This window comes from Alligator sinensis, unplaced genomic scaffold, assembly GCF_000455745.1.
Source record: "Alligator sinensis unplaced genomic scaffold, ASM45574v1 scaffold611_2, whole genome shotgun sequence".
NCBI classification, from domain to species: Eukaryota; Metazoa; Chordata; order Crocodylia; family Alligatoridae; genus Alligator; species Alligator sinensis.
The window spans coordinates 1,070,016-1,134,730 of record NW_005841869.1 but is presented as its reverse complement, the minus strand read 5'-3'; the positions used below and the strand labels follow the sequence as shown (position 1 = coordinate 1,134,730).

The window sequence follows — 64,715 nt, the reverse complement described above, 5'->3', positions numbered from 1 at the left end:
GGTGTCTCCGCGCCTCACGGGCCTTTCCCCCCCCTCCCCCGCCCACAGGGAGCAGGTGTCCTTGTGCGTGTCCATCTTGGAGCGGTTCCTTCAGGCCCTGGACCCGCTGGATGTCATCCGCAACTTCCGGGGCGAGCTGCAGGAAGGGCTCTTCCACCCCGACGACACTGTCAAGATCCTCACCATCTCGCAGGTAGGTTAAGCGCGGTCGTCTCTGCTCGAAACAGCGGCGTCTTCGCCTGCCGCGGCTGCGCGTGGTGACCTGCCGTTCTGTATGTAGATGTGTGTTTGCGCGTGCATATTTGTGCGTGCGCATACTGACAGACGCGCACACTATTTAACTCTCTACATCCCACTACCAAGCCAGGACGAAAGCACTAACGTTATAACCTGTGGCGTTGCGCACGATAACACATCTGTGTAATGCTGTGCACGGTGCCTTTCCAGCACTTGAGTAAGTGATATTGCCAATGGAGCAATAACTGTGTTGTACACTTGGAGCTACAATAAGAGGCACAGAAGCAGAGTCAAGTGGCGGATGATGTTGAGAATGGGGGGGTTATTAAATGTATCTTACAGGGCAGGGTGCAGAAAGTTTCCCGAGCAGAAATGGCACTGTGCTCGGTAGGAAATGATGATGTAACGGGTGCGCTTTCTGTTCTTCAAAACCAGGCAAAATGCTTAAAATAGTAGTCTTGGAAAAAATCCGGGTAGCAAATCAACACCTCATTTGCTGCAGGCTCTCAAGAATGTCGTCGGGTGTTAAATGCTGTCGGTTGCGTTTCGTTTTGTGGATGAGCTGTGCAAACCAGTCCTTGAATTAACAGATAGACTTGGAGTCCAGCGAGCGTGTGCTGGTGTCATAACTAGGGCAGGGGAAACGGGGCGGTTGCCCCAGGTGCTGACGTGGGGAGGGAGGGAGGGAGGGTGCTGTGTAATCAATCGCGCGGCCCCCCAGCAGTAGACTCTGCCTCTGTCCCAGGCAGGGACCTGGCTGTGTCCCCACGCTACTGCCGTGCACTCTTCCATTTTCCTCAAATAAAAGAGTTGCTGCTTCTCCTTGAGACTCATGCCCAGTTTAAACAGGGTGTCATTGGTTCTCAACACTGAAGCTGCTGAAATATTTGAACACGTGAAAGAACTTGGGGCACCTGTTTGTTGAAGTCTTGCTGATTCAGTCAGCTAAAATAGTAATCCAGTGATGCAAAGAAATGAGCAACCTGCTGTCAGATTCCTGTCTGGTCCCAGGATACTTGGCGTGATGGTACTTACCAAGAAGAGTTATGCTGTGTTCGCTGAAGATGGGAACTGAAGGAGTTGGCTTTTGCGCACTGACAGGGGGCAAACAAAGCTGCTGAGAGCTTCCTAAACTGTCAGGAAAAACTAACACTGGTTTCTTGTGGTCTTTGTAGGCACTAATTTGATAACACGAACTTTGAGATGTAAGTGTAGTAATTGACATAGCTGACCTGCATAATTTTCTGGGAAATGCTGCTTTTCTATAGATTTAAAATTTCTACTTAAAATATTTAAATACTGGTTCAACTTTTGTGTGTAGTTTTGAAATTGATGGAAACAAACTAATACTTTATGTTCAATCGAATTCTCAGGTTGGAAGGATAGTTGAAAATTCAGATGCCGTTAGAGAAGTTGTTGGTAATCCTGAATTACTAAGGCAGATCATTTATTGCATTGGTGGGGAGAAAATATCTGTAGCTAAAGAGGTAAGCATTGTGAACCTTTTTTTTTTTTTTTCAATTTTTTCCCCATTAATTGAAGGGTTCCTTGTATTGTATACGGTATCTGTTGTGGCTAAAATGGTAGCCTTGATTATTATACTGAAGAAATGAGAGGCTGGGAGCCCCAGAGAGCAAACTTCTCAAAAGCATCTAAGGCACTTTGGCTCCAATGTGTTGAGAAAAATCTTACCAGCATCCTTGTCTCTTGATAGTAGTGGACCTTTGAACTGAATTGACAGGCTTTGGTCCAGTTACAAGAGACTTGCCTATGTTAGACTCAGCAGACAGACCAGTGACTTCAGTTAACTCCCACTGTCAAAGCTTAGGTTTAGATGTATAATGTATTTACTGCCTGGTAAGGGACAATTCAGCTGATGTTTTCATTGTTTTCTCTTTGTGTATATAATGCATATAATTGCAAGCTGCTGTTTTGTTGGGTTTTTTTGTAGGCCATCAAATCGCTGTCAAGAATAGCACAGACCCAAGATGGGCTTGAGGCTTTATTTGGAAGAAGTCTGTTAGTTGACTTGAAAAATGTCATGGGAACAAGTGATATTGTACGATATAGAGTATATGAGGTAAGAGAAATATAGTTTTCTTTGGTGGAGTAGGATGTAGGTCTTAAGTGTGATTTTAATTCAACCCTGTTTGTCCTTGAAAATCCATTAGTCCATCTTTGTAGCATGCTGAGTTTTAAGATTAAGTTCTAAAAAAAACAGCGAGGAGGAGGACCCACCCACCTTTTGCATTAACAGTTTTTCAGGGATGTGAGCCAGGTGGAACAAGATCACACTTAGACACCAATGTCCACTTAAGCATCTAGTAGGTGGAATAGGATCTAGCCTTTAGTGCCAAAATTAGAAGGCACCGCAGTTCTAATGAGTTGTAATTATGGGTTATGATTATGGATTTGATAGAGTGTTTGCAAGATGGAACAAGTCTATCACTGTCAACTGACTTGAAGATTTTGTGCACTTCTGGATGGCAAAAAAGATTGGGAAGGAAAAGGGATACTCTTCTCTGAAATTACAAGTGGTACTTCATGTCTCTCTTACTTTTGAAATGGGGTGGGCCATGAAAGTGCACGGTGAGACTTGCAGTCTTGTTTAGTAGATTAAATTGTACAAGATAGGATGCAAGAAGAAACCAAATGGATGAGCAGAAAATCTAAGTCATTTATGAAATAAATTGATAAGAAACGGGGATTAAGTAGTAATATTTTCAGGTAGATATTTGGAAAGTTAAATGCTTATAGGCCTATATAACTTTATAATCCTAATTCAACATGGATAAATTCTTATAAGATTTCCTCCTTCTTGTGTTTTGTTTAGTTAATTGTTGAGATTTCTTCAGTGTCAGCAGATTCTTTGAATTACTGTGCAAACAGTGGATTAATATCTGACCTGCTTGGCGAGCTGACTGGAGAGGATGTGCTGGTCAGGTATGTTGTCACATTATCCTATTCTCTGCTACGTACGTCCCTTGGCTGCTTTGTACTGAACCGGTCTGTAGTTTTACGTAGCTTGTGTGCACAGGTTTGACATCTTTTCTCCTCTTGGAACATAACTGTCCTCCAATGCCTTTTATACATCTCTTTGGGTACTGCTTTCAGGAAACCAGTTTATCACTTGTTTTCTGAAAACAGTGGCCAAATACTGATTTAGGTTGGGATTCCTCAGGTGTTCAGGAAATCTGCTAGCAGATTCTGATGCAGGTTGGTGGTCTCACTGGGATATGTTTAAAGTCTGTTATTAGTCAGTCTAGAATGCATGTAGTCTTGTCTGTTTTTAACATTTCTAGAAATAATTAGATCTTGGTTAACTCTGGATGTGTAGTGGCTAGGAATTGGCTTCTTCAACTAGCATTTCTCATTGCCACTTACAATCTTAAAAGAACTTAGAAAAATAAGTTTTGTTTTGTTTTTTGTTTTTTATACTGTGTTGGGAATATTTGGACACATCCTGATTGGGGTATACTGCAATACGAGTATTCGTTCAACTTGTATGGGGATCTCAAAAATGGCTGGAAGACCTAGAAAAATGTTTTTCTTATCCTTTTGAAGTTCTCTGAAAAATCTCTGGTTTCTTTAAAAAGACTCTGCAATAGGCCAAGTGAGCATTTATTTTTCTATTTGTTGTAGAACAACCTGCATTGAGATGGTGACCTCTTTGGCTTACACTCAGCATGGACGTCGGTATCTTGCCCAACAAGGGATCATTGATAAAATTTCTAATATAATCATTGGTGCAGATTCTGATCCGTTCTCAGGCTTCTACTTGCCAGGTAAATGTGTTGTTAATTATTTCCAATAAAGAATCCTTACTAATTCTCTGTTTTAGTTTGAAGGGAAATGTGTGTGTAGAAACATGGTTCAGTCTAAAACATGAATACTCTTTTGACTGACTGTGAAAAGGAAAAATGCTTCACGGGTACAGTCATGTGCTGTAGACACACAATTTAATTGTCTGTGGTCTTGCTAAACATAGCTTTAAAGGGTTCCCGTAAACTTGAAATCTAGTAAGTCAAGGCAAAGGCATGACACAGAGCAGTTTTGGGTACTGTCCTTCTGAAAGATTAAAAAAAAATATTAGGGTATTTTATATATTAAAATGTCTTTCCTCCTTTGTTACACCGTGGAAGTAGAATAAACTGCATTTTTCGATGTTACTTGGTCAAAGACAACTATTTTCTTTTTCTCTAATTGTTTAGATGCAACAATTGTGGTGTTTCTTCCAAGAGTAGATGTTTAAAGTATCTGGACAGAAGTAACCTTTTTTTTGCTTTCCTTTTAAGTTTTATGCCAGTCCTTTTTAATATAGGGATATTCCTGATGGTTTTGGGTTTTTTGTTTGTTTGTTTTGTTTTTTTTTTTTTTTTTAGGACAAAACATTTGTGTGTCACAATTGGGAATGATGAGTCTTATTTTTCTTATCTGAGGTGAATTAAATGAATTGAGGGCATAAATAATGAAAAATATCTAATTAATCTACAGGTTTTTTTGATTTAGGGGAATTATTTTAAAAACATTTTTAAGTCTAACCAATCCATGTGCCTTCTTGAAGGACAGACCAGGGTTTTAGAATGTGGGGGGAGAGATCAAGAAAAGAGAAGGGCATGTAAATGAACTACATCCTGCTTGAATACTGAGAAGCTGTGGCTTTGATCCGATATTTTGGTATTGGCCACTTATCATATAAACTAAATGAAAGTGGATGGCACTTGTTTCTGCCTGTTTACTACTGTGCAGGTGTCTTTCTCATACTTTCTTGCAACTATATAGGCTTTCTTGTTAGCAGTCTCGGCAGAGCTGTCAAAATTTAAGTAGGTGATAAAAAAAATGAACTACTCTAGTACTTACAGCTCTGTCACTGAGAAACTGTAGCGCACACAGGGTATATCTAGGCTAGGGTGACATTTTTATATATGTATGTATTTATAAAGGTAGTTGGCAATTTTTTGTGTGTTCCTTGAGAGTTGGAAGATGCCTGTACCTCTCTGTTCTGTACTCACTGCTTTTTAAAATACTGACCTATCTAATGGTGTTCTGGCACCTTTCACAACCACTGCTTGCCACATTAGAAGTGTCAGTTATAGCAGCAAATAGCTTTATTTTGGTGGTGTTTGATAATGCAGTGGTGGGGAAGTTTCCTTTTATATCTCTTTCCCATTGACTTATTACACCATGAAAGTTGACTTTCTATTTTGGTTGAATATCTTTTGTTTTGCTTTGGACAGGATTTGTTAAATTTTTTGGAAATCTGGCTATTGTAGACAGCCCTCAGCAGATCTGTGAACAGTACCCTGTGTTTGTGGAAAAAGTCTTTGAAATGGCAGAAGGTCATGACCCAACCATGATTGGAGTAGCTGTGGACACGCTTGCAATCCTAGGATCAAATATGGAAGGAAAACAGGTTTTGCAGAAAACTAGTTTGTATCATTTTTTTCCTATATTCTAATAAAACTAAGGGGAGCTCTTTGAAGAGAGACATTTAACGTTTAAAGTTGGGAAAGGAATCTTAAAACATATATCTGCTTACCTAAATTTTACAACTGAAGTTTTTTGTTTGTTTTAACTGCTGCAAAACATGAGCATAAGTTATTGCTTACTACCTCTCTCTAATTTTGATAGTAGTTGCATTCTGATCAAAGAGAAGGGCTACAGTCTATCAAGAGGAGTTTAATTATACATGGCATTATTAGTCCGGATCAGACACAGTATCAGATTACGTCTTGTGCTGTAAGCTAGAATTCCTGGTGTTTCAAATATACTTACATTAGTAGAACTTTAAGTAACACTTATTTTAGTTTCTACTGACCAGTGTGGTGCAAGTCCATGATGACACTATAGTTGTAGATTGCTTTCCTTCCTTCTGCTGACATTAGAATTTAAAAGTGAGGAAAAGACTTGATACTGGTTTTAGAAATCATATGTTTTTCTTCAGAATAAGATTAGATGATAGGCTGAAGTCTTATAGAATTGGAAAAAAAATGGAGGACTTCTCACTGCTGATCAGATATATTTCAGTTTAGTAACAAAAGTTGACACCTGGCAGCTATCTACTTCGCTGGCTTTTTAAAATGAGATAAAGGAGTTCTCATTCCAAGTAGAAAAATGCAACTATGCTATTTTTTCGTTTGTCTCCTTCCTTTTTGGTAGCCTTGAGAGTGTCCAGGACACCAAGAATTTGATGCAATTTCAGAACCATTTAAGGCAGTTAGTACATCAAGAAACCTCCCTTTCCCCAACAGTGCATTCTTCAGTACTTATAGTAACAGCTGGACAGAGTACAAAAGTTGTCAGTCCTGTCACTTGAAGTGAAACCTCTTTTGACGCTTTATTTTTTTTCGCCTCCAAGAGAGTCGGTTCCAAGATCTGCTGAACAGAATTGGGCACCACGCAAAGAATGCTCCAACAGAGCTAAGACTTCGGTGCTTGGATGCCATATCTTCTCTTCTTTACTTGCCAGTAAGTTTTATTTACAGTGTAGAAGATTATTACTATATATCTTGTAGAGGTTAAGTCAAGTTTCCTAATGGTTCAGTGGTTGTAATGATCCCTGATGAAACACTTATTGAACACACGCTGATTTTTGCTGGTGGGGAAGTGTGTAACCTTCTGGTTTTGATGCATGAAAGTGAAATATGAGTACTTGGTAAATGCTAGGTAATAGTAATTCATTGGTCACCAGTCTCTCTCTGTCTCTTTGTAGCCAGACCAGCAGACAGAAGACCTCCTAAGAATGACTGAATCCTGGTTTGCCTCCTTATCAAGCCAGCCTTTGGAGCTCTTCAGGGGCATCAGCACTCAGCCGTTTCCTGATCTCCACTGTGGGGCTTTAAGAGTATTTACTGTGAGTTTGTTTTCTGTTGGGGTTTTTTTTTCCCCTCCTTGAATGAGGCTAGAAGTTGTAACTTCCATTCCAGGTCATAACCTCTTGTCCTGATGACTGAATTAAAATGAATAATTTTAGCATCCCTTCTGTATATCCATCTAGAAGCTATAACTAGTGTTGAGGGATCTCTAGTTCATCTTCTGTGCATGAACCTTGCACAACAGATGAAAACCCAAATAGCATTGAAACTGGAAACCAAATGAGTCTGCTCTGTTGTCTTTGTTTTCTTATGAACTAAACAGGGAATTGAATTACCACCTTTCCTCCTGCCAGCATGTCACAGTAGTAGTTCTTCATAATTCACTTGAAATCAAAGGGGGGAAAAAAACACTACTCTGGACTGTGTCCAGTGTAAGTTCTTTTGGTTTCAGTGGCATCCAGTGTCTTCTAGTTGTCTGCTTCCTGTTGCCTGGAATGCTTATCTGATTACACTTGCATGTTCAGCCCTGCTGTAGCTTACCCACTGGCTTACTGTCTCAGCATTTTAAAGTGATTTATTGTTTTTCTTTTGATTAGGCCATTGCAAGCCAGCCGTGGGCCCAGAAATCGATGCTTGAAAGTCCAGGATTCATAGAATACATCGTAGACCGATCTGTGGAACCCGACAAGCCTTCAAAGGATGCCAAATATGAACTGGTTAAGGCCCTTGTCAATTCTAAGACAATTGCTGAAATCTTTGGAAACCAGTATTTCCTAAGGCTTAAGGCTTACCTGCGTGAAGGTCCTTACTATGTTAAGGCTGTATCTACCACTGCTGTGGAAGGAGCAGAATAGTATCACTCACTCCTCATTTTTCCTTTCTGGCAATCCCCATAGTACTGGAGCAGTGCTTAGTACAAAGTGACTCCAGTTCAGGGGATTTGACCTCATGGAAGGAACTCAAGTATCTGACACTGTTGGAAATGACAGGGTCAGGAGAGTAACTCTCAACCATAGGGCACAGTGTAACTTTCTTAAGGGTATCATGGTGTATACATAAGTCCCCCTTCTGTATGGGTGCATATTATATTGTTTAAAAATAACACTGACTGAGATGAGCATTTTGTCAGTAGCTGATTTATGTTTTATTTTGCAGAAGTTACTGGTATATGTTTAGACTGAGAGTTCCTGGTTTTGAGGCTCTCATCATGTTTTCTTGTAAAATCAAAGAAAAAGCAGATTCTGTAACATCAAATGCTGAAGTTTAGGAAATATCTTTCTTTCTTTCTTTTTTTTTTTTTTTCTTCTCTCTCATGTGGTACACCAGTAGAAAATCCTGTCCTAACTGACCACATGTCATTAAAGATTAAATTTTATTAAAACAAAATAGATAAATCCTGGGAGTTCTCATACTAACATGAGATGGCACGTAGAAGACTCCTTATTTTCAGTTTCCTTCGCTGGACATGCATCTCACATGAATGGATGATGCTAAATATTGTTTACATTTGTACGGTCAGAGTGAATGTAAAAAATCTCGAACTTTTTTGCAAATATTCACCTTTGATAAAGCAGGTACAAAAACAAATGGGAAATGTTGACTTTGCTGTTAGATGCTATTTCTCGCTGGCAGCTTGGATTACATGTTGAAGAGATGATATGAATATGCTCTTCTTTGGTCAGTCTGTCTACTTCAGAACCAAATTTTAACTAGTTCTCGCTTTTTTTTTTTTTTATATATAGATATTTTTTTATTTAAAACAACTATATGCAATAAGGCATCAAGGCTTAGTGTGTAAAGGCATAAACTGAACCAAGGAGGAAAACTTCTAGAACAGCTTGTGTGTAGTATGTGGGTGTACGTCCTCCTCTGAAGATAAGCTGTTGTGGGGATGAGGTCCCAGGCTAGCTAGACCATTGGTTAGTTAGTTTGGTAATGCTGGTGTCTGTCAGTCCACAGATCAAGTTTACTTAATATTTGTGTTCTGCCGTAATTTAAACCATCAGTTTACTTTTGCTAAGGGCGTAAAATACCATTTATTGCATAATTTAAAAAAAATGATGTTAAGGGAACACTAAGGTTACCTCGTAATGTTGTAATAATACATCAGGTTAGACGCACAGTATGGCAGTGGCTTGGTCATTTGCCCATCCTGCCAAGCCATGGTGAATGAGTGAATCGCCTCGATTGCACTGCAGCACCCCTCTGGCTGTGTGTGGGTTTTGGGCAGGAGGAGAAATACCATCCCTGTCTTTGATGCAAGACTTGTCGTCATAAATGGGACAAGACAGACAAAGGCTCAGGGTGCCCAGAGGGTTAGGGGGTGGAGAGGGAAAGCGATTTAATTCATTCTCTCAATGTAGAGTAACTTGTTAAGCAACTTCTACTTATGTACATGAACTGCAATTATTATGGATATCGGCCCTTATCCTGTGGTTAGAACTGTCTGTCAGAAAGCCTTATATAAATAATTACATCTGTGGTACCTGATACTGGACAGTGTAATATTTTAGTGTCTCTCTCCCTTGTCAGGAAAAAGGGCAAACCTGTTTGTTGCATTAAGGGAAACCATCACCAGAAACGCTGTAAATCCTGCATGTGGAAACCATTTAAAAAAAAAATGTTTTTAAGCTATGTTGAAAGTAGTTAAAAATACCTGCTTTTCCTTGGACTGACTAGTCTCCATGTTATGGGTTTAGTTAGATTTTGTGTGCTGGTAACCATTGTATGAGCCCTGTATTGAAATTTCAGTAAAAGTAAACTAGTATATAAACTTTTTTACAAGTTGCAAGTCTCTTCCTTGTGTGCTTTGAAGTGTCACTTCACATTAGCCAGTGTTTGGGGGCGTGTTCTGGAAGATGCACATGGAGAATTATTCTTTAGGCTGTGCTGTTTCTCCCTCGAGCACTGTTCCGGGTTCCTTCTCTGGAAGAGGAAGTCACTTGTAGGTTTTTGATGACCTATATTTCTCTACCAGTCAGAAAATAAATTCTCTCTCAGCTTCAGCCAGTAATATTGGCTTCCCAGTTTCAGAAACTCAGCAGCTTCAGACTCCCTTCTGTGACAGGAGCCATGCTTTCAGCCCTAGGCTATTTCCATCTTCAGACGATCTTGGTGGCTTGACCTTTAACTTGTATCTGGCACTTACTGACCTTCTGGGGAAGTGGTACTGAAAAAAGGTATGAAAGGAAGAGCTTGGCTTTCCAGAAACCCTTTCCCCTGTCCCCTTGGTGAAAGGGTTTGCTGCCAACTCCATTGTTCCTCTGAACAGTGCCTGAGCCTGAGCTCCCCTCGTGTGCTGTTGGTATGAGCCTGAAAGTTGTCAGAAACTGGAGACTGCACTGCAGACATGTTGCTCTTTGCTCCCTTTGCTAAAAATGTTTTTGCTCTTAGGTAATGTGCGCTGTTAATCATGTACAGCTGGTTGAGAAGGGGCCCTAATTTATTTTCTGAATGATAATAAATTACAAAAGCTGAACACAGATGTGCCAGTATGGCTGCTGAATGTGTTGCTGCCTCTCCACTTGGGGAATTGGTGTAGCAGAATGATTAACCAGTATATTTAAATCAACTAGGGGGAAAATTGGAAGGCATTTATCAGGTCTGATCCCATGTCATTTGGGATTTGGTAGGGGCCTGTTCCTTTGGGTCTGATCTCATTCAGCGGAGTACACCACGCTGCAGGAAATGGGCCCCTTCCCTGAGCTTCCTGTGCTCTAGATGCCTGGAGAAATAGCTGTCCACATCCACTCAGCTTCCAACTGGGGCAAATTTCTGGATCTCTGTTCTTTGTCCCTTCCTGCCTGTGGGTGGCACAGATGCCCTGCCATTAGTTCTAACATGATGCTTTTCAGTTGAGGCATCCTTACTGACGGAACCTGTGCAGCTCAGTGCTGAAATAAGGCCTGGTTCCTACCAGGTACACATGCACCTAGTTCTTTTGATCACATCGCTGGGGAGAGACTCAGGCCTTACAGAGGGACAGGTATCTTGAACTCCGATCATGATCATCCATCTCATCCCTCTGTGTGGCTAGATCCCAGCCAGTGAACTGTAAGCACATCATTCCCGTGGGGGTTTCCAGCTCTGGGATGCAGTGTCAAGGCCGCGTCGGTGCCTAACATGTATCTGTTTCCTTTCTTTTCAGAGGCTGTGCGTGCTGAAAGCATGGGATGTTCCCATACAACCGTACCATGGTTGTAATGGAGTTATGAATTGGCAAATAAGGTAGGTGGCTCTCTTTCTACTGATTCAATACTCATCCTGTTCTCTAGCACAAAGCTTAACGGGGTTAGAGCTGCTGCAGGCTTTTTTTGAACCAGAGGTCATTGTTGATTATTAAAAATACAGGGGCATAGGTAAAAGTGGAAATGCATTTGACTCCTGCTTATCAAAGCACTCTCCTGGGAGTTTCAAAGGGATATTCTTTTCATCCTTCCAGTCAAACTATTGACTGGCTTTGCTATGCGCTGTTAAACAGATGTCACAATGGCTGCATGTCATTCAAGTGATACACTATCCCTATTCTGCAACACACAGGGATTGAATGATGCCTGTCTCACTTGGGTGGGATCAAAGCTGCAGATGTAGCCCGTGACTTGGAGAAGGTGAAAGGTGGATTGTTTGAGAAATACCAGATGCATACCATTATTCTTAAGACAGTTTTTACTTGGAAAACCTCACGCGTGCATGCAGCTGTACAGTATTTATGTGAATAGAGCACATCCAGGGCACTTGTTACCATACATTGAACCTCTGGGTTAGCACACATCTCTTTTTTTTTTAACATCAAAAATAAATTCACTGCCATGAGGGACAAAAGGAAGGAAACTTTCATATAAAAATGAACTTTGAGAGGAAATACGCAGAGCAAAAAACGAACTTTTGCTCCCACAGCAACACCACCCCCAGGAGTTACAGTATCAGTTTTCCTCGCAGAGAAGTTGCATCCTAATCACTAAAATGCAAAGCCTCTTTTTTTATCACATCTATGTTAAAATGCTTAAACTTGTCAAAGTAGGTCAAGACTTTGCAGGACACCAGCCCATAATAAGTTTCCAGTAAAGTGCAGTCTTTTCCATTGCTTATTTCCTGCCATTCTTGCACCAGTTCGTCATCTGCCATTTCAGAAGAGGTGAAAATGAATTTGTAGCAGCATCGATTGTATCTGATGTGCCTTTTCCCAGAAAATCGGGAGCTGTGAAGGGGAATGATGCCAGCGTTCTTAGCACAAATGCCAACAAAGACATCTGGAGGCACCGAGACTGGCACTTCCTTGGAAGCAATGAACACCTTCCGTGCAACATCCTGGGAAATGACAAATGCTGTCCTGCTGCAGTAGTCAGGGTAATACTCATCTGGGTATTGGCTGAGGGGAACGAAGCCTGGGCTTTGAGGGTCTCTGTCAGGTACCCCTTGGTGAATGACCCTCCCAGTATAAATATCCTCCAGGTGTGTTCGTAAACTAAGCAAGTATTCAACCAGACTTGGCAGGCTGACAAAGACTTCTTCCTCGGTTAAGAGAATGAACCTGGCATGGGAGCAGAAAGTTACAGTCCACTCCATGCTCATCACAGTCTTCCAGGTCTGATTCCTGGAAGAATCGAGGACGTTTCCTTCAATGACATCACTGTATTTTTGAGACTCTTCGTTGATCTCCCGCTGCATGGTTTCTGCAGACGGCTTTCCTAAGGCAAACAAGGTAAGGACAGTGTATCCCCTGATGCTGGTCATGTTACTCCATGTTTGTCTGATGGCATCGCGTCTTGTCCTGTTTTCTGGTCTGCTGCAGATGATGGTGAGAAGAAATACCTCTTGATTTGAACATGCCTCAGAACCACTGATGATGTAGGACTTCGAAATGTTGGTCTTATGGGGCTCCATGTCTAACTTCCTGGCCTTTTCCCGGATTTCGAGAATCTTTGCATCTGTGTATGTGATGGGTAATGACCGTAGAAAGTATTCCTCCAGCAGATCTCCTCCAAAGAGCAAGGCATGGAAAAGCACAACGTTAAATAGAATGAAACACCACTGATGTGTCCGGAGCCTGCAGACTGTCACCTGGAGAAGGAAAGGGTAACATTCACTTCTGCCTGTACCAGATTGTAAAGATATACAGTTTGGAAGGGGGAGGGGATAGTTTTAAAGTTAGTTATAAAGAATTATAGTTATAAATGGAACTCCTGGGTTCTATTCCCTCTCAACACCTTGATTTGCAAACTGTAAGATAGAAAATAATCCACGCAGTTTGTTATGCTAAGAAAATAGTGGATGGCAAGTGCAAGTACAAGAGCATTAGTCTGACAGTTATTCTGCAAGTGCTTTAGTGTCCGTGAGACTCTTCTATACATGGAAATGGCATCCAGCAAAATTGGCAGCTCTTTCATTTTCTGAATTTGTTTTAATTAGTTAGTGCCACATTTGCTAGACAGTGCAAGTTGTGCTGCAGTAGGATTTCTGTAATTCTTTAAAGGCTTGGTTCCGCAGACTATTGTGACATTTTACAATAATTCTGCAAGTGATAAAGTATTTAAATTAAACAGGAAATAAAGTTTCTTTGACTTGTTCACTTCTTTCCCATTATAAAGACTCATTCCGAATTTTAGAAATTAGAGATGAAAGACACTGATCACTTCATTTTGACTCTCTCTCAGGACTGTTCTATTATATATCTGCTACTATTTTACCCAATCTAACTTTGGATAAGCCCCATCGATGGGGCTTCCAAATTTACCTTGGAAGATCATTCTAGATCTTAGATTTCCACTTCAGAGCATAAACTGCCATTGCACAGGACGAATTTAGCACTAGACGCTTACTTTTTCATGCACTTTTGAAGTCTTTGCTTAACTGTACACTTAATGTTTGCAACCTTCCTATTCCCAAATGCACTAGAAATGGAGTCAGAGAGCAGTCTTGATCAAATGAGATAGCATTTACAATAAATTAAATTTTAATCCTAGTCTGTATACTCTGGCTGACTTGATAGAAGGCCCTTACCTGCATGGTACCAATGAATTCTGTGAGCAGTCAGGATCACTAAAGCCTTCTGAGATCACATATATATATTTTTAACTTTATAGCAAGTACCTCCACGTCTGAAACTGGCAAGGCAATGCATGTATGCAGGTCTGTCTAGATAAGGTTACCTCCTCAGAACCAGATACTGTATAGCTTCCACTTTGCTTGGCTCAGGAAAGGAAATACAATCCGGGACAATGATCACGTTGCAATTGCACGAAGCGCAAGTAATTGGAATTCTAGCCATTCCCTTTATTAATTTCCGAGACCCAAAGGGAGATCTGTATCAAACCTGGTTTGCACTCCAAAGGCAGACCTGTGCTGAAGTGCCCTGGGTTTCTGTATTTACAGGAAGTCATTTGCCCATGATTGTTTTGCTGCAGTGATCGATAAGGACGTTCTACCTCAAACTACCACTACTACCTTTCTTATTTATTTTTTCTTTTTCCCCAGCATGTTGCTTTTTCCAGGCTTCAGACCATCTAGAAAACTGAATCTGAACCCTTTCCACAACATCAAACCCTACTTTGTTAGGTTCTGTCATGCCCAGGTATTCTAGGCCACTTGGTGTGTTTGCTGTGAAATTCCCTACGTTTTCTCGCTGCTGGTAGTGCTCGATGGAGAGAGAATCTGTGAGGCTTTACACAACCATAAAGTACTGGCTGAGCGGCTCGTGGAGCTTTGGTTTGGTTTTTATTTTTTTGGTGAAGCTGAGCGGACTGTCCAAATTGGGCATAGAATAATAATAATAATAATGTCCAGCAGCTGCAGTGTAAGAGAATTGCCTTCGTGGGCACCGCAGCAGCAGGGTACGTATTACTCTTTTCGGGTGCTAGCTGTAGGTGCTGTTGGCTCAGAATACCCTCACCCCCATGTAGCGCCATGAACCGATTTAGGCCAAACTTCACCCTTCTTTTGTGTATTTCTGTTGTGTTTTTTAGGTATGCCGCCAGAGGGCAGCAGGTCCTAAAGCAGAGCAGAAAGGCGAGCCACGGGGACAACAAAGGTGAGAGTCCTGAGACGGGCGAGGCTAGAATAACACCTGGCTGGAGATAAAAACATGGGCCTACATCACCAGAGCCTGCACAGCTGTCTGCCTGTCCGTGGTCTGTGGAACCGCGTGTTTCCCAGTGACCAGAGCATGCGGAGATAATAATAGAAGGGCCTTTCTTGAACTAGTGCACCTGGCATCTCTGTCGAGGGAGATGTAAAGCACCCAGGGGAAATGAAACACCCGGGGGGAAGAAGCACAGGGTGTTGCTACATCAAACATTTCTACTGTGTCCTTCCTGGTCAAACTCAAAGCACCTCATGGAGGCTGCTGGTGCAGAGAGGCAAGAGACCTGGGCTTGGTTGACCCCATGGACTAGCGATTTATTCGATAGGATGAAACATCATTTTTTAGTAAGCTGGGGCCCATTGAGATCTGACATCTCTCAGAGAAGGTTAACTGGTTAATGCTGGATGGGCCTATTATTTCTGCTGGCCTGAATTCTCCCCCACTCCTGCAATTTTGCCTGTTTTGTCCTCACAGTGAGGTTTCACTTGGCTGTGCCTTGCTGCAGAGCTGCCGTGTTTCACTCCAGAAAAGACTGCATTTCAGTGACAGCGAGAGAGTGCAACCTTGCCAGCGTTGAAGGGATGGGAGTTGCAGAGCCTTTGTCTTATTGATCTTGGCATGGCACGTGGGCCTTGCTGGAGCTGACAGGGATGCAGAGCAACGGGGAATTGGAAGAGTCCCTGCAGGAAGCACCAAAGACGCTCAAGGCCAGGATGGAAGTTACAGCAGGGGTGAGCGCTGATTTTGGCAGCATTTCTGAAGCAGTGAAAGGAAGCCATCCATGCCGGCTGGTTTGCATGGAACTTGCAAGGCAGCTAAAAGCTGGAAAGGATTTCCAGGGTCTCAGCACAAGGGCAGTGAAAGGCCCCAGGGAAGTGGCACGGGGGGTGGGGGGGTAGGTGCAGAGCAGCTGGATCAGTCGAGATCTGTGCCATAGGGAAACTGAATGGTAGAATTCATTGTTGTTTTTTTTTAATTTCATTGTTAATTTAATTAAGCAAGATCCCTCCAAACTCAGCTGTCCTTTCTGTTCTAAATGCCTGTTTGTAGGAAGTACCGTTTTGCTATTGTAGCATTGCTCACAATCCCGGGACTCTGGCCTCTGCTCTGTTTATTATCAGGGTGTTTGTCAGTGCCCGTGACGAGGTGCTGAAATCCCCCGTGAGCTGACAAGGACACGAGCAATGAGTGCGATGGAAACAACATACTAGACCGTATGGGAGACTGTTGCCTGTGCCTTGCCTTGCCTGGCATGGAGGCAGGCTTCCACTTTGCCTAACAAGGCCATCTGTAAAGGGCTGTCCCAGTGGGTTGCGTGGAGCAGGCACCTACTGCAGAAGTCAGCTCTCTGCCGCTTGCACATGGCTGCAGCTCCCCTGCCAGCATTTCCCATCTCCTTTGTGACTGATGTCAGGGCTGGGATCAGCTATTGATGGTTCCCAGAGCTTGGACCTGAGCTCAGTCCATTGAAGAGGTGTTTCTGTCTCAAGAAACTGAAGCGTGGCTGCAGCAGACGGTCCACCAGATGCTCAGACCTCCTGAGTGACCCCTGGGCCACATCTCCTTGGAGTAAATGCCATTTGGATTCCAAGTCTTTAGACGAGGTGAATTTCTTTCCTTCTGCTCATGGACTGTTTTGATCACTGTGGTTACAAACAACCTCCGCGATGGGGGTGAAGTGGGGATGCGACTGAGAAAAACCCACACGGGTGCTGCTCTGCAGCATTTCCCTTCCTGCCAGTTCCCTGCTTACTGACAGGCTGGATGAGAAATTTGGTATGTGGGTGACCTTGCTTGTTCTCTCCATGTTGGCTTTGGTCTGACTTAGTGTGCATGTCATGGGCTCAAGGGATAGTGCTCTGATCCCACCCTTTCCAGTGTATCCTTGGATGGGCTTTGGCCTGTTGGAGAAATCCTGCATGAAAGCTTGCAAGAAGTTCACTTAATGGTCGGAGCGTGGAGGAAAAGTTGCCAGAGGCTTAGGGCACAGGAGGGTTAATCAACCCCTGGCTCTCCCTCTGGCTAGCTGAGTTTCTCCATTAGCTCAACAGCCGCCCTCCTGATTTGGCCCGAGGGGTGGAATGCCTGGGCCTCCGGGAATGTGGAAGAGATCCTTTCCCACAGGTGCCCCATGCACATATATTTATATTTGAATTGCTCAGAAGCCTCTGCAATTTGCACTTTCCAACAGCCGCACAGGCTGCTCTGGCCTTGACAGCCGTCCCCTTGTTATTTAAGGCTGGGACAACTGGAGGCGAAAGGAGGTGTTGCTGTGCTGACATGCCAAGCATTAACATCCTTAAAATACCTACAAGTTGTGAAAAATGTTCTTTTTATTGTAACCAGCCGTGCTGATCTCTTGATTGATCTTCCCCATGGCACTACAATTAAGGACTTCCTTCTGTTTTTCTCTTTTATTTAAATTGCTCGCTAATTATTTCTGTCTGTTTATGAATTATGTATGAGAGCAGAGGTCTGGCCAAGTTTGCAAAAGAGAAAAATGAGGGATGGAGAGGAGATGATTTAAATCTGGGGAAAGTTTTACAGATTTATCAAAATGCAAGAAATTAAACTTTGGCTGTCTGCCTATGTCCTTAGACCAACATGGCTACAAGGTTATTTGGGTAGATGTCATATCTTTTATTAGACCAACTAAAAAGTTGGAAAAGTTGTTCGTTGCAAGCTTTTGGGCACATATGCCCTTCTTCAGGCATAGGGAAAGTCTGAAATTAAATTGGGGGGGCAGAAGGAAACAAGGGATGTGCTAATGCCCCATGGCATTGGCATTTCCTGAGCTTCAAAGCTCTGCCCACACTAAGTCATTAATCCTTACACAGCCCCTGAGAGGTGGATACTTCTTTGCTGCTGCTACCTGCTCCCTTTGAGATTTCCAGGGCAGAGATGAGGGAGGAAGCTTGTGCCTGGAGTCCCTGCAGAGCCCATAATGTTTCAGGTGAGAGATCAGGCTCTTGCTGGGCTCATGCATCCTCCAGAGTTGCTTATTCAGTTCCTGCAGCAGAGCCAATTCTGCCCCTGCCGAGGCCCGTGCTTGTCCAGCCGTGGGGTTTGCAGAAGGTGCACTTGGCCTGTGAAATCTTTATTATGGATCAGGAGAAAAAGAGCTCCGGTCGGCTGTTCCACCGCAGGGTGCGTATGCACAACTGGAAAGGTTTGCTTTAAAACTGAGCATGTTTTAATCCTGGACGTACCCATATGTGGGCCCTCACCCACATCCAGGCCATGGGTCTAATTCTCTTCCAGGGAAAATAGTACATGATACAAAGATTGGGGTGGAAAGGCTGAGCTGCCCTTGGAGGAATTGCCAGTGATGGGGACTGCTGGGGAATATCGGGGGGCAGAAACCACTGTGTTTGCTTTGACTGCAGGGGGGCATTCCCAGCGCCCCTTAAAGTGCAGGGGTATCAGATGCAGTGCAGCCGCACATGAGAGGCCTCTGAACAATTTCCTGCACCTGAAAGGAGTTGCTCTCGCCAAGCAACTCCTGCGCTGTCGCCTCAAATCCCAAGCAGTAGTGAGGACTTGAAGTCTGGTGTACAGCTACTGGAACCCAAATGCGACGCCGCTGTCATGTGTAGCCAGCCACGAGACGGCAAATAAGGTGAGGGCTTCTTTACCAGAACGTACTTGTAACCTCAGACTCGCCACTGACCTCTTAACGAACACCCTTTGTTCTGTAATGAGTAGTGTTACGTAAAGCTCTTTAAAAGGTTTATGGCTGTATTTAATGCCATGTTGCTATTCTATTAAGCACAGCCCAACTCCAGTACTGGATTGACTTAGCTCCTAGCACAATGACTCATGCTGGTGGTACCTATAACTTTTGCCACTGGGTACTGAAATCCGTGGTGGTTTCCCTTTCAAGTCTTATTTCAACTCGTTGCTGCTTTAGTCAACAGGGATGCTCTTCCTTTGCTTTTGATGAAGACTTAATGCCCTACTTTTGATATGCCTTCCATTGGAGGGTCTCCAGTCACGCTACGAGCATTGCTTAAGCCTTCAAAATACATACTGTTTCCCAGTTTACAGCTGGTAGGAAACTAAGGCTCAGAATGGAAAGAGATTTGCTTATCTATTATAAATGACGGCAACAGAGCCGGGAATAGAAGTCAGGAGCCTGGCTTCCGCGCCTGTGGTCTAACCACGTCGACTCCATTTTCATAAGAGCAATCAGAAAGGGAAAAAGGGAAACAAACAAAAGACCACTTGTTCGGGGTTAAAAGCAGCCAGAAGGCAAAACAGAGACACTGATAGCATGGACGGCATTTGCGAATGAGATTTAATAGTAGATTTTATCTGAGCAGCACAGTGGCAGGAGTTGGTGAGGAGGAAGATGTGCCTGTTATTCTTTTTTTTTGTATCCTCCCATTTCTGTTTCTCTCCCTGTTGTCCCCATCTTCGATTGTGAGCTCCTTTAGGACCCTCTTTATTGTGTGTTTACACAGCATCTACTACAACAGGTTCCTTCACCAGGGCTGGGGCTCCTAGGCACTGTGAGAACACAATAAGGGTGGGAGATGAACTAGATGACCCAGCTCATCTCCTGTTTCTAAGTCACTTGTTGTAATGCCAGGATCTTGCCCCTGCTCCTGTTGAAGTCCATAGAATGATTCTCCTATAGGTTTGGTGGAAAGAGGGTAAGTCTGTTTTGTGATGTATTATAGAAACGTTGCTCGTTAATGCCTGGCTTTGCTACCTACAGCAGCAGTGCAATGGGGTGGAGAGCATCTTTTCCTGCTGCATTTGAAGACTTGGTGGCTATCCAGGCACTGCTATGCACGTGACCCACACATCATGGTGCAGATGGATTGGAATCCGGATCCAGAACCTTCTTCAGTTGTGCAAAAACTAGAATGTGGCTTTGGCTGTCCATCGGTGCTTGGGTGAGTGAAATGGAGGAGAAATGCTACTAGAGTTGGTATGTTGTGTTGAAGTGAGTCAAATCCAGCAGGGCTGCAGGATCAGACACAGTCCTGCCTTTAGGGAGGGAAATGACTGACTGCTGTGCTAGCATTTCAGAAACACTCATTCCTCAGGCTGATTTGCAATTGTGTTTTATCTCAGTTTAGGACATGGGAAGTGCTCCATATTGGTACACGGGACATGCAAGCTGACACACAAAGCTCTTTTCTTCTGCTGGCATCCATTCTGTTTTGGGGGGGTCTCGAGCCTCTGGCACCAAGTGACCCAGGTGGAGGCCACACTTGGCTCAGCTTTGGTCTTGACCGGTTTGGGTTCTGATCCAGTTTCACTCTGGGATGCACGGCACGTGGATTTTCATGGCTGTTCTTTGTACCCAACTGACCTAAAGGTGAGAGGAACTATTTTGCAGAGCACCGTTTAAGAACTAAATTAGTGATAAAGGAGAAGGGGGCAGCAATGGGTAAAGCTGCTGCTTGACAGATATCAGGTACCCAAAGTCATGGTGAGTAGTTGCTTGGGTTCAGGAGGCTATCGAGTCTTGCTGCAGAGGGGAACAAAGGATTGCAAGGAATTCGTACGCTATGTGACCTTCCTTCCCAACGCATGCGGCACCTTCCTATTTTTGGTGTGTGGGTTGACATATAAGTCTCCTGCTCCCATCGGGACTAGAGAGAAGTGATCAACCCAGTCTTCACGGCCCTGCGAGCTCCTTCAGTGCATGGGGATGGGTATATATGAAGACAAAGGGTGAGTTCCATAGACGGCATAGCAGAGAATTACATAATTTGCAGGTTACTAATTTAACATCGCTGCATGAATTTAAAGTCCCCCTAGCACTCTTCGGTAATCTGTCTCTCTTCTGACCTCACCACAACTCAATATATGTTTTCAGGTTTTGATACGTTAACAGGGTTGAATCGCCTCACTTTAAGTGTATTTCATGCCATTCAGACTTGCTATATTTGAAAGATTAGCTTGATTTTGAATGTTGTTGCGTTCCTATTTCCATAAAGCAGTGAAGGGGAGGAAAATCAGTGGGAAAATTGGGCGAAAAATGAAGTTAAGAGCAAGGCTGAAGGATTGTGAAGACGGGAATATAGTAATGCTGTTTATATAGTATACACAACGCTCTCACTTTGTGCACACCTCGTTTTGGGGGTTAAGGAAGATGCTTTCCCTAAATTAAAAAAAAAAAAAGAAAAAGAAAAGGGTAGAAAAATGGTTCAAAAACATCACTGTCTTTTTTTGGAAGTGGAGAGCAATTTGGTTAATGTTCTAGCAAACTCTTAGGTTAAAGCCCCACAAGACTGAGCAGAGAACAGGAGTACTTGTGAACTGTCTTTATGTATAGCATTTTGATAGCGAATGATCCCCCCTGCTTTAGAGAGGTGGTTTAATCATCGGTTTTCACACTCGTGCCACAAATTAGCCCTGTACCTCCCTACCCCTCTACTATCCTTCTGATCCCCTTCACCTACCTCATCTCCTGCTCTGCTTTCTGCTCCCTGCCCTATCTGTCACTGCATCACCCGTCCCCTTCCCAGTCTCCCTCATGCCGCACAGAGGCTGCCTATGCTATTTGTGGCACTCGTGTCTCAAGCTGGCCATCCCGGGTTTAGATGTTTCAGAAACCCTATGGTGATATTCTGTAGGTTTTAGAGGAGAAAGAAGAGTTTCTAATAGACCCTTCTTAATTTTCAATAAATTAAACGTTATTGATTCCATTCTTGCTTAACTCCAGGGGTAGTTTGTTAGCTTGGTGGTATTAAAGAACTCCAAGCTCTTAATTTTGCAGTACAATCTGAAAAACCAGCTTTAGAGCTACCTGTGAACCTCCAGCTCTGCCGTAGTCAGCAATCAGAAACAACTGCACAGGTTTTGCTGCCCAACTTTACAGGTAGGTGCTTGTTTGATGGGTCTTTGGGAAAGTGCCTGACCTCCGAGCTGTATTCAGTTTGCTGCTACTTGCTAACTTAGACAGCAAAGGAAAAAATAAACCAGGATCTGTAGTCATGAGACACACAGTGCTCCCATTCAGACCCTGGATATTGCAAAGGATGTACAAGCCTCCTCACTGATCATTGGGATTAGTTGTTGGAGCTTAAATCTTCATTAGCACAGAGCCTGCAGCAGCTGTTTGTAAGGTCTCCACTACTGTTTTATCCCTCGTATCGTGTGTGTCCTTTCCCAGCAGTAACTAATGTTTCCCTGGGAATGTGTCAGTGCCTGCTTGGCCAGCCGAGCTCTTCTGAGATATTGGTGTAACTGGGGAATTTGCTTTGCTTTAGGGAACAGCTTGACTTGCAGGCAAAAAGGGTTATCCAGGAGGCCGAGTCCAGAGCTTCTGAGACAAGCAAGCAGCTTGAGCTTGTTTTTGCTGGTAAGTTTGTCCTTTCTCCTCCTCCATTGGTTTTGCCTGATGCATGTTGGGTTTGTCACAGAGGTTGGGAAAAGCATTAAAAATACCAATATAGAAGTGGCGCTGACTAGATAAGAGAATCAAACATCAAGGATGAAGCATCAGTGTAAGGCAACAGAGCTCAGCCTTTCTGAGGATGGGAGACGGCATGCTAATGGCTAGGTCCAGCTCCCAGCACTGGAGCATCTTTCTGCTAATGGCCTGATCCAGCTCCCAGCATCTTTATGAATATCCTTATTCATAAAGATGAAATGGTCTAAGGTCTTGGGGCAATATGAGAAAACAAGGTTTCTGTTGTCTACCTAATATGCTACAAATACAGTGCAGAGGACTTGTGGAGGATTAATCTGCCTCTAGCGTTTGGCAGTAGGGGTTAAACAATTATCGGTGTATGTTGTGTGCACTGTTCTCTAACCACGATCTAACTCCCGTGATGACTTCTGGTTCCACCCACCCGTGGCATGGGAGATTATGCCTGAATCCAAAGTTCAGGTAATTCAGTGCTGTGTCTAACCTCTGTAAGCAATGAATACGTGCATCTAGAAGATTTCAGGCTTCTTATCTATCTTATCTGAAAGGCAGGGTTGCCAGGCCATTGGTTGGCAGGGAGTTTGTGGATTTAGGGTATGTTTGCACTGCTGTCACCCTTGTGACTGTAGCTGATGCTGACATACCCAGGCTAATTTTAAAAGAGCTAGCTCAGATACTGGCAACCCCTGGCTGAGAGCAGAGTTGGGGGCAAGCTCAGCACCCCAGGATTGTCTCAATTTCTCTTGGTGGTGGGGGGAAAGGGTGGGTTGCTTGCAGCCCTTGCTGAGCTCTGTGCTACCATAGCTCGGCGCTGAGCATGCCAGTTTTTTCAAGACCAGAGCAGGTGCCTCTCCATGAGCTGTTGCTTTCGGGGAGTTTGCTGATCCAAGAACTACTACGGGGGAGCTGATGGCAGTCTCTCTCTTCTGTCCAAACTGTTAAGTTGTTGCACACGTTGGGGTTTGTTTGGTTTTTTTGGCTAATCCAAATAATAGTGACAGAGCAAGTGGGTCGAGACCCAGATCTCAACTCGGGGAGGAAGCTTTGCGGTAGATCTGACTGAATGGTCTGAAGGGACAGGATTGTAGGGAGAATCTCGTTCCACGCCCTAATCCTTTGGTCCACGATCTGTCAGGATCCCAGGTTCTAGAGCAGAGAGATGGGTAATGGCACATCGGTGTATGGAAGATGCATTGATGTAACATACCCTACCCATTTTCTGAGAAGGGGAAACCTGTCTGCAGCAAATGCGTCCCCATGTAAAGCGGGGATCTGCTAGTTCTAACAGGACTCACTTTGGAGCGAGGTGAGCATCTTTTCCAGGTGTAAACTTTGAAACCCCTTCAGCTGTTGCGGAAGTTGCACTCTGTAGATCCCAAGCAGTCAATGAGCGTGAACAGCATCGGTTACCATCTTTCCCCTAGAAATGAATTAATCAGAAAATCTTTTCTTATTTCAGAAAAAGCTTGGGCTATGCTCTGAAAAACTACACCTTGCAAGAGTTCCAGCCCAGCTAAACTACTTAGTGAGCAAATGAATACTAGCGTTTGAAACCATTTCCACAAAAAATATTAGTTCTCCCAGTTAAGCATTTGTGAACTAATAATAAAACCCACGACTGCAGCATCCCAATTGCAGTTGGTTCCAATTAAACTCAGCATGGTGTTCTCAGTACCTGAGTGTCAAGTCATTTATTTTAAATTGCCTTATGATGGTAGTAATCTGATCAAACAACCACCACAATATTTATGTAATAGCACCCAAGGAATGATGCTGTTTATGGGCGTGTTGATAAATAACTGCTGAAGCCTGCTGGAAAACCCTGGAAATGTAAAAATTCAATAAACCAGTAATGCTTCCTACCTGTCTTTAAAATATCCCTGGTTGCATGTTTATGGGCGCCCAGCTGGTACAACCAACAAAACCAAAATGCTTCTCCAAATCCCTAGATCAAAGCAGTATTGTTTTCTCTCTGCTCTTTCTCACGAACTGATTTAATTTGGGTAGGAGAATTTGTGTTGCAGAGTTTTGTTTTCTGGGTTTTTTTCTAAGCTGGTTTATTTTCAAGCACGATGATACAACTGCCCCCGCAATAACTGGTCATTAAGCACCGTCCGGAGTCTGCAAGCCTCTCGGATGCCTGGAGTTCTCAAAATGGTGCGTGCAGTGACTCGGTATAATGGTGATGGGTAGATGCGGGGCATAAGATAGCAACAGAGAGCTGGTTTAAGTGTTGGGGGGATGTGTATAGATATGCACATACACACACTTTATATTTCTCAGCCAATTAAGTTCCCCATACTGAAGCCCAAGGGATAGATGTGGGGAATAGGGAGCCCCAAGTTCTGGTCCCAGGTTTTCTCCTGTCATTCTGCATCTCCTGAAGCAAGTTACTTCATTTCCCTGGGCCTGTTTCCAGCCTATGCAGAACTGGTACAGTAACCGTTTCCTGCCTCGGCAGGGGAGCTCTGAGAGTTACTCAGTGGTGGCAAAGGGCTCTGAGCTGCTCTCTTCTCAGCCGTCCCTGATTGCATTTCGTCCCGCTTATCCTTCTGCGCTTGTGCTATGTTTCATCTTTTCAGTGGGAGGCTGGCACCACAGGGACGCCGTCAGCGGGGTGGAACGTTATAACCCCCTCCAGCATGAATGGAAAGTGCTGGGCTCTGTCTCTCGACCGCACCGTGGGGCAGGAGTGGCTTCTCTGAAAAACTGCATCTATGCCGTCGGGGGCTTTGATGGCACGACGTGTCTCAGCAGCGTGGAGAGGTAATCCTATGTCAAGTAGGAGCGCAGGGCTAGAAGGCAGGCAAGAAGGCGAGGGATTGACATGTTCTTTGCATGTGCAGAGGAAAGTCCCTACGTAGGCATGCTAGCTGGGGCCTGGCATTCATTGAATCGTAGAAAATGAGGGTTGGAAAGGACCTCGGGAGGTCACATCTGGTCCAACCCCCTGCTCAAAGCAGGACCAGGCCCAACTATATCATCTCAGTCAGGGCTTTGTCAAGCTGGGCCTTAAAACCTCCAAGGATGGAGGCTCCACCATCTCTCTGGGTGGTTCTTGTTTGCAGGCACTGCTGGAAACTGCAGACTTTACTTGGGATTTTGGATCACGCATTCCTGGATCAGACCTGGGTGTGGGCCTAGGTGGTCTGAGCCACCATGACTACATTGCGATTGTTGCCTGTGCTAGACAGATTAAAAGTAGCCCAGGTAATGTTTGTAGTCACAACTGGGTGCAGTGTAGACAAACCTATGGTTCTTTTGGGGTAGCAGAAAATAAATAGACATATGAACACTTTACCACCTTCCTCTCTGTTTGGGTTTTGGATCTATGCAGCAATCTCCAAATGAGACTTTGGACTCAGAAGCACTGCCCGTTGGGTAACTGTTTAAACATGACCTTTGCTCCTTCTTGGCCCACCTCTATAGTCTCTATCCTGTGTGTTAAGTCATCATCCTTATCAAGTGGGTTAAAACCAGAGCTTGAAGTTCAGAAAGTTTCTGAGGCTTGAAATGCACCGTCTCTCCAAGCTGAAAGGTGATGCCCAATGATCTCTCGCTCCCGTTGCTCACAGGTTGAGCGGAGTGTAAACCGTCTCCATCGGGAATCTGAGCAGGAGCAGAAACGATCGCTGAAGGGTAAAATGGCTCCTAAGTATGATAAACACATTGGTGGGCTCCAGGAATTAGATTGCTCTTCAGATAGGATATGAAGCACACTCTTTTTTTTTTTAACCACATAATCTTACTTTTCAGTCTGCAAAAGCATAGAGCTCTGAGCCTTAATGGAAACTCTTGGGCCTATGATAATGAAGGGACAATTGTGAACTTTATCTGTGAAAGGGATGCAAATTAAGCTGGTCTGGAGGCTGAAATAACCTGAAGAAGTCAACTAAAAGTCTATAAAGGAGGTGGAAGATGATTCTTAGGATTAGGGCAGGCAGGATTGAGGCCTGAGGGAAGAGAGCATCTTTCACTAGGTGGAGTTTGGCTGTAGCCTCTTGGGAAAGCTGCTTTTGCTGAGACAGAAATGTGTTAGCTACTTTATGAGACCTCTTTGGGACCCTGAAGCACTTGCTTGAGTTCCTCCAAGTGAACGTGTGTTAGCAGGTGGATAGCCCACTCGTACCCTGCCGTCCCTTCGCTTCTTATTAACGGGGACCATTAAGAGGTAGAGTTGGACTCCTGAAACTCCCCCTGAATCCTTAGGAGGAGACGGTGCTCAAAGAAAGCAACCTTGGTTCTACTCCCGGAGCTCTGGTACGGCCAGTCTGGATGAGCAAGGAGCAGGATGGTTGGTATATTGTGCAAATGAATCTACCAAGTAGCAAATAGGTATAGCTAGGCTCGATTCGGCATTCCCTCCCCTCAACGACAGCACACCTTTTTCATAGTTGTGAACAATTCCTCAAAACTGTCTCTCGTCTCTTCTTTAAAGGTTTCCCATCTGTTGGGAATGAGAAGACCACGCCAGCTGGGAAAGGGTTTGGATCCTAGGGGGTGGGGCTCCATAATTGAAGAATAAAAGCAGCCCTGTCTGTGTCGTATGCATTTCCAAGATGTGTGTGATACCTGCTGTCTGGGCTATTTCAAGCCTGACCATCTGTTTTTATTTTTTGCTATGGAGCTGCTCTGGTAGGATCGAATCCTGCCCAAGTTTTCACTGTCTTCTCATTCCCAGGAGCCTCAGGGTGATGTTCCCATTTTACAGGTGGAGAGAGGCAGTCACAAGAAGAAGTGGATGGCAGGCCACAAGTCTCTTTAGGCTCCAGCCAGCACTTCAGCCCTTCTTTTGTAATTCCTGTTCAGTGCCGGCACCTGTACAATGCTCCAGGCAACTGGGGCAGCAGATCTTCCCGTCGAAAGTGAAACTCAACCTGATGCTCCTTGCTCACATCCGTTCCAGCTAACGTCTCCCTTAACCCTTTTGTTTCTTAGACTGGCATACAAGGAGTTTGCCATCTTACCAGCTGTCAACATTATCTCACCTAGTTTTTTAAAAAGGACGCTATTTATTTATTGTTTCCTTCCCACAGGTATGACCCCAAAGTGAATGAATGGAGCTGTGATGTGGCCCCGCTGCGGGAAAGCAAGCGAGATGTGGGATTGGCAGAGCTGGGCGGTTACCTCTACTGTGTAGGCGGTCACGATGGATTGCTTTGCCTTAGCACGGTGGAAAGGTACGTGCAGTCCCACGCACGTGGATGGACACAGCTGCCAAGGACGGCGTCCTTCAAGAATTCCTGCCGATGAGGTTGTCGCGAGTGACTCGCCTCTATGGTTGTCCCTTCCAGATCATTTTGGTTTTCTAGGGAGAGGGAGGGACCCAGCCTCTGCAGGGAGGCCCCCAGCCTCTGCAAACCTCAGATATGGCTTGCTAATTCATACGGTGGCCTGCTCTACTCAGCCCCATTAAAATGAGAGGTCCCAGCTTGACTAAATCTCTTCAGAGAAATCATGAGTGAATGAATACCTTCCTCTCCCTCGGCTGTGCGCGCTGCCTTGGAGGGAGCTGGGTGAGAAGATTTGCACTGACTCTGTGATCTCAGCCTGGTCTGTCAGTTGAGACCTTCAGTCACCAGGGCTCTTGCCAGTGCTAAATTCACCTGATGCTCCTGTTTGTAAGCGGTCACAGATCTAGCAGTCAAAGGGCGGAGGAGGGAAAACAGGACGGGCCTTGTGAGGATGACGAGCGGGAAGGTGCATTTCATAATGGTTCTTGGGAGCCTTCTCTAGAGGGAGACGGGCCAGGGACCAGAAACCTGGTTTGGAGATGACCCCCCGTGAGCTCTCGGGAGCACCCAAGGCTGCTGCTTCTGGGGCAGGTCTTTGAATTCATGACGAACTCCTCCTGCCTTCAGGTACGATCCGAGCGAGGACAGGTGGTGCAAGGTGGCCCCCATGGCCAGCCGCCGGATGGGCTTAGGTGTGGCAGTGCTCGATGGCTACCTCTATGCTGTGGGTGGCTCAGATGGGCAGTCTCCGCTCTATTCAGGTAATGGGAGAGTTGTGTGCATGTGACCAGAAACCTTTTCCTGATGGGAATGTGTCAGCAATCCCTTTCGACCCTCTAAGACAAGTGTCTGGGGCTTTTGTGTGCTAGGGCCAGCTAGTCCTTCTGTTATCCTTACTCTTGGCCCCCACAAGTGCTCTGCCTCCCATATTACTGAGAGCCTGGCACCCTGCAGGGGTGAGGGAGCCAGCTGAGGCAGCAAAGCCCTGACTTACTAATTCAGCTTGCTGCTCCCTTTGACGACCACTGTAGGATGGAGCTGTATGGTCTGCAACCCCATGACCCCCTCCAGGCTTTGCTTCCCTCCCTTTACATTTTTCCCTTGCTTGAGTCCGATCGCCTGACTCAACGACAAGCAACCTCCTAGCACGCTAGTCCTGGAAATGGGTTCTGTATCTCCTTTGCTTCTAACACCATAATAACAGTGCTTAGCATTTGCGTGGCGCTTTCAGTCTTCAAAGCACCTGGCACTCCGGTGTCAAGGCCGTGCTTTGTGTCCCTGGGAGGAAGGCAAGTGTAGTCAGTGTGGGGAAACTGAGGCACAGATGGGGCTTGCCTGTGGTCCGAGAAGGGAGGAGGTCTCCGGATTCTGTGGCTCTTAGTCCTGCGCCTCTCTGCTGCGGTGTCTCCTTCAGTGGAACGATATGATCCCATCGAGGACACGTGGTCCCCTTGCCCTCCTCTGGGGACGTGCAGGGAAGACCTTGGCTGCGCGACCTTCGGAGGGAAGATCTATGCGGTGGGGGGCCGGGACGACCTCACGGAGCTCTGCAGCGTTGAGCGGTTTGATCCAGTCTCGAACAAATGGTCCCCTGCGATGCCCATGCAGTCGAAGAGGAATAAGGTAACGAAGGCTGATCTTTTGCCTTCTTCTGCCAGCTTCTACCCAAGGATCCTGTAGGGATGGGTCTCACTCCCTGTTTGCCCTTCAGCCCTGGGCCCAGGGTACCACCGTGATAGATGCGGAGAAGGGAGCTGGCCAGAAGCACCCCCACACAGGAAGCCAGAAAGACTTCAGCTTCTTTCTTGGTTTCTTTTGGATTTATTAGCTCATCAAAGAGGGCTTTTCTCAGAGGACCACTTCTTCCTGTGCACTTTCTCTTCCCTCACTGAAGACGTGCACAGTAAAACCTTGCTGAACGTATTGTTGCAGAGATGAGCGGTTCTGTATTTCTGGAAGCAAGCTCATTGTTAGTCGTGCCTCTCCCTGGTAGTTGCATGTTAATTGTGTTTGAAAGTGTCACCTTGCCATGCTTGCTAAGCTCAGTACAGGGTTTAGATCCCAAAAGGGAGGGGGAAGGTCTGAAAAGTGAGGCTTGGGGTGGGAAGAACAGTCTCCCTATACAAGGGGCACCACTCAGCAGGGTGGGTTGGTCTCTTTTACTCCTTTTAAGCTGTCCATCCCAGTTTGTGGTGATTTCCTCCTCTTTCCCGGTGGCGATGTTGGAGTATCAGAGCACAAGACATCTGCCGTTCCTGTGCACAGCCCTGTACATGCTAACATAGGAAACCAGTGTCTGCAAGGCTGGGAACAGCCGACTTCTCAGGTTTTCTTCCCCTCCCTTCCCATTTGTTTCCATTCAATGTACAGGTTTCTTATAGCTCTTCCATCCCCGAGACCCGTGTGGTTGTAGGCCTCCCCTCACCCATGTCTTTACCCTCGGTGCTGAGTCCTAGGGATTTGTATTTAGGTGAAAGCTGCTGTCGCCAACGGGTACTTACTGGCTGTCGGGGGCTTCGATGGCATTGTGCATGTGACCACCGTAGAAGCATTTGACCCGGACATCAACAGGTGGAGGTAAGTCGATGTTGTATGGGCGACTCCAGTCGGCCTTTGCTGCTTGGCTGACTTTGCTTGCCTTCGTTGAGATGTGCTGGCCGTCGGAGCTCGTTTATCGATCTGCGTCACTCCAGAAACCCCCTCCAATCTAACACTTAACAAATGGCGTGCTGGGGGGAGATGGCATAATGCTATTAGATCTGTGCTGAACAAAGCAACGAAGGAGCAAGGGCAGATGGCTGATTCTGAAACAGTCCCACAGCGCACAGGGATCTTGATGAACAAGGGCTATAAGAGATGATGAGGCAGTCCTGAAGTCATTTATCTCTTGAGCAGATGCAGCCCAGGCACTGTGGCCACGTGGCTTTCCCTTGCATAGAGTCCTTTGCCATATCCATATGCCTCCCCCGTCCGTGTACCAAAAGCATTTGCTCTCTGTGCTCCTTTGCTTTCTGTCTTCTCTGGCAACCAGGTCCTTGGAGCAGCCTGGCATAAAGCAGCTGCTCTTTGAGAGCGACTGGAAATGACTATAAATGTGACCTGTATATGGGTGCATGTGTATATACATATTGGCCACAGATATATATATATATATATATATATATATATATGCCTTGATTTAAGGCTTCATGCTGGCCCACTAAACCGCACTCCAGAATCAGAAAGGCCGTTCGTATGGCACCGCGTCACAGCGGTCAGAGCTCAGCAAGCGCTGAAGAGAGATTCCTGGTGAGGAATTCCTCAGGCCATTAAACCTCAGGCCGATGCAGTTAGGCAGAGCCCCTAGAGACGATCATGAACGAAGCGGTGCAAAGATCCCCGGGCTCCAGGAACAGCCATAGCTGAGGTTAAATATACTTTATGTCTGTTTACAATCTGGCCTGCCACTTGAAAGGAGACTTTCTCTGCCCTTTTCTTGTTTCAGGCTCTTTGGAAACACCCAGAGCTGTCACCCTGGTGGGGGTGTGGCTGTGCTGAACGTGACCCCCTAGGACCTGAGGACTTCCTAGTCACTGCCCGGTGCAGCTAATGTGGTTTTGTGGGTCGGTAGTTTAGACAAGGGAGAGGACCAGAGTAGCAGGGAGTAGGTAAGCTGGGGGAGGAGGATGTCATTGCATTCATGATGGAGACCGAGCTCTCGGGCAGCCTTGCTGGGTGCAACTCTGTTCTGCTCCAGGGGGTTTGGGCAGGGGCTCCCCTTGCTCTGCATGTCTCAGCCCGCAGTGAACAGGCTTGTGCCCTGATCCTTGGGCTGGGGGTGGTGGGGTTGGGGCTGTCTCCATTACGAAGTGTCTGTGTCCCGTGTGTAGCTAGTCTGTTGGCAGGACAGTCACATGGGTGGCACTCTGGGCTGGGCAGGAAGATTCGGGGTTAGGTTCCTGCTTGCCACAACTCTTGCGTACGACTGCAAGCACGTGTCACTCTTCGGTACGTAGAGACCTGGATCTGGACTTGGCCATCTGCCTGCTACTGTGGTGCCATTAATAAAGGCAGCCCACGGCTGTTCATGACTCTCGCTAGACTCGTCTTCTGTTGGGTCCTGCTGAGAAATGGCTGCATTGACCCGGTGTAGTTATTTCACACGCTTTGTTTCTCGGCGGGGTTTGGATTCCTCTAGGCTCTGATTCCTGGATGGTAAAAGGGGGGAAGGGGTCAAGTGGGGGGGATGCGACTGCTGTTTTGCCATCTCTGTCTGCCAGTGGGGCAGAGAGATGAAATGTAGCAGGGGGAAGGTCTATCCCAGCAGCCTTAGCATGGAGGGGCGGGTGGCACTGCCAGAGATGGAGGCTCTTCCTACAGACAACCTGTACCTGTCGCGGGGTCACTTCAGCAGAAATCCCCAGCTAATGGCATGATACAAGCAGCCGCCCGGGCCCGGACAGCGACTGAAGGAATAAATCATCCACTGTTTGCTCTTCGGAGCAAGGACCCTCCTCTTCTCCTCCTCTCCCTTCTCTCCCCCTTCCTTCGTGGGCACCCTGCAGGTAGTTGCATCTCTTGAAACTCGCATTGCAAAGCATGAGCAGGTAGACACAAAAGGTAAATCCTGGGGTCAAGGCAGCTGGGTGGAAAGTGCAGCACTGTTTTGTCCTGGCTGGGAGCAGCATTGCTGGCCTCTGCAAGGAAAGCTGCAGCCTTCATCGCCGCCTAACGGGAGGGCTCTGTGCTGCTGCTGGTATTGGAGGCAAATTCCCTGCCTTCTCCGGCACACCCGGGTGGGTTGACAGCGCGCCCCTTCCCCGTCCAACACGGGGGAGCTCTGCAGACCAGCGGCAGCCTTTCATAGTTTCATAGCCCCTTTGTGAGGTGGGCTCCTTCACTGCAGAAGGACAAAGCAAGCTGGTCTGTTGGGGTTCGTTTGCCAGGAAACCTGCCCAGGAATGAATTACACCCTAATCATTTGAGGATAACGCAGCCATCCCCATCTGAATATTTATTCAGCCCCGTAGAACCGAGGCATGCTAGGAATCTGCATTTCCAACGGCAGTAATTACCTCCCCAGAAAAGGCCTGTCTTTCATTCCTGCCTCTGACTCATCTCCAGAGCTGCCTCCCATGGATTTATTTATTGCTCTTCCTGTCCGCAGAAACAAAATCTACCCTTCACCGCCGCCTTGCATGAGGCCCCGGCTCGTTTGACAGCCCTGGGGAGGGCGGTGACCCGCTTGTTTTAACTCGAGGGAAGCTGTGCCTTTGCTGTGTTACAACAACAGCCCTCTCCAGCTTCAAAGTGCTCTGCAAAGCTCCTTGGGTCTTGACCTTTCTCAGAAAGCCGCAGGCCGGCTCCTCCAGGGACGAGCAGCGTTTGGCAGGAGCGCTGTGACCTGCGTCTGCTTTGTGCTCTCGTGAGTTGTGTTTCCAAGGTGGGCAGCTCGCCTGCTTCTTCCCAACAAGCCAGGGGAGCAGGGCTGCATCTGCCATCCCAGTTCTCTGTTTGCTCCATGCACCAGTCCCGTAAAGACAGGTTCGGGCATCCGTGTGTGTTTTGTTGTCTCGGGCAAGGTATTTTGCCGGCGTATAGTCATGAACAGCGGAGTTTGGTCTTTGGGAGGCTGCTTACCTCCTGACCTCACTGGGACCCCCGGCTCTGCAAAGGTATGTTTGAAACCCCAGCCAGGTGGGTTTCTGTTCCCAGCTGCAGCACTTGGATAGTGCACTATTATTACACACAGGAGCCAAACCTCAGGCACAGTTTGCAGAGGAGGGGGGAAAAAAAGCAGACGCGGAGAACTCACCTCTGTGCTGGAGGAAGGGCCAACTTGGCCCACGGTATAAAAGCTGGCCTGGTTTGTCCCCTTACTATAGGAGTGCCCTGGCTGTAGTGGGCATGGCACAGAATTGGCTAAACGGGCATTATACCTGCTGGGGAGCCCCCTGCTCCCCACCAGTGTGGTCATTTTTAATATAATATGATGCTTCAATATATCTTCAGACCCTCCTGGTCGTACCGCTGCCATGCAAAAAAAGCTGGAGGCAGATGCCAGTCTCCACCATGTTGGTTTGAATCCAGAGGGACTGATTTGAAAGGATTTTTATTCCATAACTGGACCCTGGCTCCAAGGCCTTCAGGGAGCACCTCACCGGGGCTCGCCTTGCTTATCTGTGCAGGGCAGGGCAGGGATTCTGCTTTGTGTTTCTGGCCTTAAAGCACATTCCCACTCTGCTGGGAGCCCTTGCGGTTGTTGGAGGGCCAGCTCCCCCACTGCTTTCTAGGAGAAAGGAAGTACAGCAGCAAGAAGACTCTGGCCTCTCACTTCCAGGGGCTTGAATTTCACTCGCCGTCGTGGGGGTGCAGAGGGCAGAGAGCTCCAGCTGCAGCGTCTCGCTTTTTCTCATACAGCATCAGTTTAAAGATGCTTAGAGCTCAGGAAGGGCAGCTTCCCCAGATAAGACTGCATGGGACATAACCTCACACGCTGAGCGTGGTATTGCCGTTTTGCTCTGGGACTATCCGTGCACCGGGGGCAGGTGTTCCCCTAGGTCCCTGCCTGGTTGGATGGGAGCAAGTCCTCTTCCTCGGTGAATTCAGGGGGCCCCGTACTTAGGGGAGAGAGCTCTGCCTGCAGCAGAAGGGGAAACAGCATAAACTTGGGGTTGGTTGTGGAAGCAAGAGCCCGGGCTTTTCCTAAGCCCTTCACTGGAAGACTTGCTGCAAGAGGCAGCTCAGAGGAGCTGGGGAGTAAAAGCTAACTGAGACTGGCACCACCAGCGCGCTGCCAGCGAGGGAATCCCGTAGACAGCCCCGTGGGTTATTCGCCCCATTTGCACTGAACGCTTTCAAAAATATATCATCCTACCGTGAATAAGGTAATAGTGTAATGAGCCGCAGCTGTACATAGCACAGATCCCAATGCCGTCAGCTGGCTGCACGTGCACTCGCTCCGAGCCTGGGTTTTCCAATCGGGGCTCTCTACGCCGGGCAAGATGCAGCCAAGCCAAGCGATACCACTGAGCAGGCCAGACGCCTTCCTCCCACTAGAGGACAGCAATGTCCTTATGCACGAGCCACTTCCGTGAGCCTCTGCCTCCGGGTTCAGCTAAGAGTCTGGAAGTGAATGCCTGGGAGATTTGCAAAACGCAATTTTATTTTTGTGGCACTGAAACCCCCTCCCCACCACTGTTTGTCTTCTCCATCTCACCTGTCACCCCTGAGAGCCTTTCTAGGTCAGGGTTAGAGCAGAGAACAAGCTTTTCCAGCCTGCACTTCTGCTTATTGCAGCCTCAAAGAGCCATGCCTCTGGGCTTCTTAAAAGCCGATTTGAGCGAAGTGAAAATACTTGTGACTGCTGATTCCAGCCTGCACTACGACTGCTGTGAGCCCCACGCTGTAACAGGGGTCTGTTAACACCTTGGGATACTTAATAATAACAGCCTTGAAGGGGAGCTGCAAAGAGGATGGAGCCAGACTGGTCTCAGTGGGGGCAGATGACAGAACAAGGAGCAATGGGCTCCAGTTGCAGCAAAGGAAGTTGAGAGAGTTTTCCTACTATCCAATCCCCCAAGGAAGGTAGTAAAACACTGGAACAGGCTACCCAGAGAGGTTGGGGATGCTCCATCCTTGGAGGTGTTTTAGACCCAGGTAGACAAAGCCTTGGCTGGGATGATGTAGTTGGAGCAGGGGCTTGGACTAGACGTGAGGTCTCTTCCAACCCTCGTTGTCTATGATGCTTCTGTTAGTGGGGGTTTATGGGCTAATTCTAGAAAAAAGACTTCAGTAAAATTTATTTTACATCAGTAGGATTGAACAAATACAGAAGTCCACTGTGCGAGCCTCCCCCTCCATAGGGCATAACTGCTGATCTCTGTTGTGCCAGACGGCCCTTCCCGAGGGCGCTTTTCAAAGTCAGCAAAGCAGCAAGACAGCTCTGGTCATCAAAACCATTTCTTCCCTGCATTATGAGGCCTCCAGTAGGGCCATTTTGCTGCTAATCACCTTGGTTTTTAATTAGAGCCTTTTATTGATTTGTTTGCAAGTTTATGGCTTTGGGAGAAATCCTCAGCTGGAGATGCCTCTGTGGGCATTTGTGCTGGAGCAGCAGGGTCCTTTATCAGGCTACAGCTCTAATCTGGCTTTAGAAAAAAACCCTCTTTGCTGCTGCAAGGCATTGTGTGTGGGGGTGAATGCTGGAGCTTTGCCTTCCTGTGGCCACATCCTGCTTGCCACTCCACCGGCATTAAAGTCCAGATCCCCGCCGTGCCGTCCTGCCCCATCACCTTCTGAAGCTTGTGCATTAGACAGACCCGAGTCTAGACCAAGAACTGGGAAGTTGCCAGAGCAGGACGGGAACATGAGTCGAATGTATTAGTTGCCTGCAGTCCAGCCAGCTTACGTGGACAGGAAGGCACTTGCAGTATCTGGCCCATGCTGGCCGTCGGCACCCCCACGATGACGTACCGAAAGGCCCTGCAGTTGCGGGCTAAAGCGCAATCGGTAATGGGAGGTGTGCTATGGGGGGTTGGACTGGTGTACCGGTTCAGCTGGTGGCAATGCCTGCAAGGTCATGTTGCCCGATACATTTAATTTGCCCCTGTTTTGTAGGCCCCTCTCCTTCCCCAGGCTCTGAAGTGTTTGGGCTGAGCTTTCCCCATGCCAGGGGGCTGAACTTTCCTTCTGCATTGGCCTGAATTTTTTTTTTACCCCCAGAGTTTTGTGTTTTTTCCCCACCCAAAATGGTTCACCTCCTTCCAAAAACAAGGCGCGGGGGGAATACAGTGTTTGACCCCTTTTTAAAGCACTTCCCACGGCCTCTCTGAGGCACTGCAGCTCCTTGATACGCTGGAGACAAGATTTTGGAGCTGGGTATCGTGTTGCCATGGTGTCAGAGAAGTACCTTCTGCTCTTTTCATGTATGCTTAACAGAAGGATGGCGGCACTCATTCTGCTCCGGTCCCCAGCTGCGCAGCCCAGGCCGCTGCGGTGCCGTGCGTAGGGAGGTGGTTTCTCCTCGGCCCCTCCTGCTGCAGTGGAGTAAGGAGAGATGAAGACAGGCTGGGGAGGGAGGACAGGTTGCAGAGAGTCTCCTGGGGGGTGGGATCTGAGGGGTCCCAGAGCGAAGCTGGGGGTGCACGGGGAGGAGGGGTCGGGGACACCCCAGGGGCAAGGCTGCAGGGCGGTGGGGAAAAGGAACATGCAACATGCTCATCTTCAGATGGAGGAAGGGAACTCAAGGCTCCTAAGTCTCCTCCGGTGCAACCGGCTGGCAGATGCACAGTTCAATGCATGCCAACCTGCTGCTGCTGCCAGTTCCCCCGTGCCCTCGAGGGGCGGAGGGCTGCACTGGAGGTGTCAAGATCCTGACGTGCCAAGGACCATGTGGGGGTAGGATGGCTTCCTGCTTTCTCATTTTCCAAACAAATTAATTGGTTTTCTCTTAAAAACAGAAAGGAAAAAAAAAAAAAAAAAGACTCTCCAAAAGAGAGCTTCCGATGGAGAGACCCTCTTGCGAACATTACGGAGATGGTGAAGACGCACGAGACTTCAAGCGACCCACGTCACCTCCATTCTGCTGCTTCGTGCGTACGTGTTATGACACAGTCTTTTGCGTCTTCACTCGCTGTTTTGTTCCTGGAGAACGCTTGCTTTGTTCAATGCAGAGAGTGGCTTTTGCTCAGGGAATGAGTCAGTGCTGAGCGGTGAAGGATGCTGCTGCCTCTGACCTTACCCTGCTTGTTGCATCAGTCGAGAGGTCTGCATCCACTGAAGCAGCAGGCTGCAGGGGTGAAAAGGAAGATCTTGTAGTTTGGACAGATAAATGCTGGCCTGGAGCACTGTATTCTCTCTTTGTCTCCACCACAGATCTCTTGCGTGATGTTAGGCAAGTCACTTAAACCTAAATTTTCAGAGATGGCCACTGATAGGCTGTGCTCCTCTGCTTCTGCCCAGTTTGAGATGCTTTGGCCACGCAAAGGGCTAGATAAGTACTCTGACAAAGCTGGTCCTGGATGTTTCAAACTGGGCTCCCACCATAAGCCGAGACTAGGGCAATTTGAGCCTCTCTCTCTTTGTGCCTCAGTTCCTCGCCTGTAAAATGAAGGCGGTCTGACCGCTCTCCCAGGGCTGGTGTGATGAAAAGTTAGTTAACATCTGCATCGGGGTGACGAGCGCCCCAGAAGATCCCACGAGGAGATGAGTCACTCGGCACGCAGAGCCGCACTTGGAGGGTGTGCTGCAAAGGTGGCACGGGGCCAAGCAGTAACGAGGAGTACAAAAAAGAAATAATGAGCTGCTACTTGCTGTCTGATTGCTGTCCATCCTGTGCCCTGCCGGAGGCGCAGGGAAAGCAGTGCGACATCATCTGTGCCAAACCGTGTCGGCACAAGCACAGACGGCCTCGAAGTCTGGCGTTTTCTAGCTTCTGAGTTTGGAACCTTTCATGTTTTATGGAATTGTAGGCTGTTCCTTGCATTGATTTAGCAATTTGCAAAATGAATTGTTATTTTATTTTTTTTGCAATCATTAAATGAATGGGGGCGGGGGGGGAGTTTCAGGTGTTTTTATCCCTGTTCCATATGAATAAATCAGGAGATGGAGAGAGCACGTGACCTCCAGTAACTTGGCCAACGGCATGCGGGTAGGCAGGGACTGACCAAATCCCCTTGCACGTGGAGACACAGACTTGGGAGTCCTTCCTCATATCATCCCGGCTGCACACATCTCTGCAAGCCTCTAGCCAGGCACTCTGCAACCTCGGAGCTGAGCAATGGCAAAGTTAAGGTGACGACACAAAATAGTCCTTTATTAAATTCCATATTTTTTAGTAAAGGAGGGTGGGGTGTGGGCGGGCAGCTCATTGTGCCAGACCGGGAGGGGATGCACAGAAGTGAAATGGCAACAAACTGAAAGCAGGAACTCAGCAGGGAAGTGGGGAAAGTAAATGCAAAGAATGCCCTATTTAATTTAATTTAATTTTATTAATGAGGTGACACAAGAAGTGGTAACCTCATTAGCATTTCAGAAGGCTTTCACCCTGATGAGCTGAGCGCTCCCAATATTACATAACACCTTTGACCCGTGCTTTTGAACAGGAGCATTTTTGCGCGATCCCTACTTTTTAAATAAAATAACTTTGAGACTAATGCTTCTCTCTGCAGATGCAGGAGTCATTAGAACCAGAGATGAAAAATTGTAGAAAACCACAGAATCTTAAATTATTCAAAATGGGGTAATGGTAGTAATATGCCTGCACAATGCGCCTTTCATCACAGGCTTTCAGAGTGCTTTACTAATATTAATTAAGCCTCCCAGCCTCAGCTGACCTTGTGAAGTAGGTAAACATTGTAATGAGTAATAGGCCACATGAAGTTGATGAAGGACTTTCCAGTCCATTAGGAAGGAGGATATTAAATATCATCTGTTGGGGATATGCATTTTTAAAAAAAATTAAAAAATCTGTGGGCATAGATAGCTTGCATGTAGCAGTCCAAAAAGAGATGGTCAGCAACACCTGGGACTTGCTGATATTCATTTGATAACGGGGCAACGTTAGCGGGCTGGGAGACTGCGAGTGCTATGCTGGTGTTCACAACGAGCAAAGGGAGCACCCAGGTGTAAGCTGGAGATGCTGCCGGAGAGAGCACCTCGGCGGGAGAGACTACTTAGCTTGACAAGGGATGATGAAGGGGTGACTTGATTGCAGTGCACAAGCATCGTCGTGGGAGAGCACTGGGTACCGAAGGGCTCTGGAGAAAGGCATCGCGAGTACCGGTGGCTGGAAGCTTGAAGCAGGCACGTTCGCATGACAAATACCTCCTTGTAAGCGATGAGGGTGATTAGCCGGTGGAACAAACTAGCCAAGGAAGTGGCAGCTGCTCCATCTCTTGATGCCTTCAGATGCAGAAATTGAAATTTAATAGCCTGTAATATGTGAGAGAACAGGCAGACGATCCGACGGTCCCTTCTGGGCTTAAACACTCATTTATTCTTGTTTTACAGAGAGGTCAGCTGAAGGGCAGATGCTGAAGGATCTTGCCTGCTGCATGAGGAGCTGAGAGCGGAACGGGGACGACCACATTTTCAGCCCCTTCCCTAACGACGGCGCTTCCCAAGGAAACTGAGCTCCAAATGCCGGATCTCCGTGCGTAGTTTTATGTTAAAGAAACATTCCAGTTCTCACCTAGAAATCACAACGGAAGTCAGAAGCACCCGCAGGATTAGCAACCTGGAGCATAACCACCTGCAAACCGGTTCACGGCAAGTCAGGATATAAATATGGTATGTGCCACTACATTGATCACTCTTGATGCTTTGGCATTGCACATAAATTTGGTTTTTAGCTCTCCTCTCTCTACATTAGTTACCATAACAGAGCTGCAAGACTTCATCAAAGCCACCATTTCTTTGCAAGCTTTTTGGCAAAGCAGCAAATTAAAAAATGGCTCTCGAAGGTGGGAAAAGGAGGGGTAGGCACAACTGAGCAAGAGGGAGGCTCCCAGGATGGGTGCGGGCACCAGGACCTGGAATATCACAGTTCATGCTGCGAAGCAAGTACCTCCTTGCACAGGGGGGTGATTGCTGGAGTGCGGTGATTCGCTTTCTGGCAGGTTTCTTTGAACCCTCTTGGTTGTTTCTGGAAATCCAGACTTTAATTTTAAGCATGAATTACAGATATAATTGAAGGGATAAGTGAGAGTGGTTGCAGCGGTAAACTCTACTCCTGTTGCAAATGTTCGTAGGCCCTGAATTCACTGGACCATCCCAAAAAGCCCTGCTTTGTCCTTTTGGCAGAGAATTTGAACTCATGTTTCCATCGTAAAACAGGTACTTATACACTGTGTGTCTGAGTCTCATGCCCACTGTCTATCACTTATTCCCAACTGAAATGGGAAGCTACAGACCTCTTAAACCATGCTGACTGTATAGCAAAGCTTTCATGGGCCTGTGAAAACAAATGCAGTGATGGATTGTTTCTTGTGATTATTTGTCCCAGCGGCTGGAATTTAATCATGCATATTATAATTAATATGTTAATATAAAATCAGGACACAATCATTTCTCAGTGCTTCTAAGCTTCAGAATGAAAAGAAGAAATAATTTCCATGATAAAGAGCTTCCTTTAAAGTGTCTGTATCTTTGGCGCTCTCAGAAATGGATGGCTTCTGAGCGCTGCTTGGCTAATCGTCTCTTGTTTGCTGTGTTGGTAGGATCTCAAACCCCACCGTCGTTGGGAATAGAGCCCTGCTCCAAAGTTGAGTTTGCATCAGGCTTGATGAGATTAACATGTGCGGCGAGTGAACAAACACCAGGAGGTGATGGGGGAGAAGGTGTAGGAGCACGGGTCATGGGACGGTGCTTACAGAGGTGCTGGTATGGCAAAGATTCGAACACGTGTATAACCTGTTGTGCTGCGAGAATCCCCAAAGCCTGCTAGGCCTCAGCTTCAAGAGCATGACCCTCCAAGGATCGCCCTCGGCATGTCTGAGCTCTTGGCTCGTTAGGCTAATCCTGCAGTTCAGTGCTGAGTCCTTTCCGCAGCAAATTGTAAGCAGCTTTGCTCCAGTTGCATGTAAGAAAGCATTCTGGACTTCTTGACTCTTTCTTTAAATCCCACAGTGAAATCAAAAGTCTCCAGCATGTGTTCCCACTCCAGCATGCAGAGATAGGTCTTAAATTACTGTGTCTCTGCGAGCTCCAGGGGAAAGCGTATGTACTGCGCTTCCCTCGGAGTCCTGCGAAGGAACAAGTGAAAGGACTTGTGCGGCACATCCAATTTACCATTGCTCAGCGTCTGCAAATTGTTTCTTTCCTTCCGACGCGAAGGAGCGTGTCGTGCAAAGAGGCAGAGCAGCGCCATGGGATGTTGTGAGAGTAAATATTGTTTTTGGTTGTAAGGTGACAAAGCAACCAGCTCTGAGCCTGACTGTGCCCCGAGAGGCTGTACAACCTTGCCCCATAACTCGGACTCAGGAAGTCTTACCAAGCCCCAGCACCAACCTGGGAGCTCCTTCCAGCTCCGGTCCTAATTCTGTGCCAGCCCAGCCCGGCTTCTCACCCGCAGCGAAGCGGCCTGCTGGGTCCTCAACGCTGCGATGCCCTTTTTGTAATGTTGTTGTTCTCTCCTTTCCCGGAGGAATTCAGCCATTCATCTTTTTCTTGCCCTTTGTCTGGTGTCGGAGCTGTGATTTTTTTTCTTTTTTTTTTTTGTTTGCACTGACCATTTCAGTTGCACAACTGGCTCCTTCTGTGAGCTTATTTTTTTTATATATATATATATGTGTGTGTGTGTGTGTGTGTGTGTGTCAGTTGGAAAGGAAATGGTAGGAATAATTTGATCCTTCCATGGGACATGTCGTCTTCCTGTCTACTGCAGGCTGGCCAATTCACAGCCGCATCCCCCACCTCGTTTTGCATAACAGGACATTTCCACCCACTTTGGCCCAAAATCTCTGCTTCGCCATGCTTGCCATTGCCCCATATATGTGAGCTATGGGTGAGACCCCTGCCCTTCCCCTCTCCTTTGACACAACCCCAGCAGCTGGCATGCCAGCGCAGTTGGGAAGGAAGAAGGATAGGGAGAGTATTGGGCTTCCCTTCACATTCAGGGGTGGGGAAGAGCCTGATATTTCTTGGGGCAGAGCATGAGGCGTCCGTGAACTAACCCTGGCAGCGACAGGCTCGTGCGGGCTCCAGGCTTTGTACAGGGGCGGGTTTGGAGTCCTTCCAAGGCAATGTTCCCTTTCTGATTCCCTTTGTCTCTGCCAGGAGAGATCTGTGATGCATTTGCACAGGACAGAGGCTCAGCCCGTGGCAATCTCATCAGCGTACACTAAATTCATTTAGGTCAGTGGGTGTTTTTCCTTGGGAATGCTAAGTAAATTATTTTTTTGGAGGTCTGGATGGTAGCCAGCATCTTCTGGGGACTTCTGAGAGGCCCAGAGTGCAAGGGGGATGGCTGTAATGTGGAACAAGAAGATGAGACATGCTCATAAATAGCCAGAAAGCTCTCAGCTCAGGCACCAGCAACTCGCTGCAGAGTTGGGTTGCTCTTTTTTGCTGTAGCACCTTTCACACGCCTCGAAATACTTGGCAGAGCAAGGGAGAAATAACCCTATGAGAGATGGAGGGAGCGGGTGGCTTCCCTGTGGCCGTTCTCATCCATAGACCTTGGTGTTTCACAAAGCATTCATCCCCTTTTAGAGATGTGGGGGGGAAATGGGTACAGAGAGGGGGACTGAGCTGCCCAGAGTCACCCAACAGGTCAATGGCAGAGCTGGGAAAGAGCCCAGATCTCCCTATGCTGCTTCCCTTATGACATGTAAAAGCAAACACATTTCTAGGGACAGTTCACAGCAGAGCCCGCCAGCTGGGCACGTTTATGGCAGAACAAGCTGCGGAGGGCAGCAGAGCCAGGGAGGGACACCTGGCCTAGCTTCGTAGCAGCAGCATGCTGCGTTAGCCAGGCACGGCTCTGGGCTCACAGCACTTTACTGTTGCCAGACCCTGAACTAGCTGGAGCATCGCTCTGTGGTCTCGAGCGGTGCTTTCTAGAGGAAGGGCCTGATTCAGCTCTCTTGAACGCTAACCTAGGCCAGGTGCTAGGTCTTTCACCCAAACCCACCTATAGCTGCAGTCTGGAGGCTGTGCGCAGTTTCCCTGCACTGCCCGGAACTGCTGTATTGAAGCAAGGTCACTCCACTCCCTCTGACCTCGAAGTCTCAGATTCAACATCAGAGTGAAAAGGTTTCTGTCCCCTCCCACCCCCCGCCACTTTCTGGCCATTCTTTCTTGTTCACGTGTGTCCACCCCCACCTGAACCATCTTAAATGATTCCTCCTCCACTTCTGAGTTACCACCTCGCATGTTAATCAGCTGCTACGTTACCCACCCCCTCTCCTTGCAGATTGGCATGTTAGCATTTTGCTACCATGGGTAATGTGAGGCGGTTAGTGAATGAAGCATTGCTTTGCTTGGCATAAAATCATGAAGGGTCAAGAAGCATCACGTGGGTAGATGGCACAGGAGTATTCATTGCTTTTCTCTCGAATGATTTCTGGTGCAGGAGAGTCCGTATGGAGGGAGAAGAGGAGGACGAGAAGCTGAGAGAGAGACAAAGTCTACTACAGGCCTAGCAAGAGCCGTAAACCCACGAGCCTTCACGTGGGAGCCAGCGGTCGAAGCGCGCTGGGGCACAGGACGGATGTCTGTCATGCTGGACAGATGAGGATGGTGAGGTGTTCCTGCCGGGAAACGTGCCATAAAAGCATGCAAGATGGCTGTTAACGTGTGCACCTAGACCACCCTCCAAGGAAATGCAGTCGGGGTTAGGGAGTTACAGTTTCTTCAGAGCTCTGCAGTCTTACAAAGGCACAGTTCGGTATCCCTGAGGTTGCAAGGATCTTGATGCCTGGTCTACATCTGCAAGCAACGGCAGGCTTGGGAATCTGCATTGCTCCGCTGCAGAAAGCAGAGCTAGAGCTGCCAGGCCGCTGGGCTCGGTGGGAAAGGACCTGCTGACAGGTCAATGGAGCCGGCAGTGTGGAGGAGGCCCTGGAGCACGCCTCATCCCGACTCAGAGCGTGGTCCTCTCTCTCCACATGCAACTGCGTTGGGAAGGAGAGCTTCATTTCAAGAGCTTTCATCATTCAGAGGTGGCTGCTAAAAGATAATCCAGGGCTTGGGACGGACATCTGTAGTCTTGGAAATAAAATTGGGTCGCAGGTTTGCAGGACGTCAGAGCTGTTGACTTGGGAACGCAGGACACCTGGGGCAGAGGGAAGCAGAATTCGTGCCTTGTTTGCTGGTCAAGGAATATGCTTTGGGAGCTGAAGGGTTTTCCTGGGACCTGCCAGGAGGAGAAACTTGCAGCCCAGGCCCTTTCCTACCTATTCGTTGAAGAGGCGTTGTCAAAATGAGCTTTCTCTACTACACTTCTGTGCACCGCCTGCTTCTCAGCATCTTCTGGCCACCATGTCCTGCTCCTCCTCCTCCAACTGGTTGTCCCTGGCCCTCCTGGCTTTGTGACATCTGCTCCCAGGGGGCTAGAGGTCCCCCCAGCCCTCTTCTTTCATCCACAGCGTTGCTGCTCCCTGGGCTCTCTCTCCACCCTGCAGCCTCCCTAGCAGTCTCTAGCAGCTCCTCTTGCACCCGAGGTTATTTTGCTTGCAGCTGCTCTCTCCCAAGTGCAAACCTTTCCATGCTTTTGCATTAAAGGGTGAGTCTTGGATCAGCATCTCAGGGCTGCGACTCCCTCTGCTCCCTTTTCATCCAGCCCAGGTGGGCCCGGACCTGCCGCCTTGGCCCATCACCTCTACTACCGGTGCATTTACTGATCACGGTGACTTGCCCCGAGCAGCTTCCTAGCCGGGAACACAGCATTACTCATTGCAGGGGGTGCCACAGCCCAGGTTGGGGTCACCTGCAGGCAATGTGCTTTTACCTCAACTCCTGGTGGGGGAGGACAGAGCCTCAGGGCTTCTTTTTATGTTAAGCCTTTGTGCCTGCATTGAAGGTCATGAGGCAGGACCCCCCGCTGGAGGGTCTTGAGGAACCAAGCTGCTTTTCTAGAAACAGGAAGCCCCCCAGGAGTTTCTGGGGTTCCCATGGCGTGAAGTCCTCCCCTCTGGGTCTAAGGAAAGCAGTGTCTGGAGGCTGGAGCCCTCTCTGGAGGGTCTCCTGCACCCTCTGTAGAGACCAAGCTGCATCTTTGGAAGCAGAACGCCAAGAGGAAGCCCCCCGTGATGTCCTGGGGTGCCTATAGAGTAAAGCCCTCCCCTCTGGGTCTAAAGAAAGCAGTGTCTGGAGGCTAGAGCCCTCTCTGGAGGGTCTCCTGCACCCTCTGTAGAGACCAAGCTGCATCTTTGGAAGCAGAACGCCAAGAGGAAGCCCCCCGTGATGTCCTGGGGTGCCTATAGAGTAAAGCCCTCCCCTCTGGGTCTAAAGAAAGCAGTGTCTGGAGGCTAGAGCCCTCTCTGGAGGGTCTCCTGCACCCTCTGTAGAGACCAAGCTGCATCTTTGGAAGCAGAACGCCAAGAGGAAGCCCCCCGTGATGTCCTGGGGTGCCTATAGAGTAAAGCCCTCCCCTCTGGGTCTAAAGAAAGCAGTGTCTGGAGGCTAGAGCCCTCTCTGGAGGGTCTCCCACACCCTCGGGAGGGACCAAGCCGCATCTCTGGAAGCAGAAAGCCCAGAGGAAGCCCCCCCCACAAGTCCCTGGGGTTCCTTTAGAGTACAGCCCTCCCCTCTGGGTCTAAGCAAAGCAGGTTGCCGGGGCAGGAGGGTCTCCCAGACCTCCCGGGGCATCTCCTGCACCCTCGGGAGGGACCGAACTGTGTTTTAGGCAGCAGGCAGCCAAGAGACCCCCCCCTCCCCCCCGGGTTTGTGGGTTCCCTCAGTGCGACGCCCACCCCTTGGGCGTGAAGGAGAGCCGCGCGCGCTCCGGGGAGGGTCTGGCGCCCCGCGGCGTTGCCCCCGCGCGGCGCCGTGCGCTGCGGGCTGCGGGTTGCCGGGACCGGGACCGGGCGGGCGTGAGCGCCGATGCCGCTGTCGGGCGAGGAGCGGAGCCTGCCGGGCATCTACAAGCCGGCCGGCCCGCAGGATGGCCGGCCCGAGGGCTACACCAACCACAGCTTCGTCTACGACGACGGCAGCTCGCACAGGTAGGGCTGGGCTCCCGAGGGGGTGCTGCCCCGCCGACCCCCGGAGAGGAGATAGATGCTCGACAGACCCCTTTCACCCCCCCAGAAAGCAGGGCGGACGCAGGGTTGGGCTTGGTGCCCGGAGCGTCCCCGGGGCGCAGGAGGACCCCTGGGCGCCGAGTCCGCTCCGGTCCCCGTGGCTGCGGCGGGGACGCAGCCGTCTGCTGCTTCCAGCGGTGAGCGCTGCTGTCGATGCTTTGAACAAAGGCAGGCGAGGGTCTGCGGGTCAATCCGATATCTTTTATTAATGACACCGGCTCAAATAGTTAGAGGAATTCTTCGTAGCGAGCTTTCGGGTACACACGCCCTTCATCGGGCGGGCGAACCTGCCAAGACCACCTACCCCCCCCCCTGCTTTGAACTAGCGCGCTTCCAACTATCCGTACCAGCTCTGGTTTAGGAAAAGTTTTGGGTTTTTTTTAATCCTAAGGTCCACGAAACCTTCCCGCAGTCGGCGCGTGGATGGCGTGGACCTGGGCTTTGTAGAGCCACGAGGATTTTAGCCGTCTTTCTGACACTGGCTTAAACAGTTTGTCTAGCGAAGTTTGCAGGGCGCTGTTTGCAAATGCAAAGCGTGCTTTTGTTTCCTGGCGGCCTCTCGGCCGGCATGATAAGAAATCACGTTTACGTACGTTAGCGCAGAGAGGGGTATTTTGGCAGACTGGCGAAAGCAGGTGATGTTGCAGAAAGTCTCCGAGAATCCTTTGTGTCCGTTATTATAAAGAGACGTGGTTGTTACACACATGCGGTTGCCAGGATGGAGTGACTAACTAGACCTTCATGACTTGCAGTTATACTTCAATTATTTTTAAGGGGCTGCTTGAGCTACGACACATGGAGGGACTGAAGCTGCCCCCAAAACACAGGAACCTAAGGGGACAGCAATAGTAACATCTGTGCAGGGGGAAAAAGTGCAGCCTTTTCTGTAAAGATTCGACACCCCAGGTTTCTGCTTTTGGCAGCTTTTATGGCAGGTCACAAGCTCTGGTGAAACAGTTGCTGTGATGCAAAAGCTCAAAGCCTCTCCTCTAGGGCTGGGGAAAGGATGAAACTCGGCTCTTTGCATGCGCGTAGCAATGAATCCGCGCAGGGGACCGGGAGCTCGTTGTCGATACGGTCCAGCTTTCCTGGGAGAGCCGTTGTGATTTCAGCGATACAAATATTTACTAGCAGAGCTCTTCCCGTTGGGATACAGTCATCAGGTGCCGGGTTCATTTTGCAAGCTAAGATTGTCGGTAAGCTTATTCTCATCCGATGAGGAAGCCTGGGTGGCTTGCGTTGCCGGGTCTGTCTCTTGTCATGTGTCATTTCTTCACGCTCACGATAGCTCGGGAAGACTCTCTCATTCCTAAGAGGTGAAATAGAAGATGAAGGGGAAAGTCTATTTAATAAGTCATTAACTTGACTTGCTCAGTGCCAGCGGCTGCAATCCGTAAGACGGCCTGAAAACTCAGGTCACGTGGGCCTTCCACTTAACGACGAGGATAAGGAATCCATCCCGTAGAAACTGCGACATTGAAAGAGCCCTTTTTCTCCCCACCGAAATCTTGCATCCCTCGATCTGCCCATTTGCTCACAGACCTTTGACGTGCCGGGCCCGATGAGCGTGTGGGCCCTGCTCTCTTCACCAGAAAGAGCCAGTTTGCTCCTTTGTGCCACCTGTTTGCAAAGGTGACAGCTGCTGGATGGTCCAGGCAGCACTGGGGGACCTAAGTCCTAATGAGACTTGCAAACAGATGACTCTGCTCAAGGGATGAAACTTTTTGTTTTTTGTATTGCGGCAGCGCCTAGAAGGCCTGATCCTCAGCCAGGCCCCCCATGTGCTAGGCGCTGTCCAGACACAGAACAGAAAGACAGTCCCTCCCTCAAAAAGCTTCCCCTGTGGGTGTAATTGTTGCATGGGAGGTGTTAGGAGGCTTGTAGGCCCTTCTGCCAAGCAGCATTGGTATTGCTCCCCGCTGCACACTTCCCAGGTGCATGTATTTAGGTCCCACCTTGCCATCACCATATCAGTCCTTGGCCTCTTGCAGTCTGTTGCCCCTCTGCAGAAATGCAGCCGGGTGGTTCAGGGGCCTGAATGCCCCGAGGACCCGTGCTGTGACTCCCTTACACCTCCAGGGACCAAACGCACCCCTCTGCAAAGTCCCAGCCTTGTGGGCATGCTGGTTTTACACTTCACCACCTCGGGGGCACAGAGATGAAGCAGGGAGATGCATGGACTTTCCAAGGGATCCCCAAACTAGCTCTCTCAACTTTAGCTAGCACAAAAATATGCAGATCCAGATAAAATAGGGACTGTCTGCACACAACTCCTTGCTTCCATTTCCTCCCCACCCAGGGAGTTAACTGCAAGTGGATTTGCAAGCTGTGTCTTGAGCGTGAGGATGCTGCTCTGTGAAGGATGTTTCCTCTCCCCATGGGCACGTGGTATGGCACCTGGGGAGTCTGTCTGTCTTCCTTTCTCCCGTTCTGTTGCTATTTTCTGTAGGCTCCTTTGTCAAGGAGTCCCCTAATTAGCCTCTTTAGGAGACCTAGAGCTTCATTATTTCCCCCATGGGTTTCAGGTGCGTGCATGTGTGTGGGGGGAGGTTGGTGAGCCTGTTCTGCCCTGCACAGTAGCCGTCTCCGTGTGGACAGATGCTCCGTTTGGATGAGAGAGAATCACAGTTTATGACTCTGTTATTAAGCTACCGCCAGGTGCAAGGATTTCCTTTATTGTTCCTTCTGGTTTTATCTCAGTACAGAAGCGAAAGGCAGCAGAGAAGACAGCCCAGCTGCACATTCAAAATGGAGTTTGTGTCTGACACGGAGGCATGGAGTCTTCCCCAAATATACCCCCCGCCCAGTATAAGCTGTACCTAGATTGCCAGCTCTGTGCTCTTGGCCACGCACATGGGGTTTATTTGTCTGCTGCGAATTACAGAAGGCCCTCGCTTTCTGCCTGTGCCTTGTTGCCATCTGCAAAATGTTCCAAGATCTGAGAGATCTTGGTTGCAAAACGGCACTCAAATGAAAGAGGAGCATGAAACAAAACCAGTACTCAACAGTCCAGAAATATTGGAATAATAATATGACAGAGTATCTAGTACAAGTCCCCTGTATACATGCCGGTATTTGGGTTGGGGGGTTTTTTTTGGATTTTAGTGACCGGATTGGGCATTCATGTAATTAGAGTGTTTGTATAAATGGGGCTCCGGCCAAGAAGGTTGCGCTGTGTATAGATGTTCACCCTTGTGTGTGAAAGAACTGGGAAAGGCTGGGGAACTTCCTCCTGCCATTTTCCCTTCCTGATTTTAGGTTTCTTTTAAATCACCCATCTCAAACTTGGCTGGGTGTTTGTGAACAGAGTTCAAATGCTAGCAGGGAAGCACTCAGACTCCTCGCTTTATTTTTAGAGCAGCAAGGGAATGTGTTTCAGCACCACCAATGCTCAATAAATCACTCTCTCTCAGGGATGTGATGGAGATGCACAGTCGTGTTGTCTTCTCAAGCCTTTATCTAGGTCATGTAACCCAGTGTCGACATGCACTTGATAAATCCATCACCACCTAAATGTCTGCACTTCCAGGGGACTCTGCTTTTGCTGGCTGCCTGGGAGTAAATGGCTGACTACTACTTTGACACCTAGGGGTAATGTTAATAGCTAATGAAGAAATGGTCGTTTCCCTTTTGTGTCTGCTTCTACCTGTAGGTATAGGGACGTCTATACTCGTGTGGGTATGCTTAGACTTTGCCCTGAGAGCTGCTTTCAGAGAGAGAGAGAGAGCAAGGAGTTAATTGCAAGTGGATTTGCAAACTATGTCTTGACCCTGAGCCTGCTGCTCTGGGATTCCCGATACCCAGAGGGGACAAGCAATCTAAATTCTGCCTTCCGGTCTCATGGGAAATTTGTGTAAATGTTTATACAGACAGTCAGTAAGTCTTGCACTGGATCTCCCCTCGGTTGGAAACTCTCCTTTCTCTGCCTTGACCATGTAAGGGCAAGGAGTCGTGGTGACGACTGAGCAGCCATGAGGAAGGGCTCGCACAAAAGTAACCTGCACGCACAGGGAGGGAGTCACGCAACCGGAGCGCTGGCTCCTGCGGATACGGTTTATTGCAGAAGGACGAGGTAGAAGGAGACGACGCTTGAGACAGGTGGGGAGGCCAAGGCCATTTCTGCTGGCGACGCCGAGTAGGAAAGCTGTACCTCTGTGTAAGACGTACGTGGGTTGCTCATGTTTCTGTGTGCGCTCTGATGAGAGGGATGCCCGTCTGTCCAGTGGTCTTGTCCTGCTCTGGGTTGGTTAGATGCTACTACGTACACGTGGAGTAAATTGAGTAGTCGGGAAGATAGAGAGGGGTCAGTGGGGAGGCATAGAAAACTGGGTACAAAAAAAGCCCTTTTTTTTTTTTGGCTTTGCTTTTCCTAAGGCTCAGGGGTGCCTGAAATTCCTGCAATGACGACTTTGAGAGAAGCACAATCAATGGCAGCGGTCTCCGATGCCACAGAGGAAGAATTGGTTCAAGTGGGCGGTAGACCCTTCCTCTCCCGGGTTGGCTTTGCTGCACCCTTCCCTTCCCTGTCCGCGGAGGAGGTGAAGCAAATAGCAAAGCATAAAACTTCAGGCACGAGGTCCTTCCACATCTGCAGGGGCGAGAAGGCAGCTTGCTTTCTGCTCGTCCATTCATGGATCTCTGCTGATTTGCTGCATCCATTTGCACTAGGTGCAGCGAGCTTTTCACATGAACCTCTCCCCACCAGCACCACACCAGACTCCTTTATGTAGGACAGGGCTGCGCCTCTTGATCGTTACAGACCACAGCAGGATTCAGAGCAGCAGCCACCAAATAAAATGATCCCTGTCTTATTAGGACTCTCCTGGGTCACCCAGGAAAGGCTAATTTGGGATCCCAAGGAAGCCATTTGCTCACTACCCCGATGGCATCATTGCTTGCAGACTTTCTGGGTTTGTCTGGAAAGAAAATCCGAATGAGCTAGAAAAGAAGTTAAAAAGCATGAGTTAAACTGCCTCGAACCTTTGTGCGAATGCATCTTATTATGGCAGACAAGGTTCTCTGGGGAAATCTGATATGTTTTATTAGACCAGCTCAAATAGTTGGAAAAATTCTTCTGAGCAAGCTTTTGGGTATAAGTACCCTTGCTTTTGGAACGTATTATTGACCCGTGACAGCTGGGGCAGCGAACGCCCGCACGTGGCACAGAGCTGGGATACAGGCAGCCTTTGCTGTCTTTGTTTCCCACTTGCTGAGTGGGAGAAAGCCCTTGAGGTAGACCCTGCGCTGCATTAAACTCTGTCTCTCCTTAGGCACTAATTGCTCCAGCCGAACTAACCCTTGAAGTCTTTATTTCAGATATACAGATTTGTCAGCCTCTAGCAGCTTGCCCTGGTGACCGCCAGCGTTGCTTTTTGGCTGGCGAACCAGAGCTCAGCTCTCAGAAGGGAATCTCAGCCCCATCTCCTTTCAGAAATCATTGCCATGTGGGGAATTAGCTGTTGAGAGAGCTGTAAATCTGTAAGGCCGATCACTGCTGAAGGCCGAGTCTGTCTTGAAGTGTGTTTGCAAAGCAGAGATGAGAGAGAATTATGCTCTTCTCCTTCCCGGCTGGTTTTATTGCCTGAGACCACATCACAACTTGTGCTCCCACTGCGGCCGGCTTGTCAGCAGGTGGTGCTGCCGAGACTGGGAACCGAGCGCACCCGAATCTGGCGGATCCCTGGGATTCCCTTGTGCTGAGCGACTCGAACAGAGCTGGCGCGGGCCTGGGAAACGGCCCGCTCTCGAATAGCCTCGCGCTCTCAGCAGCAGGACAGCAAAGCAGGACGCTGCCATCAGAGCACAAGTGCTCCCTAATAAACCATACGGCGCCCGCACGCTACCCTCTGTGCTCTCCACCGCAGCCACCCCTCCAGCTGCCGCTCCTGGGCTCCCCGGGACTGCGCTAGCTTCTCTTTAGAGCCCTTCAACGCTGCTCTCAAACCCACCGGAGACTCTTTTCGAGGCTTCCCGAGCCCTGCAACTCGGAAAGCCTGTTTCCCACCCTTTCTCAGCCTGTCCCTGGATCTCTCCACGCACATACCTGGGTAGAGACAGGGGTGCAGGCTGTAGCTGTGTGGGCCCAAGGACATGGGCAGACAAGGTTCTTTGGGTGCATTTGATATCTTTTATTAGACCAACTGAAATAGTTGGAAAAAAACATTTTTTAGCAAGCTTTCGGGTTTAAAAACCCTTTGTCAGGCTGAGGAAGCCTCTGGAGTTGGTGTGTGCTCTTCCTGGAGGGAATGAATAGTAAACCATATATATTATGCAAATAGTAAACCATGGATAGAGACGGGTATTTATTTTCTACCTATGAGGACTTTTACCATCTTTGAGTTGCCCTGAGCCTGAGGAAGGGCGCGTGTGCCCGAAAGCTTGCAAAGAAAGATACGTTTTTTGTGATTTCTTCGTTGGTCTTATAAAAGGCATCATCTCTGAACCAAGAGCTCTGGAGTTTTGCCTTTCTTTTTGTCTCAATACAGCTACCAAATACATCCCCGGCTAAAGGCAGCATGTCTTCTTCCTACTTCCCTTCCTTATTTCATGCTTTCAATAGTGAGGCGCGGTGTTTGCGGTGATCCTGTGGCTTGCGTTTCCCCCGTTGCTTGTAGCGGTCTGCAGCATGTGGTGACGCAGATGGGAGAATTTTCCGGGCAGCTTGTTAACAGGTATTAGCAGCTTCCCAGTTTTATAGCCTCGTGTTTAAAGCGAAGCAGAACGATATGGTGCGATGGCAGATCCCACCGGAGCAAATGCTGCTCCTTGTGAAAGGCGAGGCTCAGGCGAGACGCTTTCGGTGCCGGGGAGGACAGAGGTGGTTGTGGGTCCCATGATATGCCACGGGAGCAAGCAATTCTGTTTCGAGATGTGTTTGCAAATCTGGGCGACAGATGGGACAAGTCAGAAGAAGATGTGTAAAGAGGGACAGGCTTGCTGGTCTTTTTAATGGCAATGATACCCCCCTTTAACTGTTCAGTGGCAACATAGGGGTGAAAACCAGTGCCAAAGCTATATCAGAGGCTTCTGATATGTGAATCCTTGCTGCCTTTACCCAGGTTATCTCTTTGGGGTGTGAGGTCGCAGGGAACTCAACCCTCTTATTAACACTCCTCAAGCTAAAGACCTGGTGATTTCCCCCCCCCCGGATGATTCTGGTGCATGTTGGCAGCCGTGGTGATTCAGTCTAGGATTAAAAGGAGTCTCTAGGGGAGGCTCACGGGCCAGGTTTTGATATCGAATGACTTGCTTTTTAGTTATAGCAAAGTAAATGCTGTTAGCCTCGGGCTTCGCAAGCGTCTTTCGGATTCTGCTCGGCATTTTTAAAACGAGCTGCTGGGCTGTGGTACCAACGAAACCCCCGCAAAGAATGAAGCGTTCCTTTCCTCTGCAGGTCCAAGGCTTCCTGGGACTTGACCCACAGCATCATGGACAAGGCAACCCAAAGGGCAGCCTATAGCGTATAAGTTTATAAAGAGATGATGCATTTTAGTGGTCCAACAGTTAAGTAGCAGGGTGGCATCCTGAGTCGGGTATGTCCCGGCTGGATTAGCTGCCTAGAGCTTTGCATCCGACTCCCCAGAAGAGCCAAGTCTGGAATTTGCTGGTGATTAAGAGCCTGGTCCAATTGGGAGGTCTCCCTCCAAGGGGCTGCGTGTGAGCAGGGAGATGATCCAAGAACCGAGTGCCGCCTTGCTGCCGTTCGGACGTGTAAGGCCTCTGACATCCTTCATGTTGCCACAGAGCTTTCTCTGCGGCCATTGTGACAGCTTGAGCCATGCTATGGCACAACTGGATTAATGATCTGTATAATTACACCAGCCAACCAACTGCTGAAACCAAAAGGGGTTCAAGTCTAGCAGACTGATTCAACGCTGTGGGCATGGGGAGAAATGACTCTCCTTTGCTAAGAAGCCAGCCTGACATCCCATTTTACCCCGACCCTAATGCTTTTGGTGTGCAATGCATTAGGTGCCCTTCCAGGGACTGAAGCACCAGGGTCTGGATCCCATTGGGGTGTAGGCATGTCATGGCTAAGAGCAGGAGCATCTGCAGAAGGTCGAACTGCAGGGCCCACGGGGCATTCAGGTCAGAGGAAGAAGTGTCTCGTGCTTAGTTATCTCCTGCTACTGAGCTGGCTCACAGTTGTGAACTAAATCCTCCTTTGGATCTAACCCCCACTCTCCCCATTTCAAGGGCAGCATGTTCTGACAGGACCGCTCCAGTGCCAAGGCCGTTGTAATTAGCATCCTGGCCAGCTGTTTCCATTCTAGCGGCTTTTCATTTAGGTGCAACAGTGAAATCCTTGCAGACCTCCCTTCCCAAGTGATGGCAGGAGTGGAGGGCAAACACATCCGGAGGCCTGAGGAAACCAAGGCTTTGCACGCTGTGCAGGAATTGATCAGTGAGGCTGATGCACGCTTTATTTGACTAGTTACACAATGGACTGAAATGGTTGCAAATGAACCCATTATGCTCTCTTGTCTGACTGTCATTCTAATCAGCCGCATTAAACGCTCCCTGCACTCTGTCATAAACTTCACTGCGAGGCTGGGGAATGGAGATAAAGCTAATCGCTTAGCTATTTACCGGTAGGGTAAGAGGCCCGTGTGCTGCAGTGGAGAGCGCACTGGGCCAGGAGTCAGGAGATCCGATTTTTATTCTCAGCGACTGCCTCTGCTGTGTTGTAAGGCAACTCTTTGCGTCTCTGTTTTAGTTCGGAGATTGCAGGTTGTCTGGGGCCGGCGCTGTGTTTTCTGCTAGGTCTAGCACTCGGCAGGCTAGGAGCGCCTTCCTGATGAGGGTCAGTGGGCCCCACCTCTGCGTGGGCATGTAGGACCCGCGTGAACAGGCAGAGGTGAAGAGCTGAGCTCCAGATGTTTTCCAAGTTCGTACATTTGGCTAAATCGCTCTACACTTGGCTCCTCCCTTCTTCCCCAAACTATTTGCAAATAACATTACGGCAAAGAGACTGAGACTTAAAACTGCAACTTCCCCAAATCAGCACGGCTGGAAATTGAACCCAGGAGTCCCAGTGTTTACCCCCATACGTGCAGCATTAGATGTTTCTCTCGGGGTTTCTTTTGTATTTAGAAATTCTTCCGAGCAGAGACTAAAACGCAGATTCATTTACCCTACAGGAAGCTTTTTGTAATTGCTCTGTCCCGATTGCTAATTGCCAGAGCCCTTTGGGACGTTTCTCGGATGAGCAGCCTGTATCGCTATCTCCCGTTAAGAAACAGGTGCCCTGCGAATGCTTTGTACTTCATTCCCATGCAATGTGTGCTCAGCTGCTCCTTTTGCGAGAGGCACTGCCTTTCCCAGAGAGGCTGAAGCTGCTCGCTCTCAGTGGTGCGCACATGGGCCTTTGCAGAGAGGGGAGGATGGTGCACGCAGCGCCTAAATCCGATACAGAAGCGTGTAGCTTGAAGCTGCTATCGTAGTGGCAGCTATGCTTCCAAGCAAAGGGCTGCAGCGGTTGCAAACCTCCGGTGAGTGGCTTTCCCTAACAGAGCAGATAATGCTAGCACTCTCTGATGGCGAGCTTCCTAATGTCAGCCGGGGCAATGCAGGGAGTTGGCGGCATTAGGTACAGGGGCAAGCAGGGGCAGGAGGCATCTCTGAGCCAGGTGGGAACTGAAATGATTAATGGTTGCCAGAGTCTGGGTTCTGCTTTGCAGGTCCTCTTTTGGCTCCAGTGTACCTGTGCATGTGGGTTTTGGAGGAAGGAAGCCGGCTGTCTGTTGGAGTCGGCAGAAAGAGAGAGTGCCCTGAGTTCATGTTGCAGAAAGTGGGTCTGCCCCACCCGTGGGGTCCAGGCTTGACAGCTTTGAGGGGTGTTTGCCGTATGGCTCGGTCTCTTCTCTCCTTCCTGACACTGCCTGCGGTTTGCAATACATCTGCTTGAGGGCAAGGGAAGAAGTAGTTTTCTCCAAAACACCCTTCTCTCAACCATGTTGACACTGGTTGCTGGACTCCCTTATCTCCTCCACTGGTTCTGAGCAAGAGACAGTAATCCTCTGGTTATACGTCTCCTTTGCCCTGCGTCTGGCCAGCACTGCAGCCACTACCCTGAAATAGTTTATTCATATATGTGTATATGTATGTACGTGTGTGTGTGTATGTGTGCATGTGTATATATAGGTATACATAAATACATATTGCATGTGTATGTGTGTGTATATGTGTGTATGTGAGTATATATAGGTGTGTGTATGTATATATATGTACGTGTGTAAGTATATATATGTGTGTGTGTATGTATATATATGTACGTGTGTATATGCATATGTATGTATGTATGTACATATGTATATGTATGTATATGTGTATGTATATGTATATATATATATATGTATATATAATGTGTGTGTGTGTGGCCTCTCTAGCAGCCACTTGGAGGCATGTGACATGTAGCATCACGTAGCGGCTGGGGACACTAAAGGCAGAGTCTGCCTCAGTGGCACCTTCTCTACCGACTGCTTAAGACTGGAAAAGGTTGCTCGTGTGCACACAGAAGCTTTGCTGAATTAGAGAACTGGTCTTTGCCTAGTTTGAAGGGAAAGATCCCGTATTTCCCTGATTCCACGCCCATCCCTTGGCAGCAAGGGTGCGGATCGCTCCTGCCTGTTCCTGAGCCGCGCGGCCATGCAGCAGCTTTGGGAAACCCACGTACCATTCTCCTTTCTGCTTGGTTTAATCTGTGCTGTTAGCCTGGGTGAAGTTTCATTCACTCCGATCAACGCTCCAAGACGAATGCCCTTTCATCCAGAGTTTTGACATGCTTTTATTTGCCTATTTTCCTTTGACTTTCTTACTGGGTTATTTTTCCCTCTCCAAACCCAAGAGCCTTGTTTTGCTATCAGGGTGTTTTTACCTTCTTTTAGCAGTGATAGGCATTGGGGTGTGCATGGAAAATAGATGAGGAACCTTTTTAATTCTGTACTTCAAGGAAAAGCAGGGTACAAAGCAATTTGTCTGTCTTCTCCCAGCAACTAGAGGAGGAAATAGGGATCCACAACTGCTGGTTTCTATTCCTGAGTGTGTCGCTGCCATGCTGTGTGACCTTGGCGGTTAGGGGAAAGAAGCTTAATACCTCTGTGCTTCTGCATGTGAAAAACGGGGGTAGCAAAACTAACCAACTCCTCCAACATGCTGTGAGGCTTAAAGTTTAAGAAAAGACTTTGAGATGAGGCAGTCTGAAATGGCAGCAGTGAAACCAGGGAAGCGCACAGATAAATTCTGCTATGGGACGTGCTAGGTGCTAGGGGAAATATTGTCATTCTGAGCAATTTATGTGAAGAGCTGGGGGTGGAAGGAAGCTCTTGGGTGCAACGTGCATTTCTTGGCCTCACCAAAGATTTCCTTGGTTCAGCCATTTATAGCAGCTCAGTTCCTCCTCTGTAAACTGGAGATCATGATGCTTGTGTCCCTCACAGGCGTGTTGCGAGGACAAATCTCGACACGCTTGGGAAGTGCATGGACACGGTGGTGATGGGGCTATGGACGTCTCCACCTGCCCAAATGGTGCAGTGCCTGACCTTATTTCTGGGACGTCGGGTATCAGTGAGAGACGAAAAATGATGGCATTACTTACCTCGACATGAGTGATTTTTCTAAGCTCGCTAGCTTTTTATATCCCATTGTCATAATGTCCTTTAAATATTTCAAGAACCCTAATGAAGTGGCGCTGGGAGCCGGCAGCATTGCGGGGTACTGCTGGCTGGGCTCTTTTTGCGGTGGTTTCCCCACTACACACACAGCACTCCATCAGCACCTTTCCTCTCCCTTTCCTCCCCCTTTTTAATAAAACCCGGTTTTGCTTATTGGCCAGAAGGAAGGGAAGCCACAATTGTTTTAATTGCACGATAGACCAGAAGATGCTGCCTTAGGGAGTGCTTCCTGTTTTTTCCTCTCCCTTCCAGTATCTAATAAATCTGCGTGGTTTTAAACCCTTGTGCTTGCCAGAACTAGATAATTTCTTAATACTGTACATTGGCTCAGGATACAACAGAGCAAAAGAGATTTTCCCCCCCCCCCCTTCTCTCGTATTTTAAAGCGTTTTTTTTTTTGGTGGCTCCAGATATTAGCCTCTGATGTGTCTTCACGTTCTCTGTTCAAGTCCTGACCAGCTGGGCTGGTGTAGTCAGCGATGCTGCCTTCATGAGAGCAGCCCTCCCGAGCACGGAGAAGCATGCAGGCATCTGCGTGGCAGCTGACTGACCGCTGCGTGCGGGTACTCGTGCTGCATCGTACGTGGCTCTCAGATCCGGGCCAAGGAGATCCCAGGCTTTTCACCATGTAAATGAGCTACATATGGCTGCTGACAGACGGGAGCGTTTCAGACAGCATTCAGCGTTCGGCTCTGGCAGCACGCGCGAGCCAGGGATAGGCTGACTTCCATGTGTGCTTGGAGAGAGCTGCCTGAACCTAGGCTGCCTTCACGCTGATGCACCTGATGCTGACACTTCTGATGGCCAGGCAGACTCTGCGTTTTCATGCCCGCTGTGTCGGGTATTGCTGCCTCTTCTCCCGTCACCCCCCAAGCACTCCAACTCTGGCTCTTCACCGAGGAACCGGGGGGGAAAGCAAGCTCTTCCTCTCCCCAAACAAGTGACGGCACCTGTAAGCACGGAGGATTTGATTTTGCAGTTCTGCCCAGCCTGGCATTGGGGTCGTGGAGAATAACCGTTTGGCGAGGACAAGGCCGCGGATGAGATCCCCGTCTCCCGTGCAGTGCGGGGCAGGTCCGGGCAGAGTAGGGGATGTGGGGCAGCTGCAGCAGAAACGCGGAGGGGCGTCTACAGGAGAAGCTCGGGGCAAACAGAGGCAGGAGTTTTCCTTGTTAACGATGCGAGGGCAGGTGGAAGGACACATCCAGCGGAAACGGTGGTAGAGGGAGACCTAGTCGTGCCCAAGATGACAGTAAGGAATTGCTCCGTGAGAAGCGATCCCGGTGGAAATACCACCCCTAGGAAGCTGCCAAGGTGAGTGTCCGTCCACGTGACGTGCTGTCAGCATAGCAGCGATTGATTTGGCCCGAGAGGCTGGTGTAACTTTTGTGCTTGACTTCTTTCCATTCATGAGTTCCCTTCGTGTGTGTGACTGCGTGTGCAGGCTGCTGCCGCTCTCGGCACCCCCCTTTCCCCCCCTTACCCCGTCCCTCTCTTGCTCCGTCTGGGGCACCCCACGGCCTTCTGGCAGGCCGGCTCGTTGCTCCATTTATTGCCAAGGAACCTGCGTTGATGACTCGAGCAATTGTGTGCCAGTCGCACAGGAGGAGAGTGCAGTCCTGTTTCCAGCCGAACAATTGGGAAGGAACATGTGTTTCCCCTACGCACTTGGCCATTAAGATACCCCCACAGGGACGTCGCTCAAAAGGAAGGGGAAAAGCGACTGTAACCCGGTAACCATAAGAGCTGTGGGAGGAGAAGCCATCAATGACTATTATATTTTTTAATACATATAGAAAATTAAAGGGCAGAGTTTCCGGAGCAGCTTATTGTTCATCACAGAAGCCGGGGGCAATGATGACTTCAAGAGAGAGCCCAGCAACGGCTGCACTTGTCCCTACTCGAGCAAGTGAGAGCTAGGAGGAAGTTGGAGGTGAAGTGGCTGTGGCAGTGCGATGCTTTTTTCGCTTGCAAAGACTGGGAGTGGATTATTTGACAAGGGGGCTGAGCATCGGCAGGTGCCGTTGGCTTCAGAGGGAGCCAGAATGGCTCAACACCTGGCAAAGTTGGGGCAAACATGCATGGAGGGCTTCTGGTTGGCATGTAGGCACTTGCAAGATGTTGACCCCGTAGGTGCAGTACCCGAGCCCTTTGCCCACACTGCAGGGAAGTATTGCAGGATCATCCTCATTTCATAGGTGGGAAAATCGAGGCACAAGGAGAAGCATCCTCAGTCATGAGTGACAAGCTCCTCTGCCCTCCATAGGCGTCATGTTGCTGGGAGAGGTGATGATCAGCACGTTAGCCGTGCGCTGTGGTTTCACAGAGCGCGTGGGGGAATGAAGTTGAGAGAATGGCTCTTTCTGGGATGCTCAGGCCCAGGAGAGCTGAGCTGGAAGTAATGGCAGAGCACAGGGCCTCTTGCTCTGCTTAAACCATGGTGTGTGCACTCAGATGCAGGTGGGCACTGGCTACCCAGGCAGCACCGCACAGAAATGTAGCGGAGGGGCCATCTAAAAACATGGGCCACTTAGGCAGCTGCCTTCAAATCTAATCCTGGCTGGTCTTAGCAGATGTCCTCTCGTCCGGTGGAGCCCAACCCTTCAAGAAACCACTAGCCCCTTTTTTCATCTTGTCAGGAGGCCACAGCAGTGCCTTTATTGATCACCAGTGAGAAGGCAGCTTCACAAGATCCAGGCACTAGATCATTGTTATAGATTTAGAGGTGTTTCTCATGGGTGAGCCCGAATGTGAGGTGCGCTGCTCAACCTGCAGCATCTCTAGAGAAGTTTCTTTACCAACCACACCGCTCTCTTGGGCTCTGACCAACCTGACACTTCTCACACCACTTCACGAGCTCCCGGCTACTCTACAAGTGCATTGGTTGGATGCTCTTCAGGCCGATTCCTCCTTGGCTCAGCTCCGTGGAAGTTGTTGGAGACGGGTGTAGGATGCGCTCGGCCCTCTGTGTGCATCTTCAATCTCAGATGGTTGCGCTGCCAGCCGCACCACTCTTGTGTATGCCCTGCGTTCAGATGCAGGCAGAGAAGAGCAGCCCATGCATGAGAAATCTTCGTGAAGGAAACCAAGGTTGATGCAGCTGTCAGGCTCCTTGCCAAACAGACTCCAAAAGGCCAGCCCTGTTTACAAATAAAATAAAATCACTGTCTAGCTACCGATCTTCAAAAAGACAGATGAACAGATCTTTAGGAGCTCATTAGCTTTAATCCACTCATCCCTCTGCGGCCAAGGCTTGGAACAGCGTTGCATCTCCAGTCTTTGTGCGCGGTGCTCGCTGCTACGGTGTCCGCAGACGTGGGGAGCAAAGGAGGCATCGGCTCGAAATTAAAGTCCTGTTAATACATTTTAACTTTTGCTTGGACTCCTATATGCTGTTGGCAGTTTGAATTCTTCCTGCCACAATCTGGGTTTTAGCTACAAATCAATTCAAGATTTTTTTCCATTGCTATTTGAACACTAGGCAATGAACGTTGTTGTTTTAGGATTCCTTTTTTAATTTTACACCTCTGGTAATTGGGAACAGCTCGCTGAACATTTTTTGACATCTCCAAACTTTGGTGGCATGGTGATAAAAGCCTTACAGGGATGAATCTCACAGTTTTGCAGCGGATCTCGGCAGTTCTGGGTATCCGAAGGATAATAGCGCTCTTTTAAACAGCGGCATGCATGAAGCTTCAGCGGACACTGTTTAACACAGATTTTTTCACTGTGGGTGTGTGTGGTTTAGGCTATTTCTCTGAACCTTCAACTAAAACCAGAAAAAAGGTATGTTATGTGCAGGAGAAATATTAACCGTCTGAGTGTTTTTGAATGAAAGTGGTGAACCCAAGGCATTCGAAGTGCAACTGCTTCTGAGAATAAACACCGACAGAAATGTGTAGCATAATTCCATATGTCTGGAAGTAATAATGTCATGCCTTCACTTTCATCTCTGTGTCTTAAGGTTTATGTAGGCCAACTGGAAATATTTACTTAGTTTAACAGCTTTGGGGCACAAGGTCTTAGGCCAAGAGTGATTACTTAATTGGGGGGAAAAAATGAGTTTTTTGAAAAAATCCTGGTAATTTGTTTTTATAAGTAACCTAAGGCTTTGTGGTTAAAGACACATCATTATGCACAAACAGTACTGCTCTGTATTTTTTTTTCCCAAGCAAACTCAGAAAGCTTTCAGCAAGCTCAGGTTGCAGTGGAAACTTGATTATCAGAGCCGAAAGCCTCGGTTAGAGCTATCACCCTATGTTTGACTGAAAGCAGGATATCACAATGCCCCTTGTTCCAGGTGAACCCTGGACAACCAGACTTTGGGGCTGTGTTGTATTTGTGCGTGCCAGATGCTACTGAAACCATGCATTACCATTTTTGCACCATCTCGGAGCTGCTTTAGGCATCTGCCCTGCGCACACAAGTAACTGTACACAGAAAAGGACTTGTGATCAAATTCTCTGGCACTGCTTAGATGCATAATGTGCTTGCTGCATTCACTGGGACTTGATTAGCGCAGTTCTCCTCCCCAGGTGCCGCATGGTACTCTGAAAGGCGGTACACACTCCTGCGGCCGTAATACTTTCTCCACCCTCTAGGAGAGGGAATAGCATATTATTCTTCTAAACAGGGGCTCAGTGTCATTCAACGGGAGTCGTTTGCTGAGACCGGCAAGGTCCTGCAGATGGAGCGGTAATCTTCCATGGGTAGTGAGATGCTCTCCCTGCTGCCATGATTATGTACGAATTGCATAATCTGTATGAATAATATGAATGCCATTATGATGTCTGACTAGCCTAGAGGTATTGCCCCATTGCAGCCAGTCCAGAAATAAAACTCTGGCCCCACTGGAGTCCGTGGGAGTTTTGCCATATTGGTCTCAGTGGGGCCCTGCAGTTATTAATCATAAATAGGATGGGACCCTCTTAAAGCACCTTCCAGGACATGGTTAAACGCCTGAAGCAGAAAAGACTTTTGTCATGACATTATTATTAAGGTCTCTTCTTGCATTGCAGGATAAAGAGCCCCAGCCAGCTTCTTTCCCCACCCCCAGCACAAATCCAGAGGGACTTCCTGAGCTGTGTGGAGTTTGGCTTGACTCCACTTCAGCTCAGCAGTCCAAGCCAAGTTTTGGATCATTTTATACCCCTGTGCAGCCCCACTGGAGCCCAGGAGCTGCTCTGTAGTGCAGGGCGATGCAGAATTTGGCTGTGTTGTGCCTGTGGCAGCTGAAAGGAGTCTAGCAGCGCTTCCTGACAGTGTGTAGAAGTAAGGGATGAGACAGAGCAGCAAAGAAATCAGTGAGATTTGGGTCCAAAGTGCTGAGGAACGAGCTCCGTTAACTTCTTAGGCCGTGTTCAGCAGAAACGTTATCTGTTACTTGCTTCTTCACAGAGTTAGGGACTGCGGCGCACGAGGGTTTGTATAGTATAGTCTCCCGGTGAGTCGTCCTTAAGAGGAATCCGAGTTAGTTAAGGTGTAAAAGGCTGTGACTGGCCTTCAGACTTCCTTCTGCAGCCTGGTTTCCCATTGTCAATGAAACATCCAGCTGCTTGAAGCTCTGCCTCTATATTTTCATGTGTCCTCTATGGAGAGGGTCTGATCTGAAGACCACGGTGGTTTTTCTGTTGACTTCAGGGAGGTCTGGGTCAGGCTCTCAGGAGCCTAATGAACAACTTGGGTGCCTTGAGTCTTCTGGCACTTCTGAGCTCCGGTACTGTGTTGGATGAGAGGGGTAGGAAAGAACTTGCAAAGGCATTGGCCTCTTCATCTTCACCTCTCACGGGTCCCTGGTTCTTCTCGCTGTCCGGAAAGTGCCCGAGAGATTTGAGCTGGTGACAGAGAGCGACTTCCTCAAGCCGGCAGCTCTAGAGAAATGGGTGAGGTGGCTTGGGGTGCAGCTGCAGGTTCAGAGCGGATGCACAAAGCCGGATAACACCTATGTGCGTGGTGCACGTCTATCACGGATCATTGGCAAAACCAGTCACAGTGTCTGCCTGCCTCAAACACCCCCCAACAGTAGTTTCTGCAAATCAAACCCTGGTTGCAATGCTCTGCTCTTACCCGTGTGCAAGGCAGAGCAGGGCAGGGCCCCTCCCTTTAGCCCTCAAGTGTGCTTTAAGAAAAAAAAAGATGTGTGGGGCTTTTGTGCTCCCTACTTTGCATCCTTTGGGGAGGGGGTGGAAGGGCTCAGCCCCAGCCTCTGTAAGCTGGGAGAGGGCTGAAGCATTGGAGACCCTTCCTGCCAAGCCCATGGGTGCGCAGGTGACTGCATATCCTCCCCCAGCATGTGCCTGCCCCCTTGTCCCTCCTGCCCCCACCCCGTCCCGGTGGCTTCCAGGGGCAGGCGTTGGGGGGCAAGGCGGGGGGGAAGGGCTGTGGGGGGCAGGGGGGGGGGCAGGCCACCCTGCCATTTGGCAGCCGGGCGGCTGGTTGACTCATCCGCACGGGGCTCTTCCAGGGGTTTGGTGCCAGTGTGGGCAGAGGGGGGGTCCTCCCTCCTCCTCAGCCCCTTCCAGCGGGGCAGGAGCCCCCCGGCGCTGTGGCTGAGGCTCTTTCC

The 64,715-nt window shown here is 48.4% G+C and overlaps 4 protein-coding genes and 1 long non-coding RNA gene across 8 annotated transcripts in view; 4 read left to right on the top strand and 1 right to left on the bottom strand.

Annotated features, from left to right (window-relative positions):
* Positions 1-159, top strand: part of PHF19 (PHD finger protein 19) — a 40,431-nt gene extending 40,272 nt beyond the window's left edge. Inside the window, exon 16 of the mRNA XM_006016942.3 lies at positions 49-159. The gene's annotated coding sequence lies outside the window, so the exon portion shown is untranslated. The remainder of the gene's footprint in view (positions 1-48) is intronic.
* The window catches only part of PSMD5 (proteasome 26S subunit, non-ATPase 5), a 10,418-nt gene extending 588 nt beyond the window's left edge, over positions 1-9,830 (top strand). Inside the window, exons 2-10 of the mRNA XM_025193597.1 lie at positions 49-193; positions 1,611-1,724; positions 2,189-2,317; positions 3,071-3,180; positions 3,880-4,022; positions 5,475-5,666; positions 6,596-6,705; positions 6,950-7,090; positions 7,649-9,830. Of these exons, the coding sequence (XP_025049382.1) occupies positions 49-193; positions 1,611-1,724; positions 2,189-2,317; positions 3,071-3,180; positions 3,880-4,022; positions 5,475-5,666; positions 6,596-6,705; positions 6,950-7,090; positions 7,649-7,906 (1,342 nt within the window). The 3' untranslated portion in view covers positions 7,907-9,830. The remainder of the gene's footprint in view (positions 1-48; positions 194-1,610; positions 1,725-2,188; positions 2,318-3,070; positions 3,181-3,879; positions 4,023-5,474; positions 5,667-6,595; positions 6,706-6,949; positions 7,091-7,648) is intronic.
* Positions 9,831-12,002: 2,172 nt separating this feature from the next.
* Positions 12,003-14,057, bottom strand: LOC102377236 (putative UDP-GlcNAc:betaGal beta-1,3-N-acetylglucosaminyltransferase LOC100288842). The gene is made up of 2 exons (XM_006016940.1): positions 14,052-14,057; positions 12,003-13,112 (listed from the first exon to the last, which is right to left on the bottom strand). Exons 1-2 carry the CDS (start codon positions 14,055-14,057, stop codon positions 12,003-12,005), a joined length of 1,116 nt encoding a protein of 371 aa, XP_006017002.1.
* A 2,441-nt stretch (positions 14,058-16,498) lies between these two features.
* LOC102376999 (kelch-like protein 20) lies at positions 16,499-35,316 on the top strand. 4 transcript variants are annotated; one of them, XM_025193875.1, is made up of 11 exons: positions 16,499-16,736; positions 17,970-18,751; positions 19,856-20,033; positions 20,215-20,820; positions 22,362-22,453; positions 24,575-25,288; positions 27,559-27,702; positions 28,384-28,517; positions 29,171-29,379; positions 30,227-30,333; positions 31,241-35,316. In XM_025193875.1, exons 6-11 carry the CDS (start codon positions 24,945-24,947, stop codon positions 31,305-31,307), a joined length of 1,005 nt encoding a protein of 334 aa, XP_025049660.1. In that variant the 5' UTR covers positions 16,499-16,736; positions 17,970-18,751; positions 19,856-20,033; positions 20,215-20,820; positions 22,362-22,453; positions 24,575-24,944; the 3' UTR covers positions 31,308-35,316. The 4 variants fall into 4 exon arrangements, with proteins under 4 accessions (XP_025049660.1, XP_025049671.1, XP_006017001.2 ...); XM_006016939.3 differs by lacking the exon at positions 16,499-16,736 and having other exon boundaries at positions 25,105-25,288; XM_025193886.1 differs by lacking the exons at positions 30,227-30,333; positions 31,241-35,316 and having other exon boundaries at positions 16,501-16,736; positions 25,105-25,288; positions 29,171-30,220.
* A 32-nt stretch (positions 35,317-35,348) lies between these two features.
* On the top strand, positions 35,349-45,571 carry LOC112548352. The gene is made up of 5 exons (XR_003092140.1): positions 35,349-38,529; positions 39,748-40,026; positions 40,956-41,994; positions 42,514-42,591; positions 43,811-45,571. It is a non-coding gene; the product is annotated as an uncharacterized LOC112548352 (long non-coding RNA).
* Positions 45,572-64,715: the final 19,144 nt, after the last annotated feature.

Coding starts and splice junctions, on each gene's coding strand:
- LOC102376999 (XM_025193875.1), top strand. CDS start 24,945: ATGCAGAACTGGTACAGTAACCGTTTCCTGCCTCGGCAGGGGAGCTCT. Junction 25,289..27,558: donor TGTCTCAGCAGCGTGGAGAG/GTAATCCTATGT, acceptor TCCTTCCCACAG/GTATGACCCCAAAGTGAATG. Junction 29,380..30,226: donor TGCAGTCGAAGAGGAATAAG/GTAACGAAGGCT, acceptor ATTTGTATTTAG/GTGAAAGCTGCTGTCGCCAA.